The sequence below is a fragment of the Muntiacus reevesi genome, chromosome X (genome assembly GCF_963930625.1).
Source record: "Muntiacus reevesi chromosome X, mMunRee1.1, whole genome shotgun sequence".
NCBI lineage: Eukaryota > Metazoa > Chordata > Mammalia > Artiodactyla > Cervidae > Muntiacus > Muntiacus reevesi.
In genome coordinates, this window is record NC_089271.1 from 50,726,315 (window position 1) to 50,787,262 (window position 60,948).

General features: G+C 44.8%; 2 protein-coding genes and 1 long non-coding RNA gene across 7 annotated transcripts; 1 reads left to right on the forward strand and 2 right to left on the reverse strand.

The window, feature by feature from the left end:
• Positions 1–6,187: 6,187 nt before the first annotated feature.
• Positions 6,188–26,828, reverse strand: LOC136154459 (uncharacterized). Its single transcript, XM_065916726.1, has 2 exons — positions 26,443–26,828; positions 6,188–6,975 (listed from the first exon to the last, which is right to left on the reverse strand). Exons 1-2 carry the CDS (start codon positions 26,826–26,828, stop codon positions 6,474–6,476), a joined length of 888 nt encoding a protein of 295 aa, XP_065772798.1. The 3' UTR covers positions 6,188–6,473.
• Positions 26,603–60,337, forward strand: LOC136153855 (X antigen family member 5-like). Of its 5 annotated transcripts, none has more exons than XR_010660433.1 (6): positions 26,603–26,875; positions 39,662–39,741; positions 40,216–40,354; positions 40,759–40,883; positions 59,164–59,310; positions 59,498–60,337. XR_010660433.1 is itself a non-coding variant. In XM_065915986.1 (6 exons), the coding sequence occupies exons 3-6, from the start codon at positions 39,670–39,672 to the stop codon at positions 59,173–59,175; spliced, it is 348 nt and encodes a 115-aa protein (XP_065772058.1). In that variant the 5' UTR covers positions 26,603–26,875; positions 38,530–38,751; positions 39,662–39,669; the 3' UTR covers positions 59,176–60,337. The 5 variants fall into 5 exon arrangements, 4 of the variants coding, with proteins under 4 accessions (XP_065772058.1, XP_065772057.1, XP_065772055.1 ...); XM_065915986.1 differs by adding an exon at positions 38,530–38,751 and having other exon boundaries at positions 59,164–60,337; XM_065915985.1 differs by having other exon boundaries at positions 26,603–27,073; positions 59,164–60,337.
• LOC136153863 (uncharacterized) lies at positions 44,122–49,243 on the reverse strand. The gene is made up of 3 exons (XR_010660447.1): positions 49,115–49,243; positions 48,288–48,534; positions 44,122–46,983 (listed from the first exon to the last, which is right to left on the reverse strand). It is a non-coding gene; the product is annotated as an uncharacterized lncRNA (long non-coding RNA).
• Positions 60,338–60,948: the final 611 nt, after the last annotated feature.

The window sequence follows — 60,948 nt, forward strand, 5'->3', positions numbered from 1 at the left end:
AGTATTCCGTTGTACATATGTACCAAGCTTCTTCATCCATTCATCTGTGGGTGGAAATCTAGGTTCCTTCCATGTCTTAGGTATTATAAATGGTGCTGCAATGAACAGTACAAAAAGTACATGTATCTTTTTGAATTGAGATTTTATTAGAGTATAAGCTCAGTCAAGGGATTGCTCTTTCATGTGGTAGTTTTATTCCTAGTTTCTTTAGGAATCTCCATACCATTCTCCATAGTGTATGTACCAATTTACATTCCCACCAACAGTGCAAGAGGATTCCCTTTCTCCACATCCTCTTTGGCATTTATGTTTTGCAGATTTGTTGATGGTGGCCATTCTGACAAGACTGTACTTGTACTTTTGAGGTGCATTTCACTAATAAACAGCAGTGTTGCACATCTTTTCATGTATTTGTTGGCCATCTGTATGTCTTCTTTGGAAAAATGTCTGTTTTAGGTCTTCTGCCCATTTCTTGATTGGGTTCTTTATATTTCTGATATGGAGCTGCATGAAATGCTTGTATATTTTTGAGATTAATTCTTTTTCAGTTGCTTCATTTGCAATTGTTTTCTGCCATTCTGAGGGTTGTCTTTTCACCTTGTTTATAGTTTCCTTTGCTGTGTAAAAGTCAGACTCCACTAAGCAGATGAACTGAACTAAACTTGCTGTGTAAAGTACTGTAAGTATAATGAGGTCCCACTTCTTTTTTATTTAACTTCCATTAATGGAAAGAGAATATTGCTAAAAAAATTTTTTAGAGTCTTCTGTTGATGTTTTCCTCTAAGAGTTTTATAGTATCTGGCCTTACATTAGGTCTTTAATTCATTTTGAGTCCCCCCCTCCCCCCTGTGGTGATAGTAAGTGTTCTAATTTCATTCTTTTACATGTTACTGTCTAATTTTCACAGCACCACTTATTGAAGATGCTGTCTTTTCTGCATTGTATATTCTTACCTCCTTGGGTATAGATGAGGTGCCCCATAGGTGCATGGATCTATCTCTGGGCTTCCTACTGTGTTCCATTGGTCTCTCTTTTTGTTTCTGCCTAGAGCTGTTACATTAGTCTTTGTTGTGAAGCTGGTGTGGTCCTGTTGAATTTTCTGAGCTTTCCCTTGTCTTTTGATTCCTCTGTTGAATCTGAAAGAAGAGCCTTACTTGGTAGTGTATTTTTGGCTGTAGGTTTTTCCCTTTCTCCACTTTAAATACATCATGCCACTCCCTTCAGGCCTGCAGTTTCTGCTGAGAAGTCAGCTGATAATCTTATGGGGATGCCCTCTTCTGTTATTTGCTACTTTTCCCTTGACCTGCTTAATATTTTCTCTTTGTTGTTAACTTTTCAGTTTGCTTAATATGTATCTCAGCATTTTCCTCAGCAGGTCAAAGCAGCCAACCGGCGCAAGCGCAGAAAAAAAACTCTTCCCTTGTTACCACAAAGGCTTTAAAGCGTTTTTTTCAACTCCGACGGGCGGGGGAGAAACGGGCAGGCGGCTCCCCGGAGCAGCACTGCCCCCTGCCGACCACAGGAACCAAAATGCCAGCAAGCCCAGAAGAAAACCGATCCTTCCTGCTTGGTTTCGGAGCAGAGGACTGGACAACGTAGATGGGAAACTTATGGGGGATGCCCCTGAGGACCAGAGAAAGAAAGGGAACCTCTGGAAGGGGCCCGCGCAAACCACCCCGGACCGCGCGAGTTCCGCTCGACCCGCCCACAGAACCACAGCGAGGCGGGCAAGAAGTCAGGGCGTCCAGGAAGCTCTGGAGCTGCTGAGGGCTGGTTCTGGGCCTGCCCCAGGGAGCATTGAGGACAGTGCCAGTCTCCCAGCCTGCGTCCGCTGGGAGATTTCTCCCCGAAACCGTTTGGAAATCTCCACTGAGGGACCTGATCCGTGCCGTCCGGGTCCTGTCCAACCTGGCCCCAACAAGATGGTTCTTTTGAGTCACTACCCTGCCCTCTTCTCTGTCGGTCGACTCTGGATTGAAGTCCCTTCCTGACTCACCTTGCAGTGAGCTGAGCAACTTGTACTCCGCAAGAGCGGATTACTTCCAGGTGCTTTGCGTTCTAAATGTGTTATCGTGACATAATCGTGATAGAGTGGATGAGTCGTTTTCTATGTAGTTTCCCTTCCCGCCCCCCTTTCATTTAGTATCTCATTGTAATAAATATGTTATTGTTGTTTTTCAGGCCGTCGGTCGTGCCCGACTCTTTGTGACCCCATGGACTGCATGCAGCACGTCAGGAGGCTTCCCTGCCCTTCCCCATCTGCCGGAGCTTGCTCAAACTCATGTCCATTGAGTCAGTGATGCCATCCAACCATCTTGTCCTCTGTCATCCCCTTCTCCTCCTGCCGTCAATCTTTCGCAGCATTGCAGGCTGTTTTACCCTCAATCCCAGTGAGCATTTTATTTCACTCTTCCACTGTGGAGGGGAGTGTACCCTGCAAGCCAGTGTGCAAACTACAGTCTGACAGACTTGAGACCTGAGGACACTCTCTGAGGAACCCTGAAAACCTGGAGAGCTGACTCTCCCTCTGTGTGCCACAGCTCCCAAAGGCATAAAATGAGGGCAGTAATGGCATCTGCTTCTTGGGTGGTGTCCAGCATCACTTACCCAGCAGGATCTTAGGTTGGCACTTGTCCCTGTCATGTTATTATTGTAGGTGGCTCAGATGGTAAGGAGTCAGCCTGCAGTGCAGGATAGCCAGGTTCAATCGCTGGGTTGGGAAGATCCTCTGCAGAAGGAAATGGCAACCCACTCCATTATTCTTGCCTGGAGAATTCCATGCGCGGAGGAGCCTGGAAGGCTACAGTCCAAGGGGTCTTAAAGTATCAGACAGGTCTGAGCCACTTTCACTTCCACTTAACGGAATGATTTTCAAGTCAAAACTCACTGTCATAATAAAGTTCTCTTTAAACACACAGGAATTCCTCAATGATTGGAAGCAAGAGAAGGGTGAACACTCCGTCCTCTATTATTCAATGTATCAGCTTATTATTTTTGTAATTTTACGTGTCAATGGGTCCGGGGAAAGTTCTCACAACGCGCTCTCTGAAGGGCTCAGATGCAGTTTGAATCAGCCAACCGGCACAAGCGGAGGAAAAACAACAACAAAATACCAGCTGCTGCTTGCCAAGAAAGGCTTCCTGTCACTTTATGAAAGCGCCAAGGGCTGAGGAAAAACCGGCCCGGCGACACTGTGGAGCAACACTGCCACCTGCAGGCCACAGAAACCAAAACGCAGCAAGCCCGGGGAAAATTCATCGTTCCTTCTGGGTTTTCGTGCAGAGGACGGGACGGCGGTTATGCGAAAGATAAGGGAAATGCCCGTTAAGGACGAGAGAAAGGAAGGGAATCTCTCGAAGGGGTCCCGCCAAACCACCCCTGGACTGCGAGCCGTCCGCGGAACCGCAGTAACAGGGGCAGGAAGTCAGGGTGTCCGGGAGGATCCGGAGCTTGGCGGGCGGGGCTGCACTCCGATTGGCTGGCGCTGGGCCTGCGCGCAGCAGCCCAGTGAGGCCCGTGCCAGTCTCCCCGCCCTGGTCGGCTGGGAGTTTTCTCCGGGACCCTGTTTGGAAGTCTCCACTGAAGAACCTGACCGGTGACGTCCGGGTCTGGTCGCCCACTGCCGAAGCCCCCCACGTGCGGGAACGTTACACGTCCTCTTCCTTACCAGACACTCAGGCAGATGGAGGGAAGGGAACGCACCTCAGTCCTGGCGGCAGAAGGAGGATGGATGGAGTTCCGGTGTCTTGGTTACTGCTCTGCTGAGCATCCCTCCTGGGTTGCTGAGCTCAGGCAGGGGGCCTCACACCAGGCTACAGGTATTCCTGTGACCAGAGGTTGGAGCTAAGGGCTGAGATCCGTTACCAGGGAAACGGAAGCTGGGTCCAAGTGATTTGAGAAGAATGGGAAAACAGCTAAGTGGAATTTCAGAGGGAGGGTGGTTTCTGGGAGCCTGTCCAGAGCTATTGACTTGTGGTCACACAATGGGCGCCTGTGAGTCAACACAGAGACACATTAGACATTCTTACAGAATCCATTCTTACAGGAGGAAATCAAAGATGGAAATTTTGCGACTCCACTCTACAGCAAAAGCAGGCTTTCATCATGACCCGCTATGCCTGACAGATATCTTAGGCTGAGGTAAGGGACCACTTGCCCAAATTAATACTAGTTTGAAAACTGACCTTGTGCTTGCTCTGCTGCGTGTTCCTGAATCCAAAGTTTTACAGTTAAAACCCTGCTGTTGTTAGTGAAACTCAGTACATTTTAGTTCTTGTCAGGATCCCTTGTGCCTAGTCGAATACATTTCTAAAACACTGTGGAGATAACTTCATTTGAGAGATCAGAATAGTGCTTCAAACATTAAAGATGGCTGAGAATTGTAGCTGTTGATGTTGATGTAGAAGGATCGGCTGTCAGCGTATCGGCTGTCAGCGTATCTGCTGCCTGTGCTCAGTTGCCGTTTTAAACTGTTTTCTGTGTTATCAAATTAACTCCCATGCTCAGATGAAGACCAAATCAGAACAGGATGCTTATTGGGAAAAATACAGTTAAGTGATCCCTGGTTTGGTGCACACCCATGAAGACCCACCTCCCTAGATGTTCTTTAGGGATCTCTTCCGGATATTCTTTGCCACATTCCCCGGTGATGGGCTTGCACTGCTGTGTCCTGACTCATCGTCTTGTTAAAGACAGGGCTTTCAATCTCTCAGGTGGATTACAGCACCCGGGGTCTCTCGGACATCCAAAAGAGGGTGATGGCCCGTGCTCAGGACACCTTCAGAGCGTGTCTGCAGAACAGGGCCTCTGAGAGGAACGGATCCCCACTTGTGGCAACAGGAAGATCTTGGGTCAGCTTTTTCCAGAGCAGCTCCAGGGGAGTCATGGCTCGGTGAAGATCACACCCAGCAGCATGCCCGAGATTGTGGTTGAAGGAACTGGGTGGATGGCCGTGCCCATCCATGAGACAGGGAACATTGGCCTGGTGCTACTAGCAGGCCTGCAGGGCTGATGGGACATCTGAGTGCAAATGCCCCATACGTCTCGGCCTGTGGGGAATCTGGGGGCCAGCTGAGATGTCCTAGGTAGATTTAGTGATGGGAAAAGCCATTAGCATACAGGGGGATAACGGGCGAAAACAAGTCAGATGGGTAAAAGCTCTGGGGGTAGGGGGGGTGTGACGTGGTCACCCAAGGATCATGTATGGAGTGGAAGAGCACAGGGCAGAGAAGCAGCTGGTATTTTGTTGTTGTTGTTTTTCCTCCACTTGTGCCGGTTGGCTGATTCAAACTGCATCTGAGCCCTTCAGAGAGCCCGTTGTGAGAACTTTCCCCGGACTCATTGACACTTAAAATTACAATAAAATAATATAAGCTGATATATTGAATAATAGTGGACGGAGTGGTCACCCTTGTCTTGCTTCCGATCCTTGAGGAATTCCTGTATGTTTAAAGAGAACTTGATTATGACAGTGAGTTTTGACTTGAAAATCATTCTGTGAAGTGGAAGTGAGAGTGGCTCAGACCTGTGTGATTCTTTAAGACCCCTTGGACTGTAGCCTTCCAGGCTCCTCTGTGCATGGGATTCTCCAGGCAAGAATAATGGAGTGGGTTGCCATTTCCTTCTGCAGAGGATCTTCCCAACCCAGCGATTGAACCTGGCTATCCTGCACTGCAGGCTGACTCCTTACCATCTGAGCCACCTACAGTAATAACATGACAGGGACAAGTGGCAAGCTAAGATCCTGCTGGTTAAGTGATGCTGGACACCACCCAAGAAGCAGATGCCATTACTGCCCTCATTTTATGCCTTTGGGAGCTGTGGCACACAGAGGAAGAGTCAGCTCTCCAGGTTCTCAGGGTTTCTCGGAGAGTGTCCCTAGGTTCAGCTCTCCAGTCTGTCAGACTGTAGTTTGCACACTGGCTTGCAGGATACATTCCCCTCCCCAGTGGAAAGTGAAATAAAATGCTCACTGGGATTGAGGGTAAAACAGCCTGCAATGCTGCGAAAGATTGACGGCAGGAGGAGAAGGGGATGACAGAGGACAAGATGGTTGGATGGCATCACTGACTCAATGGACATGAGTTTGAGCAAGCTCCGGCAGATGGGGAAGGGCAGGGAAGCCTCCTGACGTGCTGCATGCAGTCCATGGGGTCACAAAGAGTCGGGCACGACCGACGGCCTGAAAAACAACAATAATATGTTTATTACAACGAGATACTAAATGAAAGGGGGGCGGGAAGGGAAACTACATAGAAAACGACTCATCCACTCTATCACGATTATGTCACGATAACACATTTAGAACGCAAAGCACCAGGAAGTAATCCGCTGTTACACAGTACAAGTTGCTCAGCTCACTGCAAGGTGAGTCAGGAAGGGACTTCAATCCAGAGTTGACCGACAGAGAAGAGGGCAGGGTAGTGACTCAAAAGAACCATCTTGTTGGGGCCAGGTTGGACAGGACCCGGACGTCACGGATCAGGTCCCTCAGTGGAGAGTTCCAAACGGTTTCGGGGAGATATCTCCCAGCGGACGCAGGCTGGGAGACTGGCACTGTCCTCAATGCTCCCCGGGGCAGGCCCAGAACCAGCCCTCAGCAACTCCAGAGATTCATGGACGCCCTGACTTCTTGCCCGCCTCGCTGTGGTTCTGAGTGCAGGTCCAGCGGAACTCGCGCGGTCCGGGGTGGTTAGCCCGGGCCCCTTCCAGAGGTTCCCTTTCTTTCTCTGGTCCTCAGGGGCATCCCCCATAAGTTTCCCATCTACGTTGTCCAGTCCTCTGCTCCGAAACCAAGCAGGAAGGATCGGTTTTCTTCCGGGCTTGCTGGCATTTTGGTTTCTGTGCACTGCAGGGGGCAGTGTTGCTCCGAGGAGCCGCCTTCCCGTTCCTCCCCCGCCCTTCGGGGTTGAAAAAAGGCTGTAATAAGCGACGGATTGTTTTTCTGAGCTTGCGCCGGTTGGCTGCTTCGAAGTGCTGAGGAAAACGATGAGATACATATTAAGCTAACTGAAAAAGTAACAACAAAGAGAAAATATTAAGCAGGTCAAGGGAAAAGTAGCAAATAACAGAAGAGGGCATCCCCATAAGATTATCAGCTGACTTCTCAGCAGAAACGCTGCAGGCCTGAAGGGAGTGGCATGATGTATTTAAAGTGGAGAAAGGGAAAAACCTACAGCCAAAAACACTCTACCAAGCAAGGCTCTGCTTTCAGATTCAACAGAGGAATCAAAAGACAAGCAAAGACTCAGAGAATTCAACAGGACCACACCAGCTTTAGAACAAAGACTAATGTAACAGCTCTAGGCAGAAACAAAATGCCATGACTAGATTCAAGAGAATTATGAATGGGAAAGCTCGCCAGTAAAGACAAACACACAGTAAACATGGGAACTCATCCACACACAAATATGATATCAAAACCATCAGTTATGAGAGGATTGGAGTACAAATGCAGGATATTGAAAATGCATTTGAAATTAAGAGACCAGTAAAGTTAAACATGTATATATATACTCTTTTACTCAGGCATGTCAGACTCTTTGCAACTCCACGGACTCTCCAGGCTCCTCTGTCCATGGAATTTTTCCAAGCAATAATACTGGAGTGGTTTCCACTTCCACCTCCAGGGGACCTTCCCAACCCAAGAATGAAACCAAAATCTTCTGCATCTCCTTCATTGGCAGAGGGATTCTTTAGCACTGAACCACCATAGAGACATACACACACACACACACACACACACACACACACACATACACACATGTATATATATACATATGTATACATGTGTATATATACATACACACACACGTGTGTGTGTGTGTGTGTATACACACATATATACACACACATATATAGACACACACACACACACACAAACGTGTCTATGTGGTGTGTGTATAGACAGCTAGAACAAAAAAACTCATGATAACCAAACATCTACAATAGATATAGACACACACAAAAAAGGGATCCATTCACAACACTAAAGATAGTCATCAAGTCACAAAAGGAAGTTTAGGACAAACACCTTTAAAACAAACCCAAAACTATTTTTAAAATGGCAATAAGAACACACATGTCAGTGATTAACTTAAATGTAAATGGATGAAATGCTGCATCCTAAAAAAAAGAAAAGAGAGAGAGAGATAACGATTTAAAAAAATGAAGACCCATGTATAATACGGTCTGGGCTTCCCTGGTAGCTCAGCTGGTAAAGAATCTGCCTATAATGCAGGAGACCCCAGTTTGATTTCTGCACTGGGAAGATCCCCTGGAGGAGGGATAGGCTACCCATTACAGTATTCTTGGGCTTCCCTGGTGCCTCAGTCTGTGAAGAATCTGCCTGCAATGCAGGAGACGTGGATTCCATCCCTGGGTTGGGAAGATGACCTGGAAGAGGGCGTGGCAAGCCACTTCAGTATTCTTACCTGGAGAATCCCCATAGACAGAGGAGCCTGGTGGGGTGCAGTCAATGGGCTCGCAAAGAGGCAGACACGACTGAGTGACAAAGCACAGCCCAGCACACACAATACTGTCTACAAGAGACCCATTTTCAAATCTAGGTACACTTACAGACTGAAAGTGAAGGGATGGAAGAAGATTTTCAATGCAAATGGAAATCTAAAGAAACCTGGAGTAGCAATACTCACATCAGACAAATCAGACTTTAACCACTGTTGCAAGATTCAAGGACACCACATAATGATCAATGGATTATTCCAAGAAGAAGACAGAACAATTGTCAATAAATATGCACCCAACATAGGAGCACCTCAATATATAAACAGTCATAAAAGGAGAAAACATCAGCAACACAATAATAGTGGGGCACTTTAGCACTCCACTTTCATCCACGAAGAGCTCATCCAGACAGAAAATCAAGAAGGAAGCACAGCCCCTAAATGACACTTTATACCAGATGTACTTAATTGCTATTTCTAGGCCATTCCATCCAAAAGCAGCAGAATACACTTTCTTCTCATGTGCACATAGAACATTCTTTATAGATCATATCTTGAGTCACATATCAAGCCACATAAATTTTATAAAATTGAAATCATGTCAAGAGTCTTTTCTGATCACAATGCTGTGGGTTTAGAAGTAAACTATAAGAAAAAACTGCAGGAAAAAAAATACAAACACGGGGAGGATTAAACAATGTGCTCCATAGTGTATGTACCAATTTACATTCCCACCAACAGTGCAAGAGCATTCCCTTTCTCCACATCCTCTTCGGCATTTATGTTTTGTAGATTTGTTGATGGTGGCCATTCTGACAAGATTGTACTCGTTGTACTTTTGAATTGCATTTTACTAATAAACAGCAGTGTTGCACATCATTTCATGTATTTGTTGGCCATCTGTATGTCTTCTTTGGAAAAATGCCTGTTTTAGGTCTCCTGCCCATTTCTTGATTGGGTTGTTTATATTTCTGATACGGACCTGCATGAAATGCTTGTATGTTTTTGAGATTAATTCTTTTTCAGTTGCTTCATTTGCAATTGTTTTCTGCCATTCTGAGGATTGTCTTTTCACCTTGTTTACAGTTTCCTTTGCTGTGTAAAAGTCAGACTCGACTAAGCAACTGAACTGAACTAACTTGCTTTGTAAAATACTGTAAGAATAATGAGGTCCCATTTCTTTATTTTTTATTTTATTTCCATTAATGGAAAGAGGATATTGCTAAAATCTTTGTTAGTGTGTTCTGCGGATGTTTTCCTCTAAGAGTTTTATAGTATCTGGTCTTACATTTGGTCTTTAATTCATTTTGAGGTTTTTTTTCCCCCTGTGGTGTTAGTAAGTGTTCTAATTTTTTTATATGTTACTTTTACATGTTACATGTTACTTTTACATGTTACAGTCTAATTTTCACAGTACCACTTATTGAAGATGGTCTTTTCTACATTGTATATTCTTACCTCCTTGGGTATAGATGAGGTGCCCCATAGGTGCATGGATCTATCTCTGGGCTTCCTACTGTGTTCCATTGGTCTTTCTTTTTGTTTCTGCCTAGAGCTGTTACATTAGTCATTGTTGTAACGCTGGTATGGTCCTGTTGAATTCTCTGAGTCTTTGCTTCTCTTTTGATTCCTCTGTTGAATCTGAAAGAAGAGCCTTGTTGGTAGAGTGTTTTTGGCTGTAGGTTTTTCCCTTTCTCCACTTTAAATACATCATGCCACTCCCTTCAGGCCTGCAGCGTTTCTGCTGAGAAGTCAGCTGATAATCTTATGGGGATGCCCGCTTCTGTTATTTGCTACTTTTCCCTTGACCTGCTTAATATTTTCTCTTTGTTTTACTTTTTCAGTTAGGTTAATATGTATCTCAGCATTTTCCTCAGCACTTCGAAGCAGCCAACCAGCGCAAGCGCAGAAAAAAAAAAAAAAAACAAAACCCGTCGCCTATTACAGCCTTTTTTCAACCCCGAAGGGCGGGGGAGGAACGGGCAGGCGGCTCCTCGGGGCAACACTGCCCCCTTCAGTGCACAGAAACCAAAATGCCAGCAAGCCCGGAAGAAAACCGTTCCTTGCTGCTTGGTTTTCTGGCAGAGGACTGGCCAAAGTAGGTGGGAAACTTATGTGGGATGCCCCTGAGGACCAGACGTGCACAGCGACTGTTTCTGGAGGGGGCATCTAGCACATGTGGAGGAGCCCGGACCCAGAACGCGGAAGGAGCAGGGGCACTCCTCCTTGTGACAAAAGCAACGGCATGTCTTTCCCCACACGTCTCACTTGGACATCCGCATTACCTTCCTAAACTGCTTTACTGAGGTATAATCACATACCACAAATCACACCCATCACTTCCAGGGCAGTGACTTTTAGTACCTTCACACAGTGGTGCAGCCACCACCCCAGTGCAGTTGTGGAACACGGCCAGCCCCACAAAATGGTTCCGCGTACCCATCAGCAGTGGATCCCCAACAGGACCTGCAGGCCCAGGCATCCTCTCTGTATTTGCCCTTTCTGGGCATTTCATATCGACGGACTCCTGCAGGAAGTGGCCTTTTGTGTCTGGGCTCTTTCACTTAGCTTAATGCTTTGCAGGCTCACCCACGTGGCAGCAGAAAGCAGAAGTTCATCACTTTTCATCCATCTATGCTATTCCACCATATGGCGACATACAGAATACTTTGTCTACCACTCTCCAGCTGACAAGACTTTTAGGCTGCTCCACTATTTGGAAATTAGAAACAGTGCTGCTGTGAGAGACCTGTAAGGACAAGTATTTGCGTGGACATAGGTTTTGCTTCTCATTTCCCAATGATGTCATTTCTCCTTTTGCACGGTGCACAGGATAGACCCTTCCGGCAGTGTGGAACAGAGGTGGTTGAAGCAGACCTCCTGTCCTTGGTCTGCATCTCAAGCGGCAAGCATTCACTCAGACACTACTACATGTGACGTGACGAGAGCAGGACGGTTCTCGGGGATGTCCTTCAGCACCACGACGACGATCCCTTCTATCCTGAGTTGGTTGACCGTGTTTATTGATTTAGTTATTTACTTATTTGTCATAAACGGGTCTTGAACTGTGTCAAATGCTTTTTCTTTGTCTGTCAAGATGACAGGTGGTTTCCGTCCTTCCTTATATCAATACGCTGTTTCCCATAACTGAAATTGAGTGTTGGTCCAATACTGCAATCCTGGGAAAAATCTTGCACAGCCCTTCGCAAAATGTTTCTCTATTTGGTTTGCTGATACTGTGTTGAGGGTGTATGCATCGCTATTCATGATAGATATGGATCTGTAGCTTTCTGGTGATGTCAAGTCTGGCTTTGGTACCGGGCTAATACTGTGCTTATAGGATGAATGAGGAAATGTTCCCTCCTCCCTGCTGTCTATTCAGGAAGAATCTGTGAAGGATGGGTGCTAGTTCTTCTTCAAACATTTGATAGATTTCACTGATGAAACCAGGAGGCCCAGGACTTCCCTTTGTGGGAAGGTCTTTAAATGAATGGTTCAATATCATTGCTTGCCACAGGTACATTCAGATTTGTTATTTGGCCACTGCATTTAAGCCAACTCCCATCCAGTATTCTCTGGCCTGCTGGTTCCTATGGCTCGGTCTCTGGCCTAGGATTTGACGGGCTACACATCTCTGCACATCACAGGATTCTGGCTCCTACTCTGTAACTGGGGAGAGTATGCTGTCTCAGAAGTGACCCCCAGACCACCAACACCCAATAGGCAGGTTGGGGACACAGACTTTGAGGTGGGAAGAGGGTGGCACTGCTGATATCCTCATTTACAGCCGCCCATCCACCCTCCGGGTGCCCTCTTGCAGTCTGTGGGTAATTCTGCAGTTGGGACTGGCACAGCAAGGACCCAGAGTACCCTGTCCCCTCCCCCACCATGTCCACTTCATCTACCCTGATCCTCCTCACTCCTCTCATCTCCTAGCAACGCAGCCTCACAGGGGATCCGTGACGTACTCGCCACCACATCTAAGGGTGTCAGATCTCCTCTCTGCTTAATGACTCAACTCTCAAGGGCAGGGACTGGCCATGCAATTCCTCCTCACCTCCCCCTCTCAACAGCCAGCCTGGCACGGCATGGAGGGGATGTAACATCAACAGTGAAAACCTTCGTGATTGGCTAAATTGAGGGACTGTGGATGGCACGATCGACCTGGGTTGGCTGCTGGAGTGAGCCCATCGCATCCCACCCTGGGGAACTTGTGCCGGGTGGGGATGACCATCCCTGCCCCAGTGCATTGTGGCTAGCATCAATAAGGTACTAGGACGTACCTTATCCAGACTTGCTGTGCCAGCAGCTGTGGACGGGCACCGAAGTCACCGGGTCTTCTCACTTCACCCCAGCCTTTACGGAGGGTACAGTTGGGGATGCTCTGTCAGGAATAAACCTGCGCTCATATGGCCTATTAGTCTATGACAAAGGAGCCAAGAACATTCATCATGGAAAATGCTGTCTCTTTAATAAATGGTTATGGGAAAACTTGGACCCCTTTCTTACACAACATTCAAAACTCAACAACAACTACAGAAGATTCAAGATGAAATTGTTAGATCTTAAACCATAAAGCTCCTAGAAGAAGACGTAGCCAGGACACTATTTGACACAGGTCTTAGCAATAGTTTTATTGACATGTCTCCTCAGGCAAGAGCAACAAAAGCAAAAATAAACAAATGGGAGTTCATAAAACTAAAAAGCTTTTACAGAGCAAGGGAAACCGTCAACAAAAGAAAAAGGCAACCTGCTGAGTGGGAGAAGATATGAGCAAGTGATACACACCCGAAAAGAGGTAGATATCCAAAACAGCTAAAGGACTCATAGGATGTATTGGGGAAAACACCCAAAACCTGATTTTAAAACGGGGCAAAGCAGTGAATAGACATTTCTGCAAAGAGGTACAGATGGCTAATAGACATATGAAGAGATGCTCAACATCTCCTCATCGGGGATTAGAAAATCAAGACCACAGTGAAGTACTTCCTCATACCTGTCAAGTAGCTATTATCAACAAGACAACAAGTAAGAAATGTTGGCGAGGATGTAGAGAAAAGGAAACCCTCATGCGGTGTTGGTGGAAATGTATATTGGTGCAGCCGCCAAGGAGACAATGAGGGTTTCCTCAAAAACTGAAAACCAGAACTACCATATGATCCAGCAGTTCCACTTCTCGGTATTTTTCTCAAGAATAGAAGAAACATTAGTCACAAAAGATATATGTGCTCCTCTGTCCACTGCAGTGCTATTTACAGCCAAGAGGATCCAAGATCTGGAAGGAACCTAAGTGCCCATCGATACATGAGTCAAAAAGGAAGAAATGGTGTGTACACACACACACACACACACACACACACACACACAGTGGAATATTACTCAGCAATTAAAAAAAGAATGAAATCTTGTCATTGTCGACAACATGGATGGACCTAGAGGGTATGATGCCAAGTGAAACTAGGCACAGAGAGAAAGACAAATTCCACACAGTTTTATTTATATGTGGAACCTCACAAATAAGTAAGAGAGCATGGGAAACGAGACAGAAATAGAGTCAGAGACACAGAGAACAAACTGGTGGTTACCAGAGGAGGAAGGAGTAGGGAGATGTGCAAAACAGGGAAGGGGTAAGGAGATACAAACTTCCAGTTATAAAATAAGTCATGGGAATGGAATGTACATACAGGGAATATAGTCAATAATCTTATAATAAATCTCTGTGGTGGCACATGGGAACCAAACTTATCGTGGCAATTCATTTCATAATGTTTAAAAATATGGAATCACTTTGTTGTGCACTTGAAACAAATATAATATCTTATATCAACGTTGGGCCTCCCCAGTGGCTCAGCGGTAAAGCATCCTCCTGCATTGCTAGAGCTGCAGGAGGCGTGGGTTGGATTCCTGGGTCGGGAAGATCCCCTGGAGGAGGGCATGGCAACCCACTCCAGTATTCTTGCCTGGAGAATCCCATGGACAGAGGAGCCTGGCAGGCTACAGTCATGTGGTCGCAAAGAGTTGGACATGACTGATGTGACTTGGCATGCACGCAGGCATGGCAACTTTACTGAAGAAATAAAGAGTGGGGGCTCTGAATGGAGGATGCCAAGGTTTGTGGGTCACTTTTCCTCTGGCGGCCTATATGACTCTGAGCAATCCTACTGACTTCTCTGTCCTCTGCTTTCTCACCTCATCAATTAGGACTGAAATCTTCCAAAATGACGGGTCTTTGAAGGAGGATTAAATAAGGTGACAGAAAGAAATACACTGAATGTGGTCTGATACCTGGTAAAGGATGAACAACCTTGAAATGCCATGTTCGCCCTGCTAAACGTGCCCACACTGACTAAATTCACGCCTCTGAGTTTCAAGAAGAAAAGCTCCCTTGGGAGACAAGGCCTGCAAGATGGGTTGAGCTCTGAAGCTCTCTGATGAGATCACAAGTTCAGACTCCAATAAATATACCTGTTCTCAAGCGCCTCTGTCTGCAGAAGACTCGTGGATTTCTGCAGAAATACAGCTCTGGGGGCTAGCTGAGAGCACAGACTGACTCACAGACAACAGAATTCATTTTCACTTCGGAAGAATCTCACGGGCACTTGCTGGCTACACCACATTGGGCTCTGAGTGTGGGGAGGAAAAGATTTCATCACTCATGTCTCCTGTAACAAAAAGGGAAGCTATTTGTTATTAGGGGAAAGATGTTTGTGAATGACAGATCCGAGAAAGGTCTTATATTCAGAATATGTAAGGAATTTTAAAATTGCAAAGGACAAAATCCTTTGTGGAGGAGGACAGATCCTTGTGCCAGGGATTGGGGTGTGGGAGAGGAAACCAGAGAGGGGCAGCAGCTGGGTGTTTTTGGGGTGACGGACGTGGCCTGTGTCCTGGTTGTGGTGGTGATCACTGCAATCTCTCCGTGTATCAGAGCCCAGAGAACTGCACACCCAAGGACAAGCAGGCCAGGAATTCCCTGGTGGTTCAGTGGTTAAGAATGTGCTTGCAATATGGTAAAGTAATTCGCCTCCAACTACAATAAATAAAGAAAAAATTTAAAAACTAAAAATAGAATGTGCCTGCCATATAAAATTAACACACAAAAATCCCTTACATTCCTATAAACTCATAGAGAAAAGTCAGAAAGAGTACTTAAGGAAACAATCCCATTCACCATTGCAATGAAAAGAATAAAATACTTAGGAATAAATGTACATAAAAAAATAAGAGAGCTGTATACAGAAAACTGTAAAAAAAAAAAAACAACTGATGAAAGCAATCAAAGTTGACACAGAGAGATGGAGAAATGTACCATGTTCTTGGATTGGAAGAATCAGTATAGTGAAAATGACTCTACTACCCAAAGCAATCTGTAGATTCATCACAATCCCGATCAAACTATCAAAGGTACTTTTCACACAACTAGAACAAATAATTTCTCAGTTTGTAGGGAAACACTAAAGACTCTGAATACGCAAAGCAATCTTGAGAGAGAAGAATGGAACTGGAGGAATCAACCTTCCTTCTTCAGTCTATACTTCAGTCTATACTACAGACTATATTACAAACCTACAATCATCAAGACAGTCATCAAGACAGTATGGCAGAAAGACAGAAATATAGATCAATATAGATCAATGGAACAAAATAGAGAACCCAGAGATAAATCCACACACCTATGCACAGCTTATCTTTGACAAAGGAGGCACAAAGATACAATGGCATAAACAAAGTCTCTTCAACACGTGATGCTGGGGAAAATGCTCAACTACGTGTAAAAGAATGAAACTGGAACACTTTGTAACACCACACAACAAAATAAACTCAAAATGGATTAAAGATCTAAATGTAAGACAAAAAACTCTAAAACTCTTAAGAGGAAACCATAGGCAGAATGTCAGGATGCATTTAACAGGAGGCTTCTGGTGTGCTGTTTTGGATCTGTCAGGAAACCTTTGGCCCTTATTAATTCCTGAGTATTCAGGAATTAAGAGGAGAGACACGCCTTTCCTGGGACTAAGGAATCCAGGCATTTCCTTTCTTAGTTTCCCATTATGGTGATAAGTACCCTCTTCTCTCTTTAATAGGGATCACCTTGTGTTTTGTAAGTCTGGATTTTAATCTTTATCTTTGCTGAGAATAACTACCTTGTAAGACAGTATATATGTCCATGCCATGTTGATTAAAACACCTTTGCTCCATCAGAGCTTTGGTCCCTGTGTCTGTCTTTCTTTCCTTCTTTCTCTCTCTCTCTATCTCTCTATTTCCGGCTGATTCCCTGGAGCGCGGAAGCCAGCTGCATAACCCAGGGACTATTAGCCTCTTTCCTTCTTTCACTCTCTCATTGTCAACTTGGGACCACCAGGTTCTGGTCCATTAAAGGACCAACAACAGAACACTCTCTGACATAAATCACAGCAAGATCCTCTATGGCCCACCTCCCAGAGTAATGGAAATAAAAACACAAACAAACAAAAGGGACCAAATTTAACTTAAATGCTTTCGCACAATGAAGGAAACTATAAGCAAGGTGAAAAGACAGACTTCAGAATGGGAGAAAATAATAGCAAATGAAACAACTGACAAAGAATGAATCTCCAAAATATACAAGCAGCCCATGCAGCTAAATACCACAAAAACGAACCACCCCATAAAAAGTGGGCAGGAGATCTAAACAGACATTTCTCCAAAGACTTAGAGATGGCTACGAAACACATGAAGAGATGCTCAACATCACTCATTATTAGAAAACTGCAAATCAAAACCACAATGAGGTATCATCTCACACAGGTCAGAATGGCCATCATCAAAAAGTCTACAAACAATAAATGCTGGAGATGGTGTGGAGAAAAGGGAACCTTCTTCCACTCTTGGTGGGAACGCAAACTGGTACAGCCACTATGGAGAACAGAGTGGCGATTCCTTAAAACACTGGGAACAGAACTGCCACACGACTGAGAAATCCCACTGCTGGGCATACACCTCGAGGAAACCAGAAGTGAACAGACACATGTAGCCCAATGTTCCCTGCAGCACGATTTACAACACCTAGGACATGGAGGGAACCTAGACGTCCATCGGCAGATGAATGGATGAGGAAGTTGTGGTACGTATACACAATGGAATATTACTCAGCTATAAAAAGGAAGACATTTGAATCAGTGCTAATGAGGTGGATGAACCTGGAGCCTGTTATACAGAGAGAAGTCAGTCAGAAAGAGAAAGACAACACTTCTATTAATGCATATTTAAGGAACTTAGAAAGGCGGTAGCAACGATTCTACATGCAGGGAAGCAACGGAGACAGAGACGTACAGAACATACTTTTCGACTCGGGGAGAGAAGGCGAGGGTGGGATGATTTGAGAGAAGAGCAGTGAAACATATACATTCCCATATGTAAAACAGATGACCAGTGCAACTTCAATGCATGAAGCAGGGTACCCAAAGCCAGTGCTCTGGGACAACCCAGAGGGATAGGGTGGGGAGGGAGGTGGGACGGGGGTTCAGGAGGGGAGGACACATGTATACCTGCGGCTGATTCATGATGATATATGGCAAAAGACATCACAATATGGTATAGTAATTATTTTCCGATTAAAATAATGATTAAAAAAATAAAACAGAACCCACCTGCCAATGCAACGGGGCAGGCGTTCGGTCCGTAGTTCAGGAAGATTCCACGTGTCCCAGGACAACTAAGACTGTGGGTAACTACTGAACCCACCTGCGTCGACTTCTGAAGCCCTTCGAGCCTACAGTCCATGCTCCGCAAAAAGAGAAGTCTCTGAAATGAGAAGCGCATGCACCGCCACTAGAGAGTAGTCCTCCTTCTCCACAACTAGAGAAAGCCTCGTGCAGCAACAAAGACTCAATGCAGCCACCAATAAATAGATGAACAATAAGAAAGAAAACCGGGCCAATCTTACTGTATGTTCATTTGAAAAATCCAATGGTAGGTACCGAAGTAGGTGAATCTCTCTAGATGCTTTGAATGATCATATCCTGGCTGAAGCTAATAAAAAACACATCACAGGCTATATTAAAATTTTAGATCAGCTTCCCAGGCACTGCTCTTTTCTAAAGAGCTACTTTTCTCAGAGAACTGTTACTTAGGAACTTTAGTCACCGGAACTGGGGTGTCCACCACATTCAAGGGCAGAAAGCAAATAACATTAGGAAGACACTGTTCAAATCCATGAGTTTATGAGTTGCCTGTGACCACCGGCTAGAATGAACACACATCCCAGAGTCTCCTCACATTTCAGGAACTGAAACCTGTATTTCAACCACTTAGTTCAGTTCTTTAAGGCCACTGCTACCCCCTTAAACAAACATTTGGTGTGAAATACGTGGAAAATGACCTTAACCCAATTCACTGCCAACCTTCTGTCACATGTCACAAGGAGTCTGTCATGATATTTCCTCACCTAGAAAGCCAATTCTCAGATAAAGAAAAGAATTCACACACACACACCCCTTGTGAAGAAATACTGAGATTTTAGAAACTGACGCACAACTAACCCATGGTTCATCGTTCTTTTCTCTCGTCTCCCTCCATCCACTCTGAGAAATGAATATTTGGCCATGCTGTCTGATTTACCACCAAGTTGCTCATACCACACACAGGATGTTGTTACAAGTGAGCCTAAACAAGGCATTGATACCAGCCAGCCCTACTGAAGTCGGCTACCTGGGGGCAGGGAGGTGGCCGGGGCAATAAAGTCATCATCTCATTTCCTTCATCACCCTACCCCATTTCATTCCCTGCAGTCACTTGGCCCAAACGAATAAAGATCTCGCACCAAATCGCTGCTTAAATGACCACTGCCTCAAGTTTCCTTCGTTATCTCACAAGGCTTCTGAGGCCAGGGAACAGATTTGACCTGAGATGAGTAAAGCTAGAGAGACAGCCCATTGGCCAGAGATTCTGTTTGGGAGGTGATGTCTCTCAGTATACTCTTTACGACCCCATGGACCAAGGCCCGCCAGGCTCCTCGGTCCAGGGGATTCTCCAGGCGAGAATACTGGAGTGGATTGCCATGCCCTCCTCCAGGGCACCTTCCCGACCCAGGGATTGAACCCAGGTATCCTAATTCCCCTGCATTGCAGACAGATTCTCTACCACTGAGCCGCTGGGGAAACCCATGACGAATCTAGACCACATATTTAAAAGCAGAGACGTCACTTTGCTGACAAAGGTCTGCAGAGTCAACACGGTGGTTTTTCCAGTAGTCGTGTACAGATGTGTGAGTTGGATCATTAGGAAGGTTGAGTGATGCATTCGAATTGTCGTGCTGGAGAGATGACCCTTTAGAATCCCTCGGACACTAAGGAGAACTACTCTGCCCATCCTAAAGGAAATGAATACTGAATACTCTGAATACTCACTGGAAGGACTGATGCTGAAGCTGCAATACTTTGGCCACCTGATGAGAATAGCTGACTCATTGGAAAACACTCTAGTGCTGGAAAAGATCGAAGGCAGGAGGAGAAGGTGGAGACAGAGGGTGAGATGGTTAGATAGCATCACCAACACATGGACATTAATTTGATCAAACTCAGGGAGATAGTGTACGACAGAGGAACCTGGCGTGCTGCAGGCCATGGGCTCGTTAACAGTCGGACATGACTGAGTGACTGAACCACGACCTCCACCTTCCCTTTGAACTTCCCTAAGGTGCCACCACCCCACACTCAGCGGGGCTAAGAAGCTTTCTGTGTGTGTCAGTGGTGAAGGCTGACACTTAATGTCTTCACACACTCAGCGCCCCCTGCTTAGGGTTGATGGCGGGTCCTTAACGCTCATCACTCCCTCCCAGAGCTCAGACCAGGGAGCCTCCTCACAACAGTCATGGAGCACATACCCTGCTACAGAAATGGGAGTTGTAGGTCTTTACCCCTCTCAATGTGTTTTCTCCCTTTACATTCACTTCCACATTTCTTCCTTAAGTCACCGAATCCAACCCTGCTCATCCCCAACTGGTCCCTCTAAGAAGCTGCACCTGCATCTCTAGCCCATCTCTAGCACCACATGCACAGGGAGAGTGCATGTTCGCCCTGCGCCATGTATCTTCTTTCTCCATTCTCTTCGGAATCTGTCGACTCCCAGGTATCACAAAAGGGCTCCAGATCGCCCACAAAGGGGGCAGTGCTGCAGGGGAGGCTGTGACTCTCATCCACAGCCTGGGTCAAAGCAGGACTGTGTTACAAGTGCCATAAGCTGCCCCACTGCATCATGAGAGCCAAAAGAGCCAAGGTCTGAAAGTCCTAACACAGACATTTCCGTGGACAGAACACCAGTGTCTTCCTCGGAACCTATGAGCTGTTTCCTGGTTTGGGCCTATGGCGTCACTGACCTTTCTCACAAGGCTTGTAGGCTTAGCTAGCCTTCCATCAGGACCTCTCTACTCCCCACAGACCCCCACCTGCCGTACCAAACACATCACTTCTGAGATCAGTGCGCCGATTGGGTTTCACTTGGCAGGGATACCAACACAATTTTTTTATGCTGAAACCTCAAGACACCTGAGAAGGAGTCTTCAGAAAGTCCATTTTCCAACTATAATAGAAAAACTGCCTATGTAACAATGAAGATACAACAAATTACAATACTAATAAAATGTTACCTGAAAATTATCTAGAATGTCACACTTCAGAGAAAAAAACTTAGTATGTGGTCTATTGCCTTACAGGTTTTGATCTCTGCATTTAAGAAAATTACCAGGTGGGGGAAGTAATGTCTTTATGATATTGTATCTGTTGCTCTGTCTGTGTATCATTATATTATACTATGGTTATGCTAATTTCTATAATGATGAGGGTGCTCCACTAATGTTGGTCAGAGGAAACACCCCATGGTCTTTCACGCACTTAGGAGACACTGTGTTTGATCCATACTCAGATCCATAGTAATGTTTCATGTGGATGGACATGTTGATCTGCCTTTTGATCCAGAGTACACCAGACACTGCACTGTATTCCAGATTGAGGGTCAGATCCCACACCTGGCTGTTTCTCTCTGGTCTGGGCACCAATCTGACTCAGCTCGTGGCAGCTAGGTGACTTTGTGCAGATGCATTCACCCATTAACATCTACGTGTCTCTGATCCTCAGCTGACAAAATGGATGATAGCATTACAGATGCTTACCTCACAGTGTTGCTAAGAGTACTCAAAGACTTCATTATGCGTATATGTACGGACAGCTACGCCCGGTGCAGAAGGGGAGCACTTCTTCCTGTGTCTCTTCACTTCTGTTTCCTCTTGTACTAGCAGCCCCCTGTCCCTGCCCCCACGCGTTCACCTTCCCCACCCCTACTCTGATCTCTCTCCCCTGTGTCCCTGTCCTCAGACTCTCTATCCCAAAACACAGCTGAACATCTCCTCACGATTTACCCCAGAAAATACCCATACCATCACCCTTGGATTAAACAATCATGAATATTAGCAGAAAAAATAAACACAATAAACGGGCAGTGTAAAGACTACAGAAGAAATAAAGCATTCCTGATGAACGTCTGACTGCTAATATTTTCATAACTTCATCAGATAAAGATCTTCAGAATTTGATATACGAGAATTAGATTTGATAAACAATGTCAGAAAAGGTAATGCAATGTGGTTCCTTAAAGAAGACCTAACAAAATGGGGGCACATGGTGTGTTTATGGGTTGAAAAATTCAATATAATTAGGATGTCAGTAGTCCCCATACACATCCATCAATTTCATACAATTCCAGTCAGAAATTCCAGCAGGACTTTTTTGTAGATAGAGACTAACTGAATGTAAAATTTGTGTGGTAAGGCAAATGATCTAGAATAGATAATGATTCTGAAATACAACACTGGAGGCGTAACACTAACTTGAAGTTTACTTTGCAGCTTCAACCAAAAGTTGTAAGCAACTATGTGTCTATGAAGGGATGAATGGATATAGAAAACGTGGTGACACCAGTCAGAACGGCCACCATCAAAAAGTCTACAAACAACAAATGCTGGTTAGGGTGTGGAGAAGGGCAACCCTCTTACACAGTGGGTGGGAATGCAAACTGGTATAGCCACTATGGAGAACAGTGTGGGATTCCTTTAAAAACTGGGAATAGACCTGCCATGTGACCCAGCAATCCCACTGCTGGGCATACACCCTGAGGAAACCAGAAGTGAAACAGACACATGGACCCCAATGTTCACCGCAGCACGGTTTACAATAGCCAGGACATGGAAGCAACATAGATGCCCACTGGCACACGAACGGAGAAGGACGTTGTGGTACATATACAATGGAATATTACTCAAGTATAAAAAGGAACGCATTTGAGTCAGTTCTAATGAGGTGGATGAACCTGGAGCCTATGACACAGAGTGAAGTAAGTCAGAAAGAGAAACAGAAATATTGTGTATTAACACTTACATACGGAATTTAGAAAGACACTACCAATGACCGTACATGCAGGGCAGCAAAATAGACAGTGTTACGCACCATGCATGAAGCAGGGCACTCAAAGCCGGTACCCTGCAACAACCCAGAGGGACAGGGTGGGGAGGGAGGAGGGAGGGGGGTTCAGGATGGGGGCTCACATGAAGCCCTATGGCCAATTCATGTTGATGTATGACAAAAACATCACAATACTGTAAAGGAATTATCATCCAATTAAAATAAATTTGAAAAGAGAAAATCTGAGATATAAAATGGAATATTATTCAGTCACAAAGAAGAAAATTCTGCCTTTTGCAACAACATGAATGGACTTCAAAGGCTTTATGCTAAGTGAAATAAGGGAAAGAGAGAAAGACATACATTGTATGCTCTCACTTATATGCAGAACCTAAAAAAGTCAAACTTACAGAAATTTCCAAGAGTTTCGGATGGTGGTTCCAGGGTCTGCACAAAATATTGAATACAGGGTACAAACTTCCAGGTATGAGATGAATAATTTGCATGGATCCAATGTATAGCATGGTGAATATAATTAACAAAACTGTGTAATACAGTGAAAGCTAAGAGGGTAGATCTGAGATGTTATTTCCTCAACAATTTTTAAAAAGGATTATGTGAGGGGATAGAGTGCCAACCCTGCTGTGGTAATCATTTTGCCAAATATGTGTGTATCAAATCATCACATTGGCATCTTAAACTTACAGATTATGTCAATAATACCTCAAAGAAGGTGGAAAACATAAGAGAGTCCTAAGTGTGTCTGGTGGGAGAGCCCTCAAGCTGTATTCTGTGTCCCTCTGACATCTACAAATCGTTCTTGAACTTTGCCTTGTTACTGACATGACAAGGTGAACCAGGCTCATTTCCTTTCCTTCCTCAGTGTGGGAACCCATCATTTAGTGGAGAAAGGTGTTCAGAAGCTAGGATCTGGGGATTGGTGTAACTGTTGCCATTGGAATGCTGCTGTTTTCAGTAACTTGGGAATATATGTGTGTACACAATCACACACACAGACACACAGACACACATCTATAATTATATATCAGTCTACCCATATATGCACACATATCGAATACAAGAAGTTTGCGTGGAGACCTTTAATTCCAGTAGAATTCTTGAGAATTTGTTCTAGTTGACTTCCTTTCTATACTGGAAATTCCCTTTTCCAAAAATGAAAGACGTGGCTCTCGGCATTCTTATCTATTTGCTGAGTTAATGAATCCCAATGCATGTAAGTGATCCCTCCTCCACAAAAGGGTCCTCCTCACAATCTATGCAGAACCATCCCTTGTCCTTGACTTCCACACCTCACTCAACCTTGAATCCATGAAGCAGTTAGCCTCCTTCCCATCCAATCCCCAGGGATATCCTTCTTTCCACCTTGGGCTCTGACTCTCCAGGCAGGGATGGCCCTTTAGACATACACATGCCTTGCCTGGCAACATCTAACAGCTTTAGGACTGACTTGCTCAGGCACAAAAAAGGGAAGGAAAAGAAAGGGTAGGGACAGAAAAAGGTGACTATGTCCTCATACAGTCAGCCAATCAACGTGAACTGGGCCAAACCCGAGCAATGAGATGAAGCCAGTCATTTCTGCTATTTTTTTCTCATTGTCCTCCAACTTCCCTTCCTGCCTCTGTCCTTTGCCCCAGTTCCTTCTTCCTTCTTAAGTCCTGCCCTCCATCAAAAGTACCAATGTTACAGGGCATGATTCCCACATTAAAACTGGTCTCTGCTGCTTGGCTGACATTCAGTGTGACATCCCTGCAGCTGGGACACTCAAACTCTCTCTCTCTCATGATGGACCAGAAGGTCTCACTCCTAACTTAAGGGATAGGAAGGAGAGAAGGGGCAGGGCACACGTTGGAGCCCTCAGTCCTTCATCTGTGAAATGCGGATGATCACAAATTGTGACAGAAACAGAGACAGCAGCAACCAGACCCCTTTCAATGGGTGCTACATGCCAAACCAAGTGCATCACAGGACTCCTTTACTTTCAAGAGCACGCCAAGTAGATTTCCATGCCAGCAGAGTTGCATTTGTTGTTCCTTCTGCCTGGAATGCTCGTCCCTTAGATAACCCCATAGCCTGCTCCCTCACTTCCTCCAGATCTCTGCTTAGTTGCCTTCTTGCAAGGAGACTTTCCCTCCTTACCTTGAACAAAATAAGAACATCATACCTTTCCCCTGATCTAGCATTATCTTTCTTCATAGTGCCTGCCACCCTTGATTTATTTACTGACCACCAAGTCTTTCAAAGGAGAGACTTGGTCAGTTCTGTCCTGACACAAACTCCTCCAACAGTGCTCAGGTATATGGCAGGTGCTCAGAAAACAGTTGCTGAAGGAGAGTCTGGAGCCAGGCAACACACATTGCTAACATGCACAGGTACCCTCCAAGACACGCACTGGCCCCATTGTAATAATTATGAACAACCTGAGATTCCAGGAGACAACTGATACACTCAACAACACACAGTCAGCATGTCAGGTTCCAGGCCTCAGAATCATATCTGCCAGCTTCCAAATCCTCAGTTCCTGGACAGAGACCTCACAGCCAAGAACATAAGAAGTTTTATTTCTGACACAGAGACTCCAGACAGCTCAGATTGATACCCAGAGACACCAAAAAGAGCTCACTGAATCTCTGCACAGAGAGCACACAACTCCTCTCAGACCCTCAAACACAACTGAGACCATCACCATACACGCTGTGACAAAGACCCTCCAAACAGGCCGAAGTATTCAAGACAGAAACAAAGGAGAACTGCACAGATACTTCACACCATGCAGACTGACTCCCAAACCACTCGACACTTACCAACCTAATACAAAAACCCTAAACGGATAGACAGAACCTTTAATATCTCAAGAACATCATATCTAGATAAAGTCCCCAGACAAATGGAAAACCTGCACCCTGTGCACAGATCCCCAAGCAGTTGAGACTTTAAACCTTTAGAAAAACCCATCCTTAAAGCAGCTCAGAGACATCACAACTTGGGACCAGAATCAAAAACACAGAGGTCTCACAATCTCATGTGCACACGCCTACACAGAGATCTCACACCCAGGGACTGAAAGGCCAGAAAGCTCCAAGAGTGCACACCCCGGAATACAGGCACACACATCCTAGGGGCTTTGTATTATGGCTCACAAAATCCACTCAGATCAAACATCCCATCAATCACGACCCCGCCCAAAGGCTCAAGGAGATCAAATGTACCCAAACAGCACCTGTGTTGTCACACGTAGCGATACACGAGCCCAGGCTCCCAGGCACAGGTTAGTCTCCAGGGAGAGACAGCTAACTCAGAGACCTCTCCCTGGACATGAATTGCATGCATTTGTGCGAATATCCGTGCGCTGCCACACAATCCAGTCTGAGCGAGAACTAAACAAGACCGAAATGCCGTCACCACGCACAGCCAGCGACTGCGCCAAACCTCGCCACTATCCAGGGCAGCTATTCGACCCCGTCGGGAAAAGCAATACAACTCGGAGAAAAACTGTATGCTCTAAAAAGCCGCGAACGGCAACATGCCTCTCGTCCTCAGGTTCAGCTCTGCCATCCCAGTGCCTATAACAGCCAGCCAGCCAACTGGAACTGGGCCGGAGACGAAGCAGGGCGGGAGACGAAGCAGGGCGGGAATCGCGGGACTTCCGGCGCCTATGCGCGCCCCGGAAGAGCTCATTCTGGCGATCTCGCGGAGACCAATCAATGCCCAGAATGCTCCCTGACGCCAGACCCAAAACAGGCAGCTCAGCTCGCTCCGTAGCCGTCCCCCCTTGGATGTAACCATGTAGAAACGAATGGGTGGAATTGGAAAAGAGACGAGGACAGCTGCAGCTTAATACCGGTGTCCACTCGGACTCAGATGCTGCGGGAAGCCGGAATGGAGCGAATGGGGATGGAGCCAGTGGTGCCATGGGTGCCTCCGCTGGGAACCCTGGTCGATGCCCGACGCGGTTTAAAGGTACTCTCTGTGTTGTCATACGCGCTCCTGAATGGTACCTTCCAGAGTGGGTGGTTCTACCGCTATCCCTCAGTGCCGCATCCCAGGACCGAACTGTTTCATCTCGTGCGCCCCTTGGTGGTGAGCCTGGGGAACAGCCGATGTAGATACCCGTGGACCGTTAGAGGATGGATGATCCTCCAAGGGTGGAAAGGCAAGGTGAGGATGAAATCCCCGCCGATTGCTGCAATCTTGGACTCAGAAAAATGTCTCCATAAACTGAAGATTACTTCTCTGTAGTGGCCACTAACATAACAGGATGCATGGAAAGCATTTTCTGTGTGCTGGGCATTGTTCTTGTTTGTGCTTTCCTGTTTAATACAGAATAGGTCTCAGTGGGGAAAGCCAGCCTCAGTCCCGCAGCGGGCAGGCAAGAGAAAGCGTTGGATTGGGATCTGAAGGTCTGGGGTGGCGAAGGCCTCTGTTGTTGACTGCGAGTAATATGTGAGAAGGACAACAGGACATTCCATTCTGTTCAGAAAGGGGTCAACTCTGAGGGGAGCCAAGGATAGTGCATAGTTGAGATAAAGACCATGGGTTTGTCACCATCTTGCCATTCCTGAATTTGTTCACTAGCAGAATCCTCAGCCTGTCTAGCTATGCCTCTGTCAACAAGTTTAATTTGCTTATTCATGCCTAAATTCAATCATCTTCACAGTTTCTGTCAAGCACAGCTATGTGTGTTAGGAAAGAGAAAATCAACCTTGGCTTCATGGAACTTACATTGTGTTGGGGTCATACAGCCCCCAATGATAAGTAATTTATCGGGTGTTCATAACTGCTGTGATTAATATTAAACTGGGATAGTGAAATAGAGAGAGGGGATGATATCTAGAAAGAGTGGCCAGGGAAGTTCCTTCTAAGATTGTGACATTTGAACAAAACCTAGAGGAGATGCCTCTCAGGGAGAAAAGTGTCTCAGACAGCTTTAAGGCCAGTGTAAGAAATGGGGTGTGGAACTCAGTGTAGTGTGTATGAAAAGAATGTTGAGGGCTATGTGACTGTCACAGCATGATGGAGGGAGAGCCAGGAGATCCGATGAGAGTGGTGGTGAGGGTCAGGTCCCCTAGGGCCTCTGGCTACAGAGGTGACTTTGACTTGAGCCACAGGAGGGTTCTTACCAGAGAAGCCCCAGGGTTCTTTCAGAGGCCCAGATCACACAATGATTGTTGAGGAGCTCTAGATTCATCCCGGGAAATCCACAGACCCTCTGCAGTTGAACATGCCTTTCCTGGAATCCACTACACTCAAGGGGAATCCCTTCTACTGCTCCCAGTGGACATCCATGTTGATTGATGATACCTTCAGGACAGAGGAAGGACCCTCACGGTATGAGGGAGATCACAGACAGTCTCATAAAGGCTAAGAGGGAGGATGTAACAGACACAGAGATGGCAGGGAGAAAGACAAAGATAGAACATTGGACAGGGACAGAGAGACTATTTCTGGCAGCAAAGGATCCCGAATTAGCACCCACCTATGTGCCCCCAGCCCTGCTACTGCGTGAGGTACCTATCTCTCCAGGAGAAAAGCAGCTCTTCCCCCTCCCCGCCCCGCCTCCCACCAGGGAGTTTCTCTAGGAAATGAGTCACTTGCCTGTGGCCTGAGTCTAAATCATGCTCCCTTGGCACACATCAGAGTCCTCTGCCCTGATCAAGACATGGAGATGATCCAGTCATGGGGAGGCTCATGCTGTTCACAGGGTCCCTCACAAGCTGTCCAGCCCTGACTGCCCTCCTGCTGACCTCAGTGCCAATGAAAGCTTTAGTGGGGGAAAGAGAGGCAGGGACCGCTCCATTTGTGGTGGAGCCTCATGCAAATTGGTGAATGTGATGTTTATCCCCACCTGCTTGGAGGCTCGTCTCTGCACTTTCCACCAGAACGTCCCCAGGGAATGTGCAGATTACATTCAATACATCAGGTGAGCAGCGGGGTGTGTGATGAGGAGACACCGAGATTTATCCTGACAGTGAGACAGTCATAGGGTCCTTGTGGCCCTGTGCCAATGCCCCCCTTCCCCACTACATGGCCAGGGTTCTGCTGAGTCTTCCCTGCCTCCTCAAGGAGCCCAAGCCTGAATCCAGTTCCTCCTGTCCTCATGAGCCGAGACCTTCCAGCTGCACTGGACCTTGGGCTCCCATCTGCAAATGGTGGCCTCTTTGTGATGGGTTGGGCAGATTGAGTGAGTGCGTGTACACAGTTTTTTTCACAGGGCCCCTATCAAGGGTGGTAGTCTTGTCAGGAAGTATTGTTCTTCTCAGTATTGTTATCGTGGGCTCCTCTGTACTGCACATGATTTGCCCTCCGTGAGGATGGGGTCACAAGATTTTCTCACTGTAGGGATGCATGGTAGAAATCATAGCAAATGTGATATCACAGGTCTAGTTCTAAGACCCATGAGAGTGGGGTCCATCCAGCCTTCCTCTTAAGACTACTCTCATATGCAGATCTATGAACAGGTCAGAAACCCAACCCTCTGGACAAAACCCTCCCAAATAGTTCAGAGACTTCATGACTGGGACAGAGATCCGCGAACAGTTCCAAGAGCACTCATCTTGGACAGCAACCCAAAACACCTCAAATATATCACACCTGAGGACACAGACCCTAACCATCTTAGAGAATTCCAACTCTCCGTTCATTTCAGTCATTCAGTCGTGTCCAACTCTCTGAGAGCCCGTGGACTGCAGCATTCCAGGCCTCCCTGTCCATCGCCAGCTACCAGAGTTTACACAAACTCATGTCCATTGAATAGGTGATGCCATCCATCCATCTCATCCTGTATTGTCCCCTTCTCCTCCTGCCTTCAATCTTTCCCAGCATCAGGGTCTTTTTAAATGAGTCAGTTCTTTGCATCAGATCAGCAAATATTGGAGTTTCAGTTTCAGCATCAGTCCTTCCAATGTATATTCAGGACTGATTACCTTTAGGATGGACTGGCTGGATCTCCTTGCAGTCTAAGGGACTCTCAAGAGTCTTCTCCAGCACCACAGTTTGAAAGCATCAGTTCTTCAGCACTCAGCTTTCTCTATAGTCCAGCTCTCACATCCATACATGACTACTGGGAAAACCATAGCCTTGACTAGATGGACCTTTGTTGGCAAAGTAATGTCTCTGCTTTTTAATATGCTGTCTAGGTTGGTCCTAATTTTTCTTCCAAGTAGTAAGCGTCTTTCATTTCATGGCTGCAGTCACCATCTGCAGTGATTTTGGAGCCCCCCAAAATAAAGTCTGTCACTGTTTCCCCATCTATTTGCCATAAAGTGATGGGACCAGATACCATGATCTTACTTTTCTGGATGTTGAGTTTTAAGCCAACTTTTTCAGTCTCCTCTTTCACTTTCCTCAAAGGACTCTTTAGTTCTTCTTCGCTTTCTCCCATAAGGGTGGTGTCATGTGTATATCTAAGGTTATTGATATTTGTCCCAGCAATCTTGATTCCAGCTTGTGCTCCATCTTGCCCAGCGTTTCTCATGATGTATTCTGCGTCTAAGTTAAATAAGCAGGATGACAATATACATCCTTGAGTTACCCCTTTTCGTATTTGATACCTGTCTGTTGTTCCATGTCCAGTTCTGGTTGTTGCTTCCTGACCTGCATACAGATTTCTCAAGAGGCTCATAAGGTGATCTGGTATTCACATCTCTTTTAGAATTTTCCAGAGTTTGTTGTGGTCCACACAGTCAAAGGCTTTGGCATAGTCATTAATGCAGAAGGAGAGGTTTTTCTGGAACTCTTTTGCTTTTTGTATGATCCGAAGGATGTTGGCAATTTGATCTCTGGTTCCTCTGCCTTTTCTAAATCCACCTTGAACATCTGCCCTCAGGTACATTGAGATCCTTAAGACAAACAGCATTACTCACATCTAGTACTGCAAGTGTTAAATTGTAACCACTGTGGTTGCTGACCTAAAGTGCATTCTGAAGGAATTTAGAGTGAAAAGCAGTATGAGGCACACTGTGCTTTGGACAAGTTTGCCTTTATTTATTTACTGATACCTCAGGAAAATGTTCAGTGACCCTAGATTCTTGCCCCTTCCCCACACAGAAAAGCATGAAAATAATGAACCTGTGACATCTGATCTCTGTGTTTCACAGCAATCTCTAACCAATGTGCACGCCTGACTGCATGTACTTCCTAGGCAACAATCCTACTGACTTCTCCGCTCCCTCCTCCAAGCAGTTTCCTCAGAGCTAACGGAGGAGCTGTGTCCTGGGTTGTAGTTCCCAGAAGACTCCAAATCCAACTTAAACTCACAACTCGCCTGTTATATGCTTTTCTTTAAGTAGACCCTACTCTAGATAACACCTCTCCTTTAGCTCAGAGGCTTCACCACCCCACCCCCTGCCCGAGAGCCTACAGCCTGCACCCTGGGACAGAGAGCCCCACATCTTTCCCTCTGGGCTGCTGTGTTGGCCTTTGCACTGAGTCTCTGTTCAGTCAACCCCAAGGGAGAGAGGCCTCCAGTCCTGCAGTCCCTGCAGTCTGCATTCACCAGCATGTCATCCTGAGGAAGGCAGATTCATTCCAGGTGTGGGGATTGCCTGAGAGTTGAAGGGTTCTCAAATTGATTTCCCATGTCTGGGTCCTCAGAATGGGCTTAACCCACCCTGGTCACCTCTGGTTGTGGCGATTTTGTATTCTGTCCCACGGGAGGCTCAGAGTGAATCCCAGATCCACAGAATGAGTCCCCGGGACCTGGTCCTCTCTGTCATGTCTCAGCACACACTGTAGGCTACTGAATCCTGGAGATAGGAGAGGTCTTCCCCTCACTGTGCCTGTGACAACTCCGTTATATCCTTCTAGTCATCAGTCATTTTCCAGAGTCCTTCTCCTGGTGAAAACTGCCACAAATCCTCTCTATCCCCAGATCCCCACCCTCTCCCCTCACCTTCCACCAGGCCTCCCTCACACTCCAGGAGCCTCTTTATTTATTTATTTATTTATATTTTTGTTTTTTTTTCATTTATTTTTATTAGTTGGAGGCTAATTACTTTACAGTACTGTAGTGGTTTTTGCCATAAATTGACATGAATCAGCCATGGATTTACATGTGTTCCCCATCCCTATCCCTCCTCCCGTCTCCCTCCCCATCCCATCCCTCTGGGTCTTCCCAGTGCACCAGCCCTGAGCACTTGTCTCATGCATCCAACCTGGGCTGGTGATCTGTTTCACCCTTGATAGTATACTTGTTTCAATGCTATTCTCTCAGAACATACCACCCTCGCCTTCTCCCACAGAGTCCTAAAGTCTGTTCTGTACATCTGTGTCTCTTTTTCTATTTTGCATATTGGGTTATCATTACCGTCTTCTTAAATTCCACATATATGCGTTAGTATACTGTATTGGTCTTTATCTTTCTGGCTTACTTTACTCTGTATAATGGGCTCCAGTTTCATCCATCTCATTAGATCTGATTCAAATGAATTCTTTTTAATTGCTGAGTGGTATTCCATGGTGTGTCTGTATCACAGCTTCCTTATCCATTCGTCTGCTGATGGGCATCTAGGTTGCTTCCATGTCCTGGCAATTATAAACAGTGCTGCGATGAACATTGGGTTCCACGTGTCTCATTCAGATCTGTTTTCCTCAGTGTATATGCCCAGAAGTGGTATTGCTGGGCCATATGGCAGTTCTATTTCCAGTTTTTTAAGGAATCTCCACAAAGTTCTCCATAGTAGCTGTACTAGTTTGCATTCCCACCAACAGTGTAACAGGGTTCCCTTTTCTCCACACCCTCTCCAGCATTTACTGCTTGTAGATTTTTGGATAGTAGCCATCCTGACTGGCGTGTAATGTTACCTCGTTGTGGTTTTGATTTGCATTTCTCTGATAATGAGTGATGTTGAGCATCTTTTCATGCATTTGTTAGCCATCTGTATGTCTTCTTTGGAGAAATGTCTGTTTAGTTCTTTGGCCCATTTTTTGATTGGGTCATTTATTTTTCTGGAATTGAGCTGCAGGAGCTGTTTGTATATTTTTGAGATTAATCCTTTGTCTGTTCCTTCATTTGCTATTATTTTCTCCCATTCTGAGGGCTGACTTTTCACCTTGCTTATAGTTTCCTTTGTTGTGCAAAAGCTTTTAAGTTTCATTAGGTCCCATTTGTTTATTTTTGCTTTTATTTCCAATATTCTGGGAGGTGGGTCATAGAGGATCCTGCTGTGATTTATGTCGGAGACTGTTTTGACTATGTTCCAGGAGCCTCTTTAGCCCTTCTCCTAGCCCTGCTCACAGGGCCTCAGTTACATCCTCACCCCATTTATCCCATCTCACCCAGCACCCTCTCTGCCTCAGAGGATCCCCTGAGAATGTTCCCTGCTCCCTGCATTCTGCAGGACACCTCTCTCCTGCCCACACACAGGTGTCTGTCTTAATGTCCTGGTGAGGGCTGAACTGAAAATCTCTCCAGGATCCAGGGGAAATCCAGACCCAGACCAGGCGTCCAAGGCACTTCCCTCAGGGCTGGGTGAAAAGGAGGGGGTCTCGGAGAGAAAGAGTTTGACCCAACGGCCTTCAGGGGTGACAGGGTTTTCTTCAAGTGAGATGGCACCTTAGAAGTGCTTAGGACACTGCAACTCAGACGATTGATTGCCTAAAACTCAGAGATGCGCCCACGGATGCCAGCTGACCCCTAAAGTGACCTCCCTAAAGCAGCCACTGACTGGGGAAGCGTCTCCAGCCTGTTTACTGTGCAGTGAACACTCCTGGAGACTGGGTTCCACTGGTCATCCAGTGCTCAGGCCCAAGACCCCACTGTGAACTCTTGCCCATCAACCTCAGCACCTGACTGTGAGCCCTGGTCTCATCTGGGGTCTCTGTCCATTTACCCCGTGAGAGCCTGAGCATGTGTTTTCCACGTGGGCTCCCCAGAGTGGTCTGGGATTCCTTGCCTCCGAATCCCCAGAACCAATCACTGCTGTGTGTATATTCAAAGCTGCAGTGGGTGGGCATGGCCAAAATGGGCCTGGAGCATTCTCCTGGACATCTGAGAAAGGGGACTCCCCTCAGTCCAGATTAGAGGCTTGAGTCGCCAGGGTAGCATACTCCCCATCTGTGTGAAAGGCTTCACTTGGTCACCCTGGGCAGTGGTGGACGGTTTGTCCTTCCATCCACAGTACTTGCATTGTTACCAAATGCAACCCTCTCCCCTGTATTACCTTTTACTTCCTGTGGTTGTGCTTCCCATCTCTGCAGCCACAATGGCGTGTTCATCTCACACCTCCTCCTCCAATACCCCCAGGAGATGAGACCCCCCTGGGGAACCATTTTTCACTCAGGCTTGTTGGTCCTGGGTGTGATCTGACCATTTGCATTTCTAAGCACACTCAACCTCCCTCCTACATAACTGGTGAATTCCAGTTGAGCTTTGCTCCAGATGAGCAAAGGTCTAAGCATCCTGTTCATTGCAGCAGAGTCTCTGCTCCAAGAATGATGTGACACGGTAGTAAACAAGCTGTCCTTCTCCTGCTTTACTGATGGACGTCAGCTTTACTGATGGACAGCATTTTGGCAGCATCTATGAATGTCAAAATCCAATATAAAAAAAGAAGGAAAAAAGAAAAAAAAACACCAAAATCCTTACAAAATCCTTGTCCTTGTTCATTCACTATTAACAATCCATTAAGTTAATATACCACAACAGTAGAATAAAGGAGGAAAACCATATTGACATCTCAGTAGCTACCTAAAAAAACATTGGACAAAATTCAGCATCCGTTCAAAATACAGTCTCAAACTAGAAGCAGAAGGCAACATTTTGAATGTGATCTAAAACATCTATGAAAAACCCATAGCTATCATCATTCTTAATGATAAAAGGCAGAAGTATTTCCCCTGAAAATGAAGAGCAATAGAAAAATATCACCTCTTACCACTTCTATTCCACATGGATCTGGACAGGGTAATTAAGCAAGGGAAAGAAATTAAATGAATCTACATTGGAAATGAAGTAAAACTATTCTATTTGCAGATAACGTAATCTTTTGTGAGAGCTCTCAATGACCTTTTATATATTCCCACAGACACAGAGTCTGTCTAGTTGATCATGTGGATTTAATCTGCATCTTTTACAGCTGTTGGGAGGGTTTTCAGTCCTTTTCCTTTGTCACACTGCCCTTGGGTTTCAATTGTGGTTTTATTTCCACCTCTGGATATGGGCGGTCCACTGGGGTTTGCTCCTGAGGTTGCCCTGGAGGAATTGGGTTTGCCCCTGTGAGGGACAGGTGTGGAGGCGGTGCAGCTGCTTGAGTCACAGGGGTTTTGGCAACATCAGCTACTCAGGGGGTTGGCGGCTAGGGCAGCAGGAAGTATAGTGCCCTAGAAGGGTATGGCAACCAGTATTGGCCAATGCACTCCAGTATTCTTCCCTGGAGAACCCCTCTCCCTGACAGAGAAGCCTGGCAAGCCACAGTCCACAGGGTCACAAAGAGTCGGACACTACCAACGTGACCCTGCATGCATAGACATAAGACTTTTTTGTCTGTGGAAACTCTGCCCCAGTGAGACTTAAGCTTGAACGTTGCATAGCAGCTTGGCGTGCGGGGACCCTGGCGGTGCCAAGTGTGCAGGGACATGGACTGCCTCTGCCACAGGAGTTATGGCCCTATCAGATTCTTTTATTGAGGCTCTTGTAGCTGGCGATCAGAAGGCCTCTTTGGCCAGTCTTTCTCCATAGCTCCGCCCATTCAGGCACTTAGAGGGCTTCCTTACCTGGGATCCTTCTCTGTTGTTCGAGCATCAGGCACTTAAAGGGGCACCCTGGGTGGGGTCCTACTCTGTAGTTTGGTGCATCAGTCACTTAAAGAAGCACCCTGGGTGGGGTCCTACTCTGTAGTTCAGTGTGTCAGGCATTTGATGGGCCAGCCTCTATTGTTCAGCTGCCAGTGCTGGCATGTGGGGGTTGAGAGGCTATGGTGATGGCTGCATGCCCTACACATGACCCAGCAGTATCACCTAACATCGATGGCTGCCCAAATTTCCTCCACAGGTATTTCTCACCACAGTCTCCTCCCTCACATCCCCTCCATCCATGTCTCTGCAGTGAACAGCACCCCTCGCCCTGGGATTGTTCCACAATCCCCAAAATCCAGCTCCCAGCCACTGCACCATCTAGGGTATGTATGGCTGTGGCAAGGATGTCTGATTCGCACTCCATTTAGGCTGCCACAGATGAGCTGTTTCACTCTCAGCCTTAAATGTTTCTCCTCTGACTCAGACAATTGCCCCATGTGGGGATCGGACCCTTGCTTCAGTTCCCGCACTGACCGAGGGCTGGTCCAGCCCTACTAACACTCCTGGTTTTTCTCCCTACTTGCCTCATCCTATTGAGTTTTGTGTCGGTCTATATATTCTTTTCCACTGGTCAGGTGCTGCTATCTGTGCTCAGCTGCTGTTCTGTATGCACTTCTGTGTCTGAAGGTATATTCCTGATGTCTCCTTGCAGAGAGATGTACTCCCCGTCTACCTACTCCTCCACCATCTTGTCGATCCATGATATAAACTTGTGTATAAAAAATCGTGAAGAACCACCCTCTCCCCACAGAAGCTGTTAGACCTAATACAGGGGCTCGACAGGTTTACAGAATACAAGGTCATATACAAAGGGCAAATAGATTTCTATACACGTTCAGGACTTCTACAGTACAAATTACAAAACATTGCTGAGTGAAGTGAAAGACAGTCTAGATGAGTGGAAATTTTACTTCAGTTCAGTCGCTCAGTCGTGTCCGACTCTTTGGGATCCCATGGACTGCAGCATGCCAGTCTTCCCTGTCCATCACCAACTCCCAGAGCTTGCTCAGATTTTTACGGACTTTGGAGATCACATTCGTGGATTGGGAGACTCACTACTGTGTTAAGATGGCAGTACTCCCCTAATAGAGGCCTATCAAAGTTCAAACTGCTCTTTTCCCCTGGAAATCAACAAACTGATCCTAGAATTGTAAGAATTCAAAGGGTCCTGGGATTGTCAAAACAGTGTGGACAAAGAACAAGTAGCTATACATCCCAATTTCAAAACCCATTTCAAACCTACAATAATGAAGACATTATGTTACTGGCATAAGGATTGTATATAGACACATAATGGAATGGAATGGAGAGTCAAGAAACAAGCCCATATCTCTATGGTCAGTTGATTATTGTGAGGGGAGTAGAGGCCATTCAATGGCAAAGAATAATGTTTGAAAAATCGTCTTGGAATACCTGGATGTTCACATGCAAAACAATCAATTTTAACCTATACCTCACACTGTATATAACAATTAACTAAAAATTGATAAAACACCTAAATATAAGAGCTAAAACTATAAAGCACTCAGAAGAAAACAGAGATGTAAATGTTAATCTTGGATTAGACAACGATTTCCTAGATATGATACAAAAAGCACAAGAAATAAAAGAAACAAAAATAGGCAATTTGGAATCACCAAAATTAAAACTTGTATCCTTCAAACGATACTATCAAGAATGTGAGATATCTAGGGCACCTACCGAATGATGGCAGGGAGCCTTGACACCCAGGCAGACCAGAGGAACTCTAGAGCAACACTGTAAGATGTGTGGGTGGGGAGCGAGGAGGGGGGGAGTTGTGGAGGCTAGCTGGGGTTAGTGTTCCTGAGGGTCATCTAGGGGAGGACAGGATTTCCTACACCTGCAGAGTGGGGATGGGGAGGGCCCCTTGGGTTCGAAAATGCTCCCTTGGGCTATTCGCCATCAGACTCCTTCCTCCACTCCTACACACTGGCAACCACAGATATATTTCTGTGCCTATACTTGTGCCTTTTCCAGGAATCCATTGACATGAAATCATATAATATAGCTTCCTGTGTCTGACATCTCTCATTGGCACAGCTGAGATGCATCCTTGCTGTTACATGCATTAGTAGTTCCTTTTAAAGTGACTGTGTAGTATTCTTTTGTATGAGTATACGCTTTTGTTTTCTTTCATCTGTATACCAGTTGTTGAATAGTTTGGCTGTTTCTAGGTTTGGCTGTTAGGAGTATATGAGTAGAGTATTTGAGAAAAGGTCCTTGTGTGACCATGTTTTCCTTTCTCTTGGGTAAAATTAAAACTCCTAGTAAGTACAAAAATTCCCACTATAATAGAATAAGAAGAAGAATGTGCTACTGGAGAAGAGTGAAGAAATAGCTACAGAAGAAATGAAAATGCTAAGTCAAAGTGGACACAACATCCAGCTATGGATGTGTCTGGTGGTGAAAGTAAAGCCCGATGGTAAAAGAACATTATTGTATAGGAACCAGAGGTATATTCAGAGAAATCAGTTACCAGTTCAGAGATTTAAATGTGCAGTGCTCCAAGCAAAAAATGGCAACAGAGGTATGGATTTATGTATTTATTCCATGGAAATGAGTAAAGCCATTGCAAGCATGATGGAAAACCCAGAAGCAGAGAAAGAAATGGTTCATCAAAGCATGTATAAAAATAGGTATTAAAAACCTTAATATCTAATACTGTCATGAGTCTCTTCCCGAGACACATTCTCCACTAAGGGTAACTTGGGACTACCTATCACCACAGTTTGTGGAGGCATAAGCTAGACTGCCCTGGAAGGAAAAAAATATAGTCTTCAAGCCCTTTTCTCATCCTCCAGAGATCCTGCGGTTCCAGGACTCTACCTCAGTGGCGGGAAAACCTCAACCTGCACTGCGCACGCCCAACTCAAGGAGCATGCGCAGTGTGTGCGCACGCGCCTCTTGCTGCGCATGCGCCTTAGTGCGCATACGCCTTCCTGAGCGCATTCTGTGAGAACCGTTGGGCCTGAGACGGGTGTTTATTCAGTTCCGGTTCATTCTCACTACTTGGGACTCACCAGGTAGGTTCACAAATCTGTCCTGTCTGGAGTTTAAGTGTGCGTGCGTGTCAGGGGGAGCCAGCGAGTTTCGGGCGGGTCGGGCAGTACCATCTGGTCCTTTGAGGAGGAAGGCCCTCGAGGTCATCATCTTTCTCCTCACAGGTGTCGCGACGCCCTAGTTCTTGTCCTGGTGGCTGGAGAGGAAGGGCGGTGGGCAGAGGAGGGCAGGGGTTCAGATGACAGTGGTGGGAGACTTGGGGGTGCTCTTTGAGATATCTGGCTCATTGGAGCCCTGGAAGTGATGACAGAGCACAGAATCTGCGGCCGGGAGTGGGACCTGGCAGGGGGCAGGGTGGACGATTAAGGCAAGGCCTAGAAACAGGACCGCGGTGGGTTTGTGACCCTATCACGAGTTTTGTGGTAAGGTGCCAAGAGAGAAGTGGACCGGTATGCTCTGTATGCAGACTCACCTCAGCCACAGACGCTGAGAAAATCGCCATAGTCAGGCTGTAAAGACTAACCCTTTCTTCCTGTTCCCACTGAATTCCAAGGGAGTTGGGGAAAATAGGTCTGGTGAATAGGAGTGGGACAAGAGCAATAGTCCTGAATTTTTAAATTCCTAGCAGTATTTCACTAACTATCTTCATGATGGAGAATTCTGTTGTGAAATCAAACTTCCTCACAACAATTCTCTGTCTTCTTGTGTACCTTAAGGTGATTTCTCTGCCCGCTTAGCGAAGATACAAATGGCTTTGCAAGCAACTGTATTTCGCGTAATGGGAATGCATGTACACCCATACTTAACCAGAGTTTTCTTTTGAAAGTATTTTCACAGTTTTAAAACATAGTAAGTCAACATATGGTCATAAAAGTGATCAAATATAGCTGTGCTCTTAAATACATTTTCTAAATCACAATATTCTACTTTCAGGGAGAAATATGAGTGGGCAAGTGGCATCAACATTGGGACCTACAGGTCAAGATTCTTCCCAGCTGGATGAACCTGTGGTTGTGAGTACCTTACCATTTGATATTTTCTATTAGCACAAATTTACTTTTGAGAAAATGATGTTAAGTAATGCAGATGCAGTGATAAAGGTCTTCCGTGCTGGTAAAGGGTGACAGTTTGTCTTAGGAAGGAACACTGATCCAGAACTATTACAGTCTGGCATTGCCTGGATGTGTATACTGTGAAATTGCCTGGAAATGTGCCCAATGACTCCCTCCTCCTGCTTATTAACAACAGATTGCACACTTCCATCCCAGCTTAGATTGAAATAGCTTGCAAAGTCTCTCTGGGTAACTCTTATGGGAGCTAACTCTTCTCTGTGGGAAGAGTAACTTTATTAAAAGTAAGTACATAGAATTGTGTTGGGGAAACGTTGTTAGGTTTACTTTTGATTGGATATATCTGTGTATTATGTATATTTATGCTGTTAGATGTGTTAACAACAAAAAGTTTTACTTGCATGCACACTCTACTAGGACCAGCAGCCCAGTGTTGAGCAACCTCAACAAGAGGAACCACCAGCTGAGATTCAGGATATCACACCTGGAAAGGAGGAAGTCAGTGGAGAGGATCTAGTGAATCATGATGAAGAGAAGGAGAAGGATGCCCCTGGAGGTAAAGTGTATGCGTGCATTATGTCTTAAGACATAACCAGTAAGAGGAGGAAAGGAAACATTAGAAAAGGGCTTTAGACAGTTCCTGAAAAACTGAGGAGAGTATAGTTTGCAGGTTAGTGTGGTCGCTCAAATGTTGCCTTGTTTTCAAGACAAAGAGAAGGGGACAACTGAGTTGTCTGAGGACAACTCTGGGAAAGGAAAATGGTCATAACATCTGGAAAATTCTGCTTTCCTTTTTCTTCAGCAAAACATTACTGGAATAATGCTCCTGAGGTTCTTGTTCATCACATTTTTACCAAACTAGCCTAAGGCTTTTAATTCATAACACCGAGGGGATCAATATTACCATTCCCTTTTTTATAGTGTATTCTTTACAGCTGAATTGATTTTTTTTTTTTTAAGATTCTTACGTGGAAACTCATCTGCAGGAATTGGCTGTGGCTAAGACCGGGGGTCAAGGTGGAGATGGTCCTGATGTCGAGGAGGAGATTGTGTCAAATACAGAGAGTGTTGAAATGCCAGAGGAGGTATGTCATCCATTCAGAAAGTAATTTATATGGTTTCTGTTTTTCAGAATATTATATCTTTAATAATATAGAGGGAAAATTACTATTATTTTAATAACAGAGTTCACATATTCTTTGAAAGATAGTTCAGACCCCAGATGCCTGAGTGCCTGACGTACAGACTTGCAAATAAAGAAACAGACAGGATCAAAACCATATTGAATTGAAAATAGGAAACCGTTTCCTTCTCTTGAGTATAAGTACTTTAACCAACAGCTAATAATTTTCAGGTTCTTTTATAATTTCTGCTTGTAAGAAATGTGGAATGCATCTGTAATAAATATCAATTTATATGAAATATGCTCAGGCATTCAAGTAGGTTTTAGTACCAGCTTTAACATAATATGTGTGATTCTGTGAAATCCCTTAACTTCTAAACTCAACTTTACTCATATAAGTTGTGAATTCAGAAAAGATACACTAAAATGCTCATTGTTCAATGCTAATTTTTGCATTCTCTGTTTCTCTTCCATTGCATGCATACAGGAATACTCTGATTTTCATGATTTATTTATCATCAAATAGCATCCTGAGTCAAATTTTAACAGGGAAATTGAGATTTGATTTTCTGATGGGGAACACATGTACACCTGTGGCTGATTCATGTCCATGTATGACAAAAACCACAATATTGTAAAGTAATTAGGCTCCAATTAAAATAAATAAATAAACTGTTCTTTAAAAAAGAAAATGAGCCAACATTCTGCTTGATGTTTGTTAAATTCTCTCAAAGTCTGAACTCTCTAGCTCTTAAAAATGTGTTGGATTTTAAATCCTTTCCCCAATGAAGCATGAAATGACTGAACAATGAAATGGCTAAAGATAGTCTAGTTTCCTCTGTCTGTGGCTGATCACGTTGAGAGAGTGCATGTAGTCAGTGCTATTCAAGGCAGGTGTGAGTAAGATACACATGCTAAGCACACTACCTGCCCCCACATTTGGTCTGTTGTTTTTTTTTTAAGGGGGTTGCTTATTTTGGAGAAGGAAATGGCAGCCCACTCCAGTATTCTTGCCTGGAGAATCCCATGGAAGGAGGAGCCTGGCAGGCTACAATTCATGGGGTCGCAAAGAGTCGGACACGACTGAGCGGCTTCACTTCACTTTGCTTATTTTAATTGGAGGAGAATTACTTTGCAAGACTATGATGGTTTTTTGATGATGGTTTTTTCCATACATCCCACTGTCACTCATAAAGTACTAATAAAAATCTGAGCCTCATGATATAATCATCTCTAACCATATCAAATATGTTATTTTTCCTCTTTGATGTATCAGTTTAGAAAGTTTTGAAGGTCAAAGTCTGTACCTCTAGTTCTTCCCACATAATCAACTTAGTATCTTTCACATATGTGTTTTCCAAATTGCTGACAATTAATTGCATGGTTTCGATTTTAAAGGAAGAACTTCATAGTTAGGGAAGAATTTCCTGTGTATTAGCCTTCTAAAAATTTTCACTTTACACTTTTGCTCCATTCCATTAGAACATTTAGACGAAAATAGCACTTCCATTCTATCTCCAAGTAACTACAGAACATGATTAAAATGTTCTCATAGAAAAATCTTCGCCCTAAATATGTGTGGTACTTGAAAAGAGCAATATATAAATTACAAAGTTCATAAATATAAAATCCTACACCCAATATAAAACGTAAGAAAAAGAGCAACAGAGTGAACCGAAGGGAAAAAGAAAGAGATACTTAATAAAAGACAGCTATCAATTGTTAGGAAGAGGAAAATATATTCAACTAATAAGTGAAAACAATGTGCTAGTTTACATAATTTTTTAACACATATATATACATTTTTTAAAATATTCTTTTCCGTTGTGATTCATCACAGGAGATTGGACATAGTTTCCTGTGTGGTATAGTAGGACCTTGTTGTTTATCCATTCTGAGTGTCATAGTTTGTATCTGCCAACCCCAAATTCCCAGTCCATTCCTCTCAGTTTACATAACTGGGAAGAAAATGGACAAAACCCAAGTACACATAATAAGAAATATGAACAAGACACTTAACAGTTAGTATATTACAGAATTAAAACAATATAATCTGGAATTCAGATATTTTCAGAATATTGATGAAATGGCTAATAGGAGAGAAAAACAAATATTTAACATAGCCCACAGTAACTAAATAAGTAAACATCACAGATACCTTGGATGAACTTTTGAAATTGGTCAGAGTTGTCTCACAAACCATTATCCTTTAGAAACAAGGAAAAATATCTGCTTTTCCAGACTTTCTTTCTGTGTTCCTACTTGCTTTTCTGTCTCACTCATACTCCCTCTTGCTCTCCCTTTTCTTCTCTCCTCTCCTTTCTTTCTTTCTTTTTTGGTGTGGCTGTGAGAAACAGTCCTATTTCTGCTTCACATTTTGATGTCACCATGTCGCCAGTGATAGTAATGACTTAAAATTAGTGTCACCATCTAATCTATTATACCAACTGGAATGCTTTCCAGGGTGAAAAGAAACATTTAGAATTATATGAGGGCCATAAGGAAAGGGGGTGGCAAATGTTGAACCAACTTGAAACAACCATATCAGAGATAAACTAAAACAAATGAAAATTTCTATATTTTTCCACAGTAGAGAAGAAACAAATGTAATCCTGGCCTTTTTATTTACTTCACTTAAGCAGTAACAGAGGTAACAACTATTTAGCTATCCTATATTCAGAATATTATTTCAAATCAATACATGTAGATGATACTTTTGGGGGATGTTTTTGTTTCATTTTTTGTGTGTTGTGTTTTCCTTAGGTTGTTGTTTGTTGTTAGACATTTTACTGAATGTGTGCACAGTTTTGCCTTCTACTGAAAACTACATTCTGATCGGTTCCATTGATTTCGTTTGTTCTGAACTCAGTCTCCTTGTTTTCTTGTATAACTTGGAAGAGTAGTGTGTTTTTAAGAATACTTATAATGTGCCTGAAAAGTCTATACAATTTCTAGAGAGGATGAACTGAAGGTAATGCAAAGGGTTGCCCTTAGTGTTCTCGCTTTAGTCCATTTTATAGAACTACAACTGCAGTGACCTTTGTATACCTCTCCTATCATCGAAGTAAAGTTCTGCTAACTAAGTTTAATGTTTATGTTATAGGTGACGGGCAACCATTTGCTTGAAAGAAGATAAACTGAAACCATCTATGCTGTTCTTATGCTGTTTATTTGACTGTTAAACTTCTGTCAATAAAGTTTCATTTTCTACTTGCATATTTTTTGTTAACTTTTCCCTGGATATTTAATGTTATTGAAACTTCATGGTTTGCGATTTTCATTGTCTAGTTGAGGATGTATGTAGAGATAGAATGTTTGTATATAGAATTTCTGGCCACCAATTACTCTAACTATGCATATTAATTGCACAAATTTAGATCTAGATTGCTTTTGCTTTTCAAAATAGAGTATTATATTTGATATCAACAATTTCTACTGGCTTAAACCTTAAACCTTTCCTCATTTTGCAGTATTGAACAAACCTAGCCAGAATGGTCTTGACTAAAACAGATGATAATTGGCATTTTTCCTGATCGGAAATGAAAAATCTTCTCCATTTCAACATGTTTAAGTTGCTTTTTTATAGATATACTTTATCAGAGTAAGTTCCATTCTATTCCTAGTTTGCTGTTTTGAATATAGATTAATTTTCATCAAACACTTATAATGCATAAATTGTGATGATCATAGAATTGTTTTCCCTCCATTTTTCTATTACTGTGGTGAATTGCATTGGTAACCTTATACATGTAAACCACCCTCGCACTTCTAGGGTTAAGAAACTTTGGTCATAACATATTCTTTATGTGTAATCTACATGTTAATACATATACATAGATATATACACCACACATAAAAAATTCATAAAAGGCTTTGGTCTTCTCTTGAATATATGGGTTTACAAAATGTGCCACCCAGATCTCGTATGGTCACTGATGAAATCATTGACAGAGAAACATTTTTTAATACTTAATACACTTGTATTGTCCTACAGAGAAATGAAATGCCAAAGCCCTTGTTAAAGGTTCTAGGGAGACAGAGAATAAAAACTGCTGTCAGATTCCATGGCAAATGCCACAGCGTATCTTTCACACACATCTGACTTGGCTTCCAAGGTTTTGGGGGTACAGGGAGAGAGCAGTCACAAATGTCTTTTCTTCTCCATGACATCCTCCATTGGCTTGATAGTCACCAGATCTCAGAAGCCCTCCAGCTGTGCGTGTCTGTGTGTGTGTTAGTCACACAGTTGTGTCTGACTCTGTGCGACCCGACAAACTGTAGCCCACCAGGCTTCTCTGTCCATGGAATTCTTTGGAGTTTGGAGGATGCGGGGTACCATGGTCTGAGGTCTCTATGTGGTGCCTGCAGGAAACATCGTGAAAGAGCTGTATGCGTTCACCATACCAGTGCTCTGTGCAGTTGGAGTGAACGTGTCCTATGGTGTGAGCTGTGTGATTGCGACATCTGTGTCCAGGGTGTGAGGTCTCTGTGCTGTCGGGTTTCTCCATGGCCGCTTATGAAGTTGCTAAAATGCATGTCGGTCTGTATTCGAATTGTGAAATCGGTGGGTGGAGAGGGGGCGAGACGGGGTGGGGGGTGGCCTCGGGAGTACGAGTGAGCACACTGGCCATCTGATGACCAGAGGGGTCTGGGTGGCTGGAATATCAAGTAGGACATGGAGCAGAAGGAGGGGGTCTGGTGCAGATCAGGCATTTGGGGGCAGACCAGACCTGCTGCGCCTAGTCCAGGACGCTGGACAGTATCCTAAGAGCAGCAGTCAGCCCTGCAGAGCTTTGAGCAGGTGTGGCATGCCCAGATTGCCCTGAAGAAAGCTTCCCTTCCTCAGGCAGCAGGACAGACCATGGTTGGAAAGCATCAGGTTTGCTGGTGCTTACCAAGGAGAGAGACGAGGGTTACCTGGCCTAGGGAACTCACTGTGCTGACGGAGAGAAGGAACAGAATCTTACTTAGACTCAGGGGGCAGAGAGATGAGGCTTGATGACTGAGAGTGTGGTGAGAGAGAGGCAGCAGGCAAGGATGACTTTCAGCATCTCTGGCCTAAGCAGCTGGGGAGAAAGCTGCCTTGCACTGAGTCAGGTAACAGTAAAGGAGGTTCAGCTGTGTGGGGAGTCAGGGAGATGGGCGCAGTTTAGACATGTTGAATATTCCTTGCCTGTGGGCCTCAAACACGTACTATCAGAACGACTTGGGGGAGCTGACCTAACTTCTCTGTGCCCATGATGCCTCAACTGTGATAGGGAGAATGAGACTGATAATTAACAAAAAGACTCATTTCCTGTTTCATTGCTTTAGTCTAGGAGAATGTTCTCCTTTTACAAAGAAGTGCTGTCTTGCTGTCAGGTACTCCGTCAATAAAATGGGAATGTATCTACTTATCAATATATCTGCTTGGTTTACATATCTGCTTTGTGTATTTTCACCATGTGGTATGTATTATTATCTGTAAAGAATAATAAACTCAAAGGAAGAAGTGTTTCTTGTCACATGCATGCAGAACGGCAGTCCATCAGCCTGTCTCTCAGAGAAACAGCTCCCTTTAGAACCTCCAATCTTCTCCTTTAGCTCCTCACTCCCTCCAGGGGGTGGGTAGAGGCCTGTGGGACCCAGTGTGTCTTACACTTCTCTTCCCTGTGAAGGCAACTCTGGTGTCCCAGAAGGTGCCTAGCACTTGATGAGTGCAGTCTCCCTGCAGACCTGTCAGTTGACTAGGGAAGTCTGTAGTCACGAGGAGAGTTCTGAGCACGATGTGTGGATCCGGAAACCATCACTGTGTGGTGACGAGCTGGAAGGTGGTGAAGCCACAGATAACCTAGATTTGAATCAAGGTCCCACCACTTATTCCTTCTGCGACCTTGGGCAAGTTACTTACACTCTCTGTGACTCAGTTTCCTCAATTGAAGAGGATGATCCTATTCTGTGATAATGACTCCTTTTTGCTGCCTTCATTTAGAATACCAAAATAACAACAACAACAACACCAAACTTTTGAGAACTATAGAGTGATGTTCAGATGTCGATTACTTCCAGAGTCAAAACGGAACCTGTCAACAAAGACATGGAAAGATGCTCAACCTCACTCATCAGGAGAGAAATGCAAATCAGAATCACAATTAGGTATCTTGTCACAGCGGTCAGAATGTTCAGCATCAGAAGTCTACAAACGATGTTAGAGTGGATGTGGAGAAAAGGGAATCCTCCTATACTGTTTGTGAGAATGAAAACTGATACAGTCACTATGGAGAACAGTGTGGAGATGTCTCTAAAAACTGGGAATAAAACCACCACATGCTGTGCTGTGCTAAGTTGCTCAGTTGTGTCCCACTACTTGCAACCCTATGGACTGTGGCCCACCAGGCTACTGTGCCCATGGGGATTCCCCAGGCAAGAATCCCGAGGTGAGTTGTCATGTCCTTCTCCAGGGGATCTTCCCAACCCAGGGATCAGAGCTGGTCTCCCGCATTGCAGGCAGATCTGTTATTGTCTGAGCCAACAGGGAAGCCCATAAATACTGGAGTGGTTAGCCTATCCCTTCTCCAGGGGATCTTCCAGACCCAGGATTTGAACTGGGTTCTCCCACACTGCACATGAATTCTTTACCAGCTGAGCAACCAGGGAAGCCCATAAAACTACCATATGACCCAGAAATTACACTATTGGGCATACGCCCTGAGAAAACTATAATTCAGAAAGACACATGTACCCAAATGTTCCTTGCACCACTGTCTACAATATCCATGACATGGAAGAAATGTATATGTCTGTCAATGAATCGATAAAGATGTTGTGGCACATGTATACAATGGAATATTAATCAGTTATAAAAGGGAATGAATTTGAGTCATTTCTAGTGAATTGGATGAAATAAAGCCTGTTATACAGGGTGAAATAAATCAGAAAGAGAAAAAAGATCATACATCAACACATATATGTGAAATTTAGAAAAACGGTACTGATGAACCTATGTGCAGAGCAAGATGAGAGTCTCAGACATGGACAAGAGAACTGTGGACACAGCAGGCAAGGAGAGGATGGATTGAATTGAGAGAGTAGCACTGAAATATACAGATTCCCATTTGTGAAATACACAGCTAGCGGCAATCTTCTGTATAGCACAGGAAGCTTAGTTTGGTACTCTGTATTGACCTAGAGGGGTGGTTTGGGGGGTGGAAGAGAGCTTCAAGAGGGAGGGGACATACGTATATACTTATAGCTGATTCACCCTTGACCTACAGCAAAAATTATACTTAAAGCAATTATAATCCAATTTTAAAAGGTCGGGGCTGTTCAAACCTCTCTGCTTTTCTACTTATCTGCTGGGACTGTCATGAAAGATGCTCATATTTACCGTGCTGACAAAGTTGAACTTCACCTGAGCTGTTAATCAAGTCACAGAGAAGAAATCTCTGCAAACTTTCTTGTCCCCAAAATGACTTAATGGAAAGCACCATCCTTCCCCGTCGGACTTCGGTAAGACTCCTCCAAAGTATCCAGTGACTCCTGGGTTTACATATTACAAGGTCAAGTACAGACCTTCCTCCTTGTCATTAAAGGGCAGACACAGATCACCCAACTCCTTGTTTTCTGTCTCATGACTAGGAACAGAGATTAAAAGTCAGTTCTCCTCAAACCAGTTAGTCACAAAGATCATCATTTCCTCTTTTGTCGACGAGATTCCCCCAAAAGGTTTTCCCACCTGCAAAGGGCCCCACTGTCACTTCTCTACTGCTCTCTGTGGAATGAAGTACAATGCAAAACCACCTCGCAAAACCACAGTCAGATCATCAGGTCTGTGGTGATCTCCCAATTGCAATCGGTAGAAATACAGTCAGTGTCTCTATTAGTTTGCTTTTACTCTTTCCTAGGGTGTTACTAGTAACAATTGGGAGAAAAACATTCAACTAACAGGAGCTGCTCCTCACGTTGACAGGCGACAACACAAATTAGCAGGCAATCAGGGAGAAGCCCCCGCCTTCCAACCCCAAGAGCCGACCATCACCAGCTGTCATCTGTGTGGACGGAAACGCTTCCTGCGACTCTGGCAGCGATGGTCCCTCCTAGCCTCCAAGCTGCTGGGAGATGCGCTCTGGGCAAGCGGTGGAGAGGGCCGGGCACTAACTCCTCTTCTCCGAATCCCCCCTGCCCTACTGCCGCCGTCCCCAGGCAGGAACCTACTTTGCTTCAGGCCATTCCAGGCTCCCTGTCAGTCCACTACAACGCAGGGAATACGCAGGAAGGTCCTTCTATAAGGAGGGGAGGGGTAAATGTCCCATCTTTGTGACCTTAAAACCAGGCCCGCAGACTCCTCCCCGCTCAAGGCCGGGTAGGCTCTATAGGACGCTGGAGGACTCCTCTCGGTGGTCTTTACCATTCTACTGCACACGCACGAAGGATGGGAGGCCGAGCTCCGCCCACTCCCAGCTTCTCGCCTGGGCTGAGGATGGGAGCCACTGCATTGGCGTCCTGCTGTTGAGAACTTGATCCTGAGAAAGAACGTGTGAGAACCAGGGGTAGAGAGAGGGACAGACCCAGAGGCAGACATCGATCTCTCTAGGACCCACCAGGTGTGCTTTCGTGTCACAGGACCAGAATCCTCTTTAGGCAAGTGGGATCCGTGTTGTCTCAGGACAGTTATTTTCCGCAGATGCCCCACCTCTTCAGTGTCAGATGGCGGTTGGACAGTCTTCAGTTAGTTCAGTCGCTCAGTCGTGTCCGGCTATTCGACCCCGTGGATTGCAGCACGCCAGGCTTCCCTGGCTATCACCAACTCGCAGATGCTACTCAAACACATGTCCATTGAGTAGGTGCTGCCATCCAACCATCTCATCCTCTGTTGTCCCCTTCTCCCACCTTCCGTCTTTCCCAGCTTCAGTGTCTTTTCCAATGAGCCGGTTCTTCTCATCAGGTGGCCAATATATTGCAGTTTCAGCCTTATCATCAGTCCTTCCAATGAATATTCAGGACTGATTCGTTCTAGAATGGATTGGCTGAATCTCCCCGAAGGCCAAGGGGCTCTCAAGAGTCTTCTGCAACACCACAATTCAAAAGCATCAGTTCTTCCGCACTCAGCTTTCTTTATAGTCCACCTCTCACATCCATACATGACTCCTGGAAAAACCAAAACTTTGACTAGACGGACCTTGGTTGGTAAAGTAATGTCTCTGCTTGTAATATGTGATCTAAGTTGGTCATTGCTTTTCTTTTGAGGAGAGAGCGTCTTTTAATTTCATGGCTGCAGTCACCATCTGCAGTGATTTTGAAGTCCAAAATATAAAGTCTCTCACTGTTTCCATTGTTTCCCCATCTATTTGCCATGAAGTGATGGGTCCGGATGCCATGACCTTAGTTTTCTGAATGTTGTTTTAAGCCAACTTTTTCACTCTCCTCTTTCACTTTCATCAAGAGGCTCTTTAGTTCTTCTTCGATTTCTGCCACAAGGGTGGTGTCATCTGCATATCGGGGGTTATTGATATTTCTCCCAGCAATCTTGAATCCATCTTGTTCTTCATCTGGCCCAGCATTTCGCATGATGTACTCTGCATATAAGTTAAATAAGCAGGGTGACAAAATGCAGCCTTGACGTACTTGAGAACCCCATGAATAGTATGGACAGTCTGTATGTGACTTGTTTCTCTTTCTCTCCTTGCTGATGGGCATTTGAAAAACAATATCGAACATCCTGTGGACATCAGTTGATGACCAGGATAACTGGGCTCAAATCGGTGTTCACCAGGTTCAGAAGTAGACTCTTTCCTTGGCATCACCTTCCTCCATTCCTCCTGTCCCACGTCACAAAGTGAGACAAAATAATGAAGTATTTTCAGGGGGAAATGTTTCCCATATTGAAATCATCACAGGTGTTCTTTCTCAAGAGTGTGTGACTTAGATCTTGATGTGACATAGGCATAAGTACATACTTTTAATAGTCTCCTTGAGTCCTGCCTTGGTGTGCAATGTGTTTGAAAATTTTCATCTCCTGAATCGTCCAGTGGCAGTGTATAGTAATTTAAAAAGGAAGGTGTCTTTGGTTGTCTGGTTTCCTGGAGTACAGCTGATCCCGGACAGTAGACCTCTGCTGTGGTCAGAAATTCAGATATATGATTAGTTAGGGGTTTCCATTTGTATTTCGATTGTTGTTGATTAGTCCCCAAGTCATGTCCCATTCTTTTGTGATCCCATGGACTGTACCCACCAGGTTTCTCTGTCCATGGGATTTCCCAGGCCAGAATACTGGAGTGGGTTGCCATTTCCTTTCCCATGGGATCTTCATGACCCAGAGATCAAACCCTAGTCTCCTGCATTAGCAGGTGAATTTTTTACCACTGAGTCACCAGGGAAGCCCCTGTATTTCCAATACAATTGCCTTATATTTCACATACCTCTATTGGGTGTATTACATAAGTCTATGCACCTGTGTGTTAGGGTTGCTTTGTTTGTTTTGTCAGAAACAGAAAGGTGAAGTGGCTTTGCTTGCTTAAGTCTCTCAGTGAACAAGCAATAGTGAAAATGTATTTTTAAAAAAAGGATTTCTGTATCTTAAGGAAATGAATTTCCTCAACTCCCTATGCAAGGGGTTTAGTCTGCTGTCTAGAAAGTACTGACATTGAATGAACTCTTTCATGACTGGTCATTTTAGGAAAGAGGTGGTTCTACTGTTTTTAATTGAACATTGGCCACATTTCAAATTATGCTTGAGATTGTGTGAAATAGGTAAGTAAAACTACAGATCCCAGTGATCCGTTTTTATACCCTGCATATGGGTGCAGTACAGACTCAGTGTAAACCGTCAGAATGGGTGGGGTCAATGTGCCCTGCAAGGAAATTTTGTTTATAAAGTGGACAGACTGGATGTGCTAACAGGAAATGTATACTTTGCTCAGCAGATTATTTATCTAATAAATGAGGACGTAGAGCCAAGGGAATGTGTAACGTGGTGATTGTGAGCTAAAATAGGTGACAACATTGAGAGAGAGAGTGGTATAATGAATAGGGCAGAAACCTTCACATTTTAACCCACATAGATGAAAAACGGTCAGGACCACTACCAAGCAGTGTGACCTTGAGTAAGATGCTGACCCTCTCTGATCCTCGGTTCCCATGTCTGCAAATGTGGAAAATAATAAATGTTATGCTACGCCCAGGTAAGCCCATTCCTGACCCTCTGATCCCGGTCTCTGCTGGCTCCTGAGGCCAAGGCACTCATCACACTTGTTTCACCATGGTCTTCAGTCTGGCTCCCTGCCCACCCCACAGTGAGCTCCTTGAGGACCCTTTTGCTGCATGAAACATTCCTGTGCTCACAAAGTCTGGAAAGCACCCGTCTGGGAGTCTGGGCCCCACAGATGATCAGAACACGATCACCATCTTATGAATGATGATGGGGTGAGGGACACAGAGCAGTGCTGCTGTTGATATGCTGTCAATTTGTTTCTGCAAACAGCACACAGGAAACAGTGGCTAGAGCCAACCTCTCGGCTCAGTTGACATAGGTCCAGGGCTCTTCCTGTCTTTTATTCCCACATTATCCAGAACCTTATTGTACCAGAGTAACACTCGCCTTTCCCCTTCCTAGTGCATCACCATCATAGCAGCTGTTTCTCAACTGAATTGCCAGTGAGTGAACCCTGAAAATTCTAGGTTCACATTTCTGTTCCTTCGAGCGCTTGAGGGACATCCTGTCTTCTATCCCCACTCGGACAGGAGTGTCTAGTGTCCCTCTCGTCCCACTTGCCTTCCCCTTTATTCTATATCTTGGGCAGTCCTTTACCTCCTGAGACTGGGTTCTGTCCTAGGCTATGGCTGCTTTCAGCACTGTGCTGAGGGCATTGGTGACCAGGTGGGCTCTGGGGGGATACTTGTGGGATGAATACAGTTCGGAGAGCCGGGCTACTTCATTTCACGGGTGAGAGGTGTAACTTCCACTCAGGCTGCCGTCAGCAAGATGGATGGTTTGAAGGTGCTGATCAGCGTCCTTGGGCAAGTCCACAGGAGCTCTGTCAACTCTGCTCTCCTCATCTTCCTCTTGCTCCCATAGCGACTTCTACTCCTTACCCTCCCCCGTGCCCTCCTTTCTTCTCTCACTGCTCTCCGTGTACATGTACACTGTGCCTGAGCCTGTCCTGTCTCCTGACTTCATGTTGTGTGATTGTCAGTTACCTTTCTGATTAGCTTCTTTGAGAAATTTTCCCTTTACTCACAGTCCAGTGTGGATGCCGCAATACAGTAAGCATCATGGGTCTCCTTTTATCTTTTTTCTTCGTTTTCTGTTTTTCTTTTCTTACTTTTCTCCCTTTTCTCCCTTTTATGAGGACACAATACAGTGTGTGGGTACGGACACTAGCTCTCATTCTAGACAACCTTCCTTGCACCCAGTTCTCCCCCTTGCTATCATAACATCTCAACAAATTAAAGTGGCTCACTGTGCCATACCAGCCTCACCTGAAAATGGGTGAATTATTCTGAATAACGACCTGAACTGAGCAGGTTGTTTTTGTGAGTATGGAATGGGGTTAGTAGAGATTTGCTGGCAGCTTCCCTGGTGTAACAACTAGTGAGTTGTCACAGGGCAGATTACAGGTCAGGCCTTACCTTCAAGCTTCACAAAGCACTTCAAGGTCACATTAGACATCTGTGTCCAGCCCTAGAGGCTCCTTCCTTCTCAGCCACAGCCCTGAGCTTTTCCGTCACAGCTAGATGAACCCTCACCAGGAGGCTGGATTTTCTGTTACACCTCTCCCACCAAGAAACCACTCACGGACTTCATCTTCTGCTGCATGCATGATGCTGTTCCTGGTAATTTTCACTTCAGATGGATTGGGGCTGCTCCTATGGCAACGGAATGCCCAGGACTGATAACAAGGGTGTGATGTCTCCCTGCTGCCCTAATGGCATAGAGACAATCTGGGACCTGTGCCCAAACTCCTCTCCCCATGTCATCTTCCTCCATGCCACAGTTCACAGTTTACACTCAAGCTGGATTCCAGTGCATGCCGTACCAGCCCAGTCACTCTCCTTCAGCCTCAAATTCCTTATCTGTAAAATGGCAGTAACTCTACCTGTTGGTGAGGTTTATTGGGAGACCTAGTGGAGATAACAGATGTAAAACACCTAGTGCCCATGACCTGGCAGGTGGAAGGCACGAAATAAATGGCTGTATCCTCTATCTATCAGCTTCTTTAATGCACAGCATCTGGTGTGGGATGATAGAGTGACTCAGTCAATGTCTTTGGATTGGATTGAGAAAGATGTGACATGTTCGGGGTGTATTAGTCAGGCTTCTCCAGAGAAACACAGCCAATAGAGAGAGACTTATTTTAGGGAGTTGGATCATGGGCTCGTGGGGGCTGACAGTTCTGATATCCTTAGATACCAGTCAGCTGGCTGGAAACCCAGGTTGCAGTCTAGAGGACCAAATCTGCAGAACAGGCCAGCAACTTTGAGCCTCATGCAAAGTTCCTCAGGCTGTTTTCTTGAGGCTAAACTGTTTCATGCTCAGGAAGCTTCAGTCCCTGCTCTTAAGCTTTTTCAACTGACTGGATGAAGAAACTGCCCCCCCCCCCAAACCCATTATGCTGGGTAATACAATTCCCTTAAAGTCTACTGGGAGAAAAGTTATGACCAACCTAGAAAGCATATTAAAAAGCAGAGGCATTGTTTTGCCAACAAAGGCCTTTCAAGTCAAAGCTATGGTTTTCCCAGTAGTCATGTACAGACCTGATAAAGAAAGCTGAGTGCCAAAGTATTGATGTTTTTCAACTGTGGTATTGGAGAAGACTCTTGAGAGTCCCTTGGACAGTAAGGAGTTCGAACCAGTCCATCCTAAAGGAAATCAACCCTGAATATTCACTGGAAGGACTGATGCTGAAACTGAAACTGCTATGCTTTTTACATCTGATGTGAAGAGCTGACTCATTGGAAAAGACCCTGATGTTGGGAAAGATGGAAGCCGGGAGAAGGGGACAACAGAGAATTAAATGTTTAGATGGCATCAGCGACTCAATGGACATGAGTTTGAGTAAGCTCCGGGAGCTGGTGATGGACAGGGAGGCCTGGCCGTGCTGCAGTCCATGGGGTCACAAAGAGTTGGACATGACTGAGCAACTGAACTCAACTGAAAGTCTACTGATAGCTTCAATCAAGTATTCAAGTACCTTTCTAGCCCGCCATCTAGTGGCTAACATCTCAAAAACCGGGCATCCGAGCCAAGCCAAGATGACTTTTACTTTATTCATCACAGTGGGTGAGCAATACACTGACAAACATCACCTCCCAAACAAAATCTCTAGCCAGTGGGCTGTCTCTCTAGCTTTACTCATCTCAAGTAAAATCTGCTCCCTGGCCTCAGAAGCCATGTGAAATGACGAAGAAAGTTTGAGGCAGTTGTGATTTAAGGAGAGATTTGGTGCGATATCTTTATTCATTTGGGCAAAGTGACTGCAGGAAATGAAATGGCATGGGGTGGTGTAGGAAAGGAGATGATGAATTTATTGCCCTCACCACCTCCCTGCCCCCAGGTAGCCGACTTCAATAGGTCTGACTGGTATTAATGCCTTTGTGTGTGGGCTCACTATTAACATCAGGTGTGTGGTACGACAATCTTGGTGGGCAAATCAGATAGCATGGCCGAATATTCATTTCTCAGAGTGGATGGAGGGAGAAGAAGAAGAGTAAAGCATGATAAACCACAGGTTAGTTATGAGTCAGTTTCTAAAATCTCACTATTTCCTCACAAGGTGTGTGTGTGTGAATTCTTTTCCTTATCTGGGAATTGGCTTTCTACATGAAGAAATATCATTGTGAGAGACTCCTTGTGACATGTGACAAGAGGTTGGGAGTGAATTGGGTTAAGGCCATTTTCCAAATGTTTCACACTAAGTGTTTATTTATTTTGTTGTTAAGGGGCCAGCAGTGGCCCTAAAGAACTGAACCAAGGGGTTGAAATACAGGTTTCACTTACTGAAGTATGAAGAGACTCTTTCTGGGATGTGTGTTCATCCTAGCCTGTGGTCGGTCACAGGCAACTCATAGGATTTGAACCGTGTCTCCCTAACGTCATTTGTTTCTTGCCCTTCAACACGCTGGAGGCCGCAGTTGCGGTTACTAAAATTTCGAAGTAAGTTCTCTGAGAAAAGTAGCTCTCTAGAAAACAGCAGTGCCTGGGAAGCCGATCTAAAGTTTTAACATAGCCTAGCTACAGTTTTAACATGCCCTAGTTTGAACATAACATAGATGTAATTTTTGTTAAGCTTCCCCCAAGATATGATTATTCAAAGAATATAGAGATGCACCTACTTCCGTGTCTACCATTGGATTTTCCAAATGAACATACAGTAAGATCGGCCTGGTTCTCTTTCTTATTTATTTCTTTATTGTTGGCTGCACTGAGGCTTTGTTGCTGCATGAGGGCTTTCTCTAGCTGTGGAGAAGGACTGCTCTCTAGCGGTGGTGCGCGGGCTTCTCAGTGCAGAGACTTCTCTTGTTGCAGAGCATGAGCTCTAGGCTCACGGCTTCAGTAGTAGGAGCAGGAAGGTTCAGTTGCTCTGTTGCATGTGGAATCTTCCTGGACTAGGGGTTGAATGCTTGTCTGTTTCATTGGTAGTTGGATTTTTTTTAATCATTAATTTATTTTAGTTGGAGAATAATGCTTGACAATATTCTGATGGCTTTTACCATATATCACCACGAATTGGCCACAGCTATACATGTGTGCCCCCATTCCTGAACACGGGGGTCCCACCTCCCTCCCCATCCTGTCCTTCTGGGTTGTCCCAGAGCATCAGCTTTGAGTGCCCTGCTTCATGCATTGAACTTGCTCTGGTCATCTATTTTACATACGGTAATGTATAGGTTTCAATGCTATTCACTCAAATCATCCCACCCTCCCCTTCCCCCACCGAGTTGAAAAGTCTGTTGTATAGGTCTCTCTCTTCTTTCCTACCCTGCATGCAGAATCATTGCTACCGCCTTTCTAAATTCCATGTACATGCATTAATACAAGTATTTGTCTTTCTCTTTCTGACCTACTTCTCTCTGTATCACAGAATCCAGGTTCATCTGCCTCATTAGAACCGATTCAAGTGTGTTCCTTTTTAATAGCAGAGTAATATTCCATTGTGTATATGTACCACTACTTCCTTATCCATTCGTCTCCTATTAGACATCTAGGTTGCTCCAATGTCCTAACTATTGTAAATAGTGCTGCAGTGAACATAGGGGTACATGTGTCTATTTCAGGTCTGAAAGAGACATGTGTACTACAATGTTAATCATAGCACTGTTTATAACAGCCATGACATGGAAGCAACCTAGACGCCCGTCAGCAGACAAATGGATACGAAAGCTACGGTACATATACACAATGGAATATTACTCAGTCATTAAAAAGAATATATTTGAATCAGCTCTAATGAGATGGATGAAACTGGAGCCCATTATACAGAGTGAAGTAAGCCAGAAAGATAAACACCAATACAGTATTTTAACGCATATATATATATATATATGGAATATTAAAAGATGGTAAGGATACTCCTATGTGCAGGACAGAAAAAGAGAGACAGATGTATAGAACAGACTTTTGGGCTCTGTGGGAGAAGGTGGGATGATCTGAGAGAATAGCACTGAAACATGTATATTATCAAGGGTGAAACAGATCACCAGCCCAGGTTGGATGCATGAGACAAGTGCTCAGGGCTGGTGCACTGGGAAGACCCAGAGAGATGGGATGGGGAGGGAGACGGGAGGAGGGATAGGGATGGGGAACACATGTAAATCCATGGCTGATTCATGTCAATTTATGGCAAAAACCACTACAGAAGTGTAAATTAATTAGCCACCAACTAATAAAAATAAATTGAAAGAAACAAACAAATCTGGCTTCCTCAGAGTGTATGCCCAGCAGTGGGTCATATGGCAGTTCTATTCCCAGTTTTTTAAGGAATCTGCACACTCTTCTCCATAGTACCTATACCAGTTTGCTTTCCCACCAACCATGAAAGAAGGTTCCCTTTTCTCCCCACTGTCTCCAGCATTTATTGTTTGTAGACATTTTGATGATGGCCATTCTGACCAGCGTGCGATGATACCTCATTGTGGTTTTCATTTGCCTTTTTCTAATAATCTATGATACTGAACATCTTTTCATGTGTTTATTAGCCATCTCTATGTCTTTGGAGAAATGTCTGCTTAGGTCACTAGCCTACTTTTTATTGGATTGTTCATTGTTTTGGTATTGAGCCACATGGGCTGCTTGTATATTTTGGAGAGTCATTCTTTGTCAGTTGTTTCATTTGCTATTATTTTCTCCTGTTCTGAGCACTGTCTTTTCACCTTGCTTATAGTTTCCTTTGTTGTTCAAGATCTTTTAAATTTAATTAGATCCCATTTGTTTATTTTTGTTTTTATTTCCATTACTCTGGGAAGTGGATCCTAGAGGATTTTGCTGTGATTTATGTCAGAGAGTCTTCTGCCTATGTTTTCCTCTTAAGAACTTTGTAGTATCTGGTCTTACACTTAGGTCTTTAATCCGTTTTGAGTTTGTTTTTGCGTATGGTGTTGGAAAGGGTTCCAGTTTCATTCTGTTACACATAGTTGACCAGTTTTCCCAGCATCACATGTTGAAGAGACTGTGTTTTATCTATTGTATATTTGTGCCTCTTTTGTCAAAGATAATGTGTTCATAGGTGCAGGGATTTATCGGTGAAATTTCTGTTTTGTTCCACTGATCTATATTTCTGTCTTTGTGCCAGTACCATACCATCTTGATGACTCTGGCCTTGTAGTATAGTCTGAGTCAGGAAGGTGGATTCCTCCAGTTCCATTCCTCTCTCTCAAGATTGCTTTGAGCATTCTGGGTCTTTGGTGGTTCCAGACAAACTGTGAAATAATTTGTTCTAGTTCTGTGAAAAATACCATTGGTAGTTCGATCAGGATTGTGATGAATCTATATAGATTGCTTTGGGTAGTAGAGTCATTTTCACTATATGGATTCTTCACTCCAAGACCATGGTACATTTCTCTATTTGTGCTATCTTTGATGTCTTTCATCAGTTTTATCTTAATAGTCTTCTGTATCCAGGTCTTTTGTTTCTTAGCTAAATTTATTCCTAAGTATTTGATTGTTTTTGTTGCGATGGTGAATGGAATTGTTTCCTTAATTTCTCTGATTTTTCATTGCTAGTGTATAGGAATGCAAGGAATTTCTGTGTGTTAATTTTCTATGGCAGGCACATTCTTAACCACTGGACCACCAGGTAAGTCCTGGCCTCCTTGTCTTTGGGTGTGAAGCTCTCTGAGATCTGACACATGGCGAATCCCAGTGATCACTACCATGACCAGGAACAGGCCACGTCCATCACCCTGAAAATGCCCAGGTGCTGCCCCTTTCTTGTTTCTCCTTCCACACCTGAGTCCCTGACAAAAGGATCTGTCCTCCTTCACTATATTTTGGCCTTTGCAACTTTAAAATTCCTTACGTATTCTCAATATAAGACCTTACTCTTACCTGTGATTCACAAACATCGTTCCCCTAATAACAAACGGCTTCCCTTTTCCTTGCAGGAGATGGGACTGATGAAAACATCTTTTCCTCCCCACACTCAGAGCCCAATGTTGTGTAGCCAGCAAGTTCCCGTGAGAGTCTTCAGAAGTGAAAATGAATTCTGTTGTTTGTCAGTCTGTGTTCTCAGCTAGTTCTCAGAGCTAAATTTCTCATCTCTGATTCCCCTACCTGAAGGGAAAATATAATAGAACTGTCTAAGGACAGGTGCTATATATATCTTTTGCTTGTTTTACTCACACCAGTATTTGCAGTATCAAGCAAGAAATGACCAGCAGTCTGTTCTCAATATGTACCTGTAGACCCAATGAAAAGTACCTGATTTGTCCCAGGTGCTTTACTTTATAATTGTGTTCTGTCACAATACTGATACAGTGGATGAATCATTTTCTATGTGGTCCTCTCCGTTTTCATTTAGCATCTTATTGTAATAACCATGTTATTATACATTTTTTAAAGTTTGCAGGCTTTTTTACATTCATTTGGTCTTCCCTGGCATCTCCAATGGTAAAGAATCTGCCAGCAATGCGGGAGACCTTGGTACAATCCCTGTGAAACCAAGGGTCAGTACCTGGGTCGGGAAGATCCGCTGGAGTAGGGAATGGCAACCCACTCCACTCTTCTTGCCTGGAGAATCCCCATGGACAGAGGAGCCTGGCGGGCTAGAGTCCAGGGCTTCTCAACGAGTCAGACAGGGCTGAGTGACAACACTTTGACTTTACCCTCATTCCCATTATTTTATTTCCTCCTCCTATTGGTGATAAGAAAGCATCCTGCAAACCAGTGTGCAAACAACAATCTGACAGACTTGAGACCTGAACGGAGGGACACTCTTGGAGGCACCTGGAGAACCAGGACAGCTGACTCTTCTTCTGTGGGTTACAGTTCCCAAAGGCAAAAATGAGGGCAGTAATACCACCTGCTTCTTGGGTGCTGTCCAATATCAGTGAGCCAGCAGGATCTTAGCTTGCCACTTGTCCCTGTCATGTATTATTGTAGGTGGCTCAGATAGTAAGGAGTCAGCCTGCAAAACAGGACACCCAGGTTCAATCCCTGGGTTCGCAAGATCTGCTGGAGAAGGAAATGGCAACCCCCTCCAATATTCTTGAATGGAGAATCCCATGCGCAGAGGAGCTGGGGAACCTACACAGTCTAGTTCAGATCAGTCATTCAGTCGTGTCTGACTCTTTGCAACCCCACAAACCACAGCATGCCAGGCCACCCTGTCCATCACCAACTCCCGGAGACCACCAAAACCCATGTTCATCGAGTCGGTGATGCAATCCAAACATCTTATCTTCTCTCGTCCCCTTCTCTTCTTGCCCTCAATCTTTCCCAGCATAAGGGCCTTTTCCAGTGAGCCAGCTCTTCCCATCAGGTGGCCAAAATATTGGAGTTTCAGCTACAACATCAGTGCTTCCAGTGAACACGCAGGACTGATCCCCTTTAGGAT

Excerpts from the sequence above, each read along its gene's own strand:
- LOC136153855 (XM_065915983.1), top strand. The coding sequence starts at position 26,827 with ATGGGTGCCTCCGCTGGGAACCCTGGTCGATGCCCGACGCGGTTTAAA. Across the intron at positions 26,876-39,661 it reads ATGCCCGACGCGGTTTAAAG|GGAGAAATATGAGTGGGCAA; the intron begins GTACTCTCTGTG and ends TTCTACTTTCAG. Across the intron at positions 39,742-40,215 it reads AGCTGGATGAACCTGTGGTT|GACCAGCAGCCCAGTGTTGA; the intron begins GTGAGTACCTTA and ends ACACTCTACTAG.
- LOC136154459 (XM_065916726.1), bottom strand. The coding sequence starts at position 26,828 with ATGGCACCACTGGCTCCATCCCCATTCGCTCCATTCCGGCTTCCCGCA. Across the intron at positions 6,976-26,442 it reads GCTGAACCTGAGGACGAGAG|CACTTCGAAGCAGCCAACCG; the intron begins GCATGTTGCCGT and ends CGTTTTCCTCAG.